Raw genomic sequence first — 72,089 nt, 5'->3', positions numbered from 1 at the left:
ACTGAGAGCTTAGTTTGTACATAGGTTGACCCTATAATTTATCATCCAAACTGAGCAATTGTGAAAGTTGGGAGAGCTATTAATAATTTCACCAGGACAAGGGTAAACCAGAATATCCCAAGCAAACTGGGATGTATGATCACTCTATCCAAAACCCTGAGCCAAATGGGTTTCAAATTCAGACTTTTAAAAGATTTTATAGGTAATACTGTACTTGCGTGTGTATCACACACACATACAAATACCCTAGAGGGATCCAGGGCAGCACCTCATGATCAAACATTATATTTCTGCAGCAGATATATGAATATTCACAAGAGGGATAAACAGACACTTCAGGTCAAATTTTGCCAGCCAATGATTTCTGAAAAATACTTGTTTTCAGAAAATTTTTTCTTCAAATTGTGGCAAGGGCTTGTGGACCTGTACCAAGAGCTTCAAGTACTTTCCATAGTGTGGCAGAGATGTTAGCTGTCCCACTGTAAAGGTCCTCCCCTTCTTTGATAGTAGGTAAGTGCACCCATGGTGGTCTGGAATAAAGACTATGTTTCCCAGTGTTCCTTGAAGCTAGGTGTGTTCATGTGACTGAGCTGTAGCCAATGAGATTTGTAAGTGGAAAGATGTGATCAGGACAACCCACAAGTACAGGTACAGATGTACCTGTTGTTGACAGAGGGCATCCATTCTGATTAATTGAAATCATGTTGTAAATACCTTGAAAATTACTTCTGGTGTGCAAAAACTTCTAGGAAGTCTCTTTAGAGAGATGGGTATGCTCTTCTCCCCCCCTCTCCTCCTTCCTCCTGGCTGGAGTGTGGACATGATGGTTGGACCTTGAGCATCCACATCACTTTTGACCACGAAGCTGAGGGCCACAGCGTCTGATGAACCAGAAAGCTGGTAGGATCTTGGGTCTGGATAATTCCCTGGATGGCCCACCTCTGGACTTTTTATGTGAGAAAATAAAACCTTTTTGATTTATGGCACAATTCATCTGTTACTCCCAAAGAAACCTGTATTCTAGGATTTGCTCTTGGCCATGCCTCAAACTCTCAGATGGTGATCATGTTTATTCCTCATTCAAAGGCCTGCAAGTGGGCCGCGGTGGCTCTGCTTCAGACCGCGGGTCGCGTTCACATCTGCTCCACGCGTCTCTGAATTCTGGGACTAGTGGACGCTCAGGACGTGCTCTGTGTCAGGGTGAAGCTCAACCACACGAGCACATTTACAGCTTCTGCTAATGTTATGCTCCATTCCTTTGGCCAAAACAAGTCACAGGACAGCCCAACGTCAAGGGGAGGGGACAAGGATAAAATGAACACCTGCAGGTGATCATCTACAGAACTGACACACGTGTGACCCCGTCCTACGGCCGCACACGCAGCAGGGGCTTCCAGGCATCACTCCTAGCATCGCAGCGAGCCAGCCGCTTCTCCTGATCACTTCCCATAATTCCTGGTATGCTGCCCTCCCCGCCCCTAACCCCCAGAGGGCACTACCAAGGGGAGAGCCACAGGACAAGATGTCCTTCTGTTTGGTGTCCCCTCTCTGTGCTCTCCTCAAAACCACACACCAGGCTACGCCAGCGCACCTGAGGGAGAGGTTACGTGGGGGGCCCTCCTACCTCACATCTGTGTCTGTCTCCCAGGGGCCTCCTTCTTTCGAACCTCCTCCGAGAGTTTCCACCCTGTGTTGTGCGCAGGCCCTGCCCCACAACCAGGGAGAGCGAGGGGACTTCTGGAAACGTCCTCAGCAGAGTAAGGAAGTGCATTTCCCACAAACTTCTCCTCGGGCCTTACTGTGCAACCCCAGGTCCCACCCCCGCCAAATAGTAGCTGTTTGAGGAGAGGTTTAAGTAAATTAGCCTTAGGCACACCTGAAAGTCTGAAAGAAAATACTGAGAGAAGCTGGGGGGAGGGGGTGGATGCCCACTCAGCCAGTGTGTTGCCCACTTAGCCAGTAGGGAGCTGGGTTTGAGGGAAGAACAGATGGGCAGATTTTTGCCACTAACTGGCGGTGTGACCGTCGGCAACCCCTTTTCCAGGCCTCCATGTCTTTCTTTGTTAAAAGAGGGGGTTATTCTTTTTTTTTTTTTTTTTGCGCTATGCGGGCCTCTCACTGTTTGCGGAGCACAGGCTCCGGACGCGCAGGCTCAGCAGCCATGGCTCACGGGCCAGCCACTCCGCGGCATGTGGGATCTTCCCGGACCGGGGCACGAACCCGTGTCCCCTGCATCGGCAGGCGGACTCTCAACCACTGCGCCACCAGGGAAGCCCGAGGGGGTTATTCTTGATGGCAGTTCTGACAGGTTGTGACCTAAGCGGGAGGGAAGAGCCAGAGGGTGGGTGTCTGGAAGGACACACAAGGTGAGGCCCAGAGAGCTGGGCTAGCATGAGGCTGAAGTTCATGTCCTTTGGCCCTTTTCAAATTGTAACGCCCACCAAGCTCAGCCCTTACCTGCCTCTGGGACCCATTCAGGGCCATGGTCTAAGGTCACAAAAAATGTCCCCAGCAGGGGGATCCATCTGCACTGACTACAGTATGATGACACCCCTGGGTGTTGTAGCAGCTCTGGCCTCAGTGCTCACCGCTCCCTGCCTTAAGGTCCAGCAACTCTAAACTACCTTTAGTTCCCAGCACACACCTGGTGACTTTTGGCCTCCAGGCTCTTACTTGCACAGTCCCCTCTCCCTGGGATACCACTGTCTCTTGATCTCCTGTCCCCCACCCCACCTTTCCCGGCCAATGCCTCCTCATCCTTTGCAATTCAGCTTCATCCCCACCCAGGTTCAGTGCTCCTGTAATCCTTCATCATTGCACTCACTACTATCTGCTTGTGTAACTGTCCTGCCCTACTAGACTCTGAGCTTCTTGAGGAAACAAACCATGTCTTATACGTTTTCTTTCATGCTCTTTATCTTTCATAGCACCTGACACATGACAAATGAGCAATCTATGATTGATGAATGAATGAACAAATGAACGAACAAACTGGGAAAGAAAAAAGCTGGAAGGAATGTCACCCACAGATGGTAAAGACTACCTTTAGCTTCCCACCCCTTCTATTTGCTACACACATCATATCTGTAGTCCATGGAAATCATGCTGAATCAACACCAGAGGCGGCCTTTAAGCCAGGAGAAAGAGATCGCCAAGGGAAGAAGCACTGTGTCTGACTGGAGGAAAATAAAGGCCTTGCCTTAATGATGGTGGGGGAGAGAGTGAGTTTGGGGTGCGAGGTCTAGAAGGGGCAGGAGAGTCAGGAAAGGAGTCTTTGAAGAAAGCAGGCCTTTATGGGATCATTGAGAAGGTTGGGTTTGGTGGGCAGATGGAAACTGAGCTGTCACACATCCATGGCTGCACCTGGGCAAGGAGCAGGCTCTGAGGAGGAAATCTGAGTGTGTGAGGGGTATGTGAGGGCAGAGTGAGAACTTGGCAGAAGGAGGGTGGGCTCCCCTTCTCCCCTCTCTCACTCCTCTTTGGCTGTGCAGGGTTGCCTCAGTCCTGGTGATGTGAGCACGGGGGTCAATCCCTCCCGTGGAGCTCCTGGTAAGAGACTTCATGATGGTCCCTCAGGATGCTACTTAGTGGACCTGATAAGCGGCGGGGCAGGGGGTGGGGTTTAAAGAAGATGATTAAAATTGCATAGTGATTAGATATGAATATTCTAGTCAGGAGTTTTATTGATAAGAGAATGTTTCTTTTTAGATGATGTGACAACCACCATTGTTGAGTTTCTCCACCAAGGTTGAGTGTGCACCGGGAGGAAAGATATTAAGTATCTGAAGCGTCTAAATTGTAGTGGATGTAAGAAAGGACATTTGATGTGCCCTAAGCTGACGATCCCCAACCCCGTGGGCCCCCAAGAAGAGGGGACCTCGTCTGTCCCTAAGTGTAAGCATGAATCGAACCCTGAAGCCTCTCGCAAAGAGGTCACTTAGCACCAATTAAAATCCAGGCCATTACCTCAGCAGACTCCGTGGCTTCGTCCTCTCCAGAAGCAGGAACAGCCGGCACAGGATTCTCAACGCTGACTGGACTGGCAACAGAACCGAATTTCACTTCAGCGCACATCGCAGGAGGCCGGTGCCGACTAGAGACACGGTTTGTGCTGTGTGCGCAGGTGCGAGTGTGCGCATGCGCGGGTGCCAGAGTGAGCATGCGCACGTACGAGTGTGCGCATGCGCAACTGCGAGTGTGCGTTTGCTCATCACTAGATGTTCGCGTTCTTGTCGCATCCTTTCCATCATCCCGTACTCGGGTCTCCGCATTCAGGGCTCATGAAACAGGGCTGTGTAAACTTGTATTCAACTAATTTTTTATTTTATTTTATTTTTTTTGTGGTACGCGGGCCTCTCACTGTTGTGGCCTCTCCCGTTGCGGAGCACAGGCTCCGGACGCGCAGGCTCAGCGGCCATGGCTTTTGGTCCTAGCCGCTCCGAGGCATGTGGGATCTTCCCGGACCGGGGCACGAACCCGTGTCCCCTGCGTCGGCAGGCGGACTCTCAACCACTGCGCCACCAGGGAAGCCCTCAACTCATTTTAATTGAAGGTCCTGCGGATGACCAGAAATTTTGCCTCAATTCAACAGAACTTGTAAAATGCAAGAACACCTGCTTCTCTCCGCCTAACCAACTCAACCCATCGCCAAGTCACTGGAGAAGTAACCTGGGCCCCTCAGGAGCCTCTGCTCCTATCAGTGTCTTATCTGGGTGGGGGCCAGGGGCGGGGGGGGGGGTACGGGGCTGCAGAAAAGACCCAAGGGAGAAGCAGCTGCAGTTAAGGCCCTGAGATCAAACTTCTCCCCAGTCCAGCTTCCTCAGAGATGATGTTCCTTCTAATGTTTGTTGTTTGTTTTAACCATATTCTTCTAATTCCTTGAAGTTGCGAACAGCTAACCACACTGCCAACTTGCCTGACATAAACAGATATTAGTGTTGTAAATAAATTGAACTTACCCAACAGTTAATAAGACTTGCAAAATGATATGGAGCATATAGTCATTACTTTGTTTCCTGGTAATTAATCATGGTGGAAATAAATAAGCCCAACCACTGCTTCCCAAGGACTGCATCTCCCAAGCCACAGGCTTCACAGAGGCTTTTCTAATTCCTGGATATTAGCTGTGCTGTCTGGCTTTGTGTTGGCTGTGTAGCCTCCAACTCCTCTTTCCTATTGGATGAGAATCTCCCATTGGATAAGGTCTTGGTAAGTGGCTACTTTGGAGACTAAAGAGGCCAGGTGCTCCTCTCTGCACCCAGGTGTCCAGGTCATAGGCCTGAACCCCACCCTGATTCAATATGATACTTCTGCCAAGACTTGTCTTGAACAAGTGATGAAAAGCACAGAGGCACTAGAATTCTTTCCCAGTGATGAGGGGTCTGTATCAGGCCATTCTGGCTGCAAAGCATTTATTTCAAAAGCTCCTGCTATTTTCTGCCTATTTCCTCCAGGCCCCACCCTATATTTTCCTCCCAATAAATTCCCTTTTTGGTTACAACAGCCAGACACTGTTTCTTTCTCCTGAAAGCATTCCCATTGTAACCCACCAAACAGCTGCTCCAAACCTTTCTTGCTAACAGAATCCCAAGTTTTCAATTGTTCATACATCCATCAGGCCCAAGTAGATGTATCGTGATTGGTCCATCCCATCCCTTTTTCCAGTGATTGGTTTAAGATTAGACCTGTGACCGAGTTCTGACCAGAGACCCAAAAAGAAGCTACTAGAGTTCTGAGAAAGATTTTCCTCACTGATTGCACCCTTACTGCTTTTCTTCCTACTTGAGAAGCTGCTACGTGAGAATGGAAGCTTGGAGCCACTGCAGCCATCTTGCCACCATGAGGGAAGACAGCGGCAGCCATGAAGAAGGCAGAGAGAGAAGGTGGAAGAGCCTGAGTCCTCGATGATCTCTCAGAGATTCCACACCAGTCCTGGGATCACCTCCCTCTGATCTGCAGGTTTGCTGTGATGAATCAGCCCGATCATTTAGTTCTTTATTCCAAGTGTTTTGTTATTTGCAGCTGAAACATCCTGATATACTGATTCATTAAATTTCACTGTTTTCCAAAATAATTACTCACACATTGTTGGAGCTAGAAGAGAAGCTGGCAGATCAACTAGCTTTGAGTCACTTTGTGATAGAAGAACCTGAGGCAGATGTAGAGACAGAACCAAAAGGAGAAGCTTGGCCTCCTGGACCTTGCCCCATAGCAGATTCCCCAACACCCTGAGGAGACTGAGCATCCTGGGAAGGGCAATGGTGAGGAACCAGGGGTCAGAGCCTGGATCCTGGCATCTAAGAGTCATGGGAAAAGGGGCAAAAAAGAAGGGCAGAGTGGACTAAACTTGAGCAGGGCTGTGGCCAGAGACACCTGAAACACCAGAGCCTGAGGAAGGGCAAAATGTGTGTCCAGCTCTTTCTGTCAGGGTTCATACACACACACACACACACACACATACACTCACAGACACACATACACTCACAGGCACCCATGCACACACACACAGGCACCCATGCATACACACACACAGAGGCACCCGTACATATACATACACACAAACATTCACAGGCACCCATACACACACACACACAGGCACCCATGCATACATACACACACACACACACACACACACACACACACACACACACACACACCATCACCCTGGGCTCTACTTTCCAGCTCCTGGAGCCCAGGGATCTCTTGTTTCCCCACTGGCCTGGCAATGAGGTCCTCTTCCTCTCACAGATGAGTACTCTTTGTGGTTTCTGGTTGGTTTCATGCCCTCTATTTTGCTCTACTTCACAATTTTTCTTACAGCTGTGCTTGGACCAAAGAGAGCTTGAGGAAAGGCTAGAAATTAACTTTTGTACATACAATCTGCAAAGCTGCAGAAGAGTGAACCAAGCCTAGCAGGAATGTCAGCCATGGACAGCAGCCAGCTGGCTGAAATGCCAGTGTGCTGTGATTTCTTCACAGGCTTCAGAAAGACCCCTACACCCCACTCAAAATCATACTTCCTTTGTGTGGGAAATCAGTGCTGAAATTCCACAATTAGAGATACAGTGTAAATATTTCTGGGACGCAAAATGCCCCATAGAACTCTTCAAGGTGGATGACTTTTTTATGATCCTTTCAAGCGGGCAGACATTGAGAGAAGTATGAGTGGGGTGATGGTTAATTTTATGAGTCAACTTGGCTCAGCCACAGGATGCCCAGATATCTGATCAAACATTATTCCGGGTGTTTCTGTGAGGGTGTTTTTGAATGAGTTTAACATTTTAATTGGTAGACTTTGAGCAAAGGAGATTGCCCTTCATAATATGGGTGGGCCTCATCCAATCAGTTGAAGGCCCGAATAGAGCAAAAGACCAGCCTCTCTCAGGTAAGAGAGAATTCTCCAACTGACTGCCTTCAGAATTCATCTGCAACATTGGCTTATCCAGAGTCTACAGCAGATGGCCTTCAGACTGGATCTAGCATTGGTGCTCCTGGGTCTTCAGCCTGCCAGCTCAGCAGATTTCTGAGTTGCCAGCTTCCATAATTGCATGAACCAATTCATGTATATATACATACATTCTATATATAAATCTGTTCCTCTGGAGAACCTTGACTGAGTAGACCAGTGTATTGTTGGGTTGAGGGTAGCATCAAAAAATTCCTTTTTTTTTTTTTTTTTTACCTAGGTTAGTAACTCTGAACAACACTGAACACTCTGAACAACTCTGAACAACACTGAACAACTCTGAACAACACTCTGTTCTGTTGACAGAGCATACCCTGGGGAGCAAGAGGGTGGTGGGGACAGTGATGTTCCATCCAAGGGGAAGAGTTGAGAGAGGGAAAGGGCAGGGAAGAGGGTGGTGGGGTGCGTCAGGCCATAGTGTGGAGGACCTGAACCGTCAGGGTGAGGAGTGTGTAGTTACATTAGTAGTGGCCACTGGGGAGTCACTGGAGGTTCCTGAGGAAGAGAGTGACATAATCCAAAAGCTAAATCTGGTGGCACTGTGGAGAGGGATTGAACAGGAGCACTGATGTCAGGGAGCCCAGGGAAAACATAACGAAAGGCTGAACTTGGGCATGAAGAGATAGTAGAAAGTTCACGCGAGGAAGGAACAGAATAGAATCCAGGTGACCAGACCACCAAGGACATGTAGGAGGAATGCTAACTCCAGTAAGGGAACTAGAAAGTGAGGCCAGGGAGCTGGTTTCTGGGGAAGAAGTACTGAGTGTAAGGTACTTGTAGGTCGTCCAAGTAGAGATACTATTGGAATTACTTTTGACTGACACATATTGAGAACATACTCTCTTCTGGGTACCATGTTAAGCCCTTCACACTCATTATCTCATTTAATCCTCACAGCATCCCATTGGGTAGATATTATTATCCCCCTTTTACAGATGAGGAAACTGAGACTGTGAGAAGTTAAGTACATCCCAAGTTCCCACAGCTAGTAAGAGCCCAGGCTCGTTACTCCAAAGCTCCCAACCACCTCTAGGCTCTGGCAATTGCACAAGAGGTTAGAAGCCAGTCCACGGCCACAGAGATGATGGTGGGGAGAGTCTTAGGAATGTCCTGGGACCTCCAGGAAATTGGGAGGAGGAAAGGAAGAGAAGAACTAGTCTTTATCGAATACCCTTAGACAAGTCACTTCACTGTCACCATCCATCAGTTAGCCTTTAATCAGACCTCAATTCAGCAGGATTTGAGTGGGGTTTGGAATTGGTATTGATGTCCCACTACAACTCACTAGCCACAGTGCCATTACCTGAATGTGAAAGAGATCCCTTGCTCCTTCCACTTTCCAACTCAAATTCCCAACTTCTTTTCTAATCAATACTTCTTTTCTGGTTGTGAGTGACAGGCAGAACTTTGAAGCAAAATCTGGACAGCAGATGCAGAGGTGGTGCCAGGGTCGGGGGAGCAATTTTGGTGGTCACTGTACTTTTCAGTTATTCCTCGGGAGCTGCAGAGGTAGTCTCGGATGGAGAGGCATTGAAGAGACAAGAGGGTAGACAGGATGGAACGTAGATAGAGGAAGAGGGGAGATGCTGGAGACAGAAACAGGGAAGGAAGGCTCGAGGGAGCTGGGGCCAAGGAAGCATTTACCCTTTCTCTGTCCTCACTTTTATCCCCCAGTATCCCCACACTGGGCTTCTTGACTCCCTTTTCATCTTCTAAAAGAAAAAAAACTCAAGAAAACAAACTGAAACCAAGTTGATCTCCTCCCCTTCCAAGCCAGTTCTATGGCCGCAGCTGTCAGTGGTACCTTCTCTTGGTCCCCCGGGGCACTATCTTCCATGCTTCCTCCTTCCCCATCCCACATCCCTTCAGGAGCCAAGTTCAGCGTAATTAACCTCAAAAAGTTCTCCATCAGGCCTTTTCTGTGACCCCATGAGAAAGGGGGTGAGCCTCGGGAGCTTGGAGGAAAGCTCTGACTCATCCACCCCCCGCCACTCAGAGCCTGATGAGGAGAGGGAGGGATGGGTGGGAGGTCACCCACCTTCAGTCCTTCCCCCTTCAAGTCTGTCTTCCTCACCGGGGCCTGTGCTCCCAGGGCCCAGCACATTCTGGGTTCCTGACTAGTGTTTGCAGAATGAATAAATATAAATGAAGGAACATGAAACAAAAGGTGCTGGGCTTCCCTGTTGGCGCAGTGGTTGAGAGTCCGCCTGCCGATGCAGGAGACACGGGTTTGTGCCCCGGTCCGGGAAGATCCCACATGCCGTGGAGCAGCTGGGCCCGTGAGCCATGGCTGCTGAGCCTGCGCGTCCGGAGCCTGTCCTCCGCAACGGGAGAGGCCACAACAGTGAGAGGCCCGCGTACCGCAAAAAAAAAAGAGGGACTTCCCTGGTGGCGCAGTGGTTAACAATCCGCCTGCCAATGCAGGGAACATGGGTTCGTTCCGTGGTCCGGGAAGATCCCACATGTCACAGAGCAAGTAAGCCACCGCAATGAGAAGCCCGCACACCACAATGAAGAATAGTCCCTTCTCGCTGAAATTAGAGAAAGCCCGTGCACAGCAACGGGGACCCAACACAGCCAAAAATAAACAAATAAATAGAGGAATCCATGAATTATGAGATTTAGCACGTAACAGACATCATCTCAGATTGTAATTGGTCATTTTTTTCTTTTTGAACCAAGTTCTGTAGAGCTGAAACTCCTACATAAAGTTCTCATTTCTGAAGTCTTACCATATTTTATTTTCTACCTAACAATCCATCTACATGTTCAAAACAACCATAGCCACTTCTATGCCTGACAGGGAGGGCCATCTTGGAGCCATTCTAATTATGTGACATTACCCTATACACAAAACACTCGAATACATGGATAATAGATATAAGCCAAGCTATAATACCCCAAAAGGAGAATATATACAAATACATATATGTGTGTCTAAATAAGACTTGAGAAATATACTTAACTGTATAATATGAAAATTTTTAAGACAAATATGTTTGAAGAAATAAAATTTCATAACTCCCTGTAATAGTCTACAAAGGAGGTTTCACTGCCATCTGATCTTGTAAATGTAGAGCTGGGAGACTTCTCCCAAGTAATACCATCCACGCTATAGGTTCTTTTGTCATACCTGTGGAATAATCGTAATATATGGTATTATTCCTGACGTTATTGCATGGAACCATGTAAGAAAGAAGTGATTTAAAATCCTATAGGTAATTGCAGGATATATAGCTTTGCTAAGATTAATTCACATAACATGCAATTCACCCATTTAAGTGTGTAGTCCAATGGTTTTTAGTATACTTATTGAGTCATGCAACCATCACGCGATTTTAGAATATTTTCATCACCCAAAGAAGAAACACCTGAACCATGAGCAGTCACTCCTTGTTTCCACCCAATTCCCCCGGTCCTTAAACCACCACTAGTTTACTTACGGTCCCTATGCACTTGCCTACTCATCACATTTCATATAAATTGAGTCATATAATATGTGATCTTCCCTGACTGGCTTCTTTCACTTAGCATAATATTTTCAGGGTTCATTCATGCTGTAGCATGTATTGTTACTTCATTCCATTTTATTGACAAATAATATATCATTGTATAGATGTACCACATTTGTGTTTATCCATTTACCAGTTGATGAACATTTGGCTTGTTTATGCTCAAGCTATTATGAATAGTGATGTTGTGGACATTCATATACCAATTGTGGTGGATATGTTTTTATTTCTCTTGGGTATATAACCTGGAGTGGAATTGCTGGGTCATATGGTAATCCTATATTTAGCACATTGAGGAAATGCCAGACTGTTTCCCAAAGAGGCCATACTTATACCAGCAGTGTATAATGGTTGGTTTCAATTTTTCCACATCCTTGCCAACACTTGTTAACATCTTCCTTTTTAAATTTTAGCAATCCTAGTAGATAGGAAGTGGCATTTCATTGTGGCTTTAATTTGCATTTCCCTGATGGCTAATGATGTTGAGCATCTTCTCATGTGATTATTGGACATTTGTATATTTTACTTGGAGAAATGTCTATTCAGATCCTTTGCCCATTTTTTAAAGTTGAGTTTCTTTTATTGAGTTGTAAATATTCCTTGCGTATGTAGATACAAATTATTTACTACATGTGATTTGCAAATACTTCCCCATTCTGCGAGTTGTCTTTTCACTTCTTGACAGTATACCTTAAAGAACAAACATTTTATTTGGTTAAGTCCAATTTATTTGTTTCTTTGGTCATTACTTGTGCTTTTGGTATCTTATCTAATAAGGTTTTTGCCTAACTCAAAGTCAAGATTTACTCTTATGTTTTCTTCTAAGAATTTTATATTTTTACCTCTTTTAGTTAGGTCTATTTTGAGTTAATTTTTTAGTAAATTTGAGTTAATATTGTGTATCCTGTGATGAAGGGGCAGGTGAATACCCAGCTATCCCAGCAATACTTGTTGAAAAGACTGTTCTTTCCCTGATTGAATTATCTCCATACCCTTGTTCAAGTCAACTGACTATAAAAGTGAGGGTTAATTCATGGATTCCCTATTCTGTTACCAGCGTCATGCTGTCTCGGTTACTGTAGCTTCATAATAAGGTTTGAAATTAGGAAGTGCGAGTCTTCCAACTTTGCTCTTCTTAAAGATTGGATTTAAGGTTACTTAGCCAAAATATCCTCTTATCAATTTAAGATTTCTGGTGTAGAGGGAGATTAAAAATAAAAACTTCCTTCAAATGGATATTTGCTAGTAGATTATAATTAAGCACCAATTTTTAAAAATAGCTAGACAAAGAGAAAGGAAAAGAGAAATTTGGAAGATGCATACTCTCTTGAGTGCAAGTGAGCATTCAGAGCCAACAACTGAGTTAGCAGTAGGACTCACAAGAACCTCAGAGTTTACAATTGACACATGTTCCTATCCCATGCTGTATAACCAGAAGAGAAAAATTATCCAGTGATTCTTGCCATTTTCATGCTATTTCTACTTCTGAATGTCTACATTTAATCATTCAAAAACCCTAGGAACATCTCTAATGAAAAAAGTCAAAGTGATTGGATAGGTTTCCAAAAAGCAGAATTACTTTGTAAGAACAGATCACCCAACTAATTTTTTAAGAGTTTTCTCTTTTGCATCTTCTCCTCTGGCTTTTTCATGAATGTGTGATATTAAATCATAAGCAGTTTCCACTTGGAGCAGTTTATGGCTCACATCAGCACAGAGGGTAAGACCAGTTTCATATGGAAGAATGGAAGTAATATAGCCAGGCCAGATTTCCAGTCTGCAAATAAGTTAGATGTGGGTGTCAAGATCCCAGCTCTGGACGTAAAGCCAGGTATTAGGGAACCTAAACTCACTGTCTAAAATTGATGCTTTTAGAGTCAGTTTTAATCTCCTATTTTTAATAATCACTGGTCTTTGGAAGGACCTTCAAAAGATTTTTACCAGATGTGCTAGTTATAAGTAATACATCATCTTTGTTAAACCATTTTTGTTATCACCTATGGGCTTAAACTATTATATATACTCATATGTGAGGATATATATGATATATACATATGTAAATTATATACACGTATACCAAGGAGTAATACATACACATAGACACAAGTGTTATGATTGACAATATTTTCAGAGAAATTACCCAAGTAATCAACCAACCTACCTGCTCAATCTGAAGACCCATAAAGGACTTTGGGGCATTAGTGTGAAGAGGGCTTCCTTTTGCGTTTTGTGTATGTGTGTTATTTGCTTTGATACTGTGGTTAGGCTAAAGTAGCACTATTCTGGGCTTTCATCTTTGGCAACTTTTTTCTCACCAAGAAGCTTTTTTATTGGGTTGACACCAAATGAGTATTTGCCTGATTCTTCATGTCCTGATTCTTTAACTATTTTCCTAGTTTGGACAGCCACAAATTTGGTTAGTATTTGGTAATTTCACCCTTCAATGTGGACACACTTGAAGTGAAGTGAACTCCCACCACACTGATGGCAGACTCCATCTGAGCATGCTCAAAAGAGCACAGAAGGTTGTCCAGGGGGAGGGTACTAGCAGAGGCTGATTGACAGTATCTGTGTTGTAGACCAACTTAAGGGCAAACACATACAGTTCTTATGCTTTCCTGCTCCTGATAGTAGGCAATGGCAGGCTCTGGATCACAATGTTTGAACCCAGCAGGAATAGTTTTCCACTACTGTGCCATGACTATGATAAGGGGTATATATCTTATCTAGCATGTATCTTCTATTTTATGCTACACAAATACAAGGCTGTCACTTTCTGAGACATTAAACTTTCTCTGGCTGTGACAGACTCAAAGCAGATGCCAAGTTAGAAACATTTCTGAATTAGGTGATTTGGGTTCCTTGACCAGATTAAAGAAACAAAACAAAACGGTTTTTCTTCTTGGTTTCACATTTATACAATATGAGTTAGTCTAAACTATATGACCAAAAAATAGAACTACTAAAATAACAGGCCCTTATCATTATTATTTTGATATAATAAATAATAGAGGGATATTGTTTTACTAATAATTACCAGCATTTAGTAACGACAAGCCAAACATTAAGCCTTTAGGAAATTTGTGAACTCCTTCATTTCTTACAATAACTCTGTCAGATTGGTACCAGTATTTATCCCCATTGATGAAGAAACTCAGTTTCAGAGGAAGACACTGAGGCACAGAGAGGATAAATGTAACTTGTCTATAATTGCCCTAGCTGCTATGCTAGTCGGCTTCATCAACCACTATCACCACTATCACATTTATTTAATTGGACTTTAGATTCAGGTAAACAAAGAAATCATTTAACAAGCCCAGATTGCAATGCTTGAAATGCAAGTCTGAGCCCAAATCTGAGAACCCTAAACCATGTGATCACTAAAAATACTGAATATCAATTCTGAGCCTTATGAGTTTGAATTTAAAATAACAGGCCCTATTAGGAATAAGTGTACAAATGACATTCTAGGAGGGAATATATCCAACAGGTGTTTTAAATTCCTTTAGTGGCAGTGAAAAAGTATGAAGGCATTTCCTGCAATACTAAATGAGCTGATTTGCTTTTGGTGGGTAAACACTGAACTTTGTTTACAAAGCTTAACCTGAAAGTATTTTCTAAGTATCCTGCTATTAATCTACTCAAAGTTAGCCTTGTTATCTCGTTTAACAAACAAGAATGCTAAAACACAGTCTCAGTTAGTATAGTATGGATAAATCATTTGCAGTCTTGGGGAAACTTGTACCTTAACGAGTGTCTTCAATTTGGGGAAGACATGAATTCACAATTGCCATTCTCTATGCATATTATTGCCATATAAACTAATTCCAGCAAAAGAAAGCTATGGTTAGGTAGATCCTTTCACAAAGTGATGCAGTCACTCAGGAATACTATATAAACTAAACCGACTGGACGTCAGTAACCAATGGATTATCCTAATGCTGATTCATCTGAGAGACCCTTTATTCCAATGACTTTCACTGCTATCCTTCTCTTTCCCTTTTGGGATTAAGAACTATGCATAAAGTCTTAGTTACTCTAAGGTTCACCTTGTACCTCTCCAGTTCACCTTGTACCTCTCCTGTCGTACAACTCATCACTTTCCCCATCATATGCCACCAAATGCCACAAAGAGATCTGAGTACTCTGCGGTCATGGCAGAGATATTTCTAAAGAGAGGAACACCTGTTCAAAAATCACTAATCTGAGAATAAATATACGGGGAAATGAACTGGGGGCATGACTGGAATCAACTGAAACTGTGAGATGCCATCAGGGCAGATATGTATGTCTGTATGTGCCTTAAAGGATAATGTTCTCTGTGAGAAAAAATGCTTTATTGCCCCCAAACTTTAATCCAATTAATATCTGGGAATATATTTCAAGACCACTTGTATATATGTGTATGTACATAATGTTAGCATTGTATATAAGTTGTGTTATATTCTCCCTTCTATTCATGGGAATATGTTGCCTTTAAAGTTTAAAATTTCTTGTTGATTTTGTACATGGATGAAGGTTCACACAGTAAGATAAGTTCAAAGATTTCTTTCTCCAATACCATTCATATCAATTCCTATTACTTAATTTCTTTTTGATAGATTTTCAGATGACAGTCCAAGATAGTTCTGTGAAAGGAAATCACAGGACTACCAAATATGGAAAAGACTTTGGAACACTTACAGTGTGTTTTCAGGGTCTGCATCAGAATTCTACAGAAGGCTTGTGGCTGAATTGGCAGTGAAATGAGAATGGAAAGTTATTGTATCAGTTACTTTTCAGTGTGGTATTTTTTCTTTTCTACTATTCTACTATGTATTAGAAATCATGTAAAAATCAGGAGAAGAGAAATGGTTAATAAAAAATATAATCTGTCATGTTAAAGACATTCGGCACTTACCTAGACTCACAGGTAACATGAGAGAACATGAGAGCTGGCTTGTGAGAGCTAACCTTGTTCCATTTCCCTCACTGTCTTGATGAAAAACTTTGAGGCTCAAAGAAGGAAGTGGCCCTGCCAGAAGCATACCATGAATCAGTGATGAAAGGGAGACTCCTTGGCTTCTGCAGAGCCATGCCTCCGAGCACAAGGTATTAAAGAAGCATTAATTAAATGCCCTTTTACCTAACAACGTGGAGCTTAATCATAAGGTTTGGGCTTGTCTCTTCTTTTCTTTTGCTTTCTCTTTTACAACCAGGGGGCCTTAGTTTTTAGTTGCTCTCTTGAACTGGATTTACAAGGCATTTATTTTCACTAGCTCTTATTTTCTTGGATTGTAGGCTAAATTTTTAAGAAGTTGCGGAAGGATACTGAACTGCCAAAGTTAACAGATTATTGGCAAAGAAATCAAAATAAATATAATGCCAATTTCCCTGGGTATTCCCTGTGTACTTTAGGGGTAAAAATAGTATTTGTAAAGTGATTTCACAATGTGCAAATATTACCTGTGGGACATAACCTACTGGTTAAGAGCACTAACTCTGAAATTAATTTGCCTGGATAATTTTTCCCCAGCTCCACCACTTATTAGTGGTGGGATTTCAGGAGTGGTACTTCTTTGTGTTTCACTTCCTCTTTGAAAAACAAGGGCTTAATAACCTCACCCATTTTACAGAGCTGTGGCATGGAGTTAATACATGTAGAGTGGTTAGGAATCCATGCCACCCTTAAGTCTTTTAAAATCAATCTTACTATTGTTGTTACTACTATTATTATTTTGTTAGCTGTCCTTGAAAATGTTTGCCAGCAGTACTCACTTGCTTTTCTTTTTGTTGTATATTCTCTACATCCCACTTAAGCGTTCTACCAAACCTTAAGAGGCTCTTTTCAGATATTTTACACCTCTTTACTTGTTTGTCTCAGCAAAAGTAAAAGGAGTGTGGCTCCCCTTGATTGAACAAACCAGAACTTTGGTTTTCTCCCATTCACACACATTGGTGAACAGATGTGAAAAAACGGCTCCAGGAGGCTTTCAGTCTGGAGCCAAACATCCAGGCTCTGTGTAACTTGACACCATTATGCATAGTGTCACTATTATGCATATGTTGGTCCCTTAGGACCCAAAAGAATCTCAACTAAGCCCATCATTATTTCAAGAATATGAAGAATGCTTTTTGTGAAGTAGTTGAACATAACAGAAATACAAGAAAAGTCAGAGGTGTTTCGTATCACAACTTTTTGAGAAATGCTCAGAGCTCTAAGATGTAGCTGACAATTCCCCCATCAGCTAATGCTTTCAAAATTACCATAAATTTCACCATAAATACATTTTTTTCAGCAATGGCAGTAATGCGGTGACTATACTGCTCAATTCTTCACAGTGTCAGCATTAAATACATTAAAAAGGGTAAGTTAAAATATCTGTCTGATGGCTTCTGACATAACCCCCAGATCGCTTTGATTTCTGTACTCCATCAATTATAATGTGGAACATTAAGACAAATTATTTCTAAACGCTAACAAGGAATGTAGTAACAAGTGGCAGACAAGGGGAATTTTGCATTAGCATGGTGCTTATTTTGTTACAAGCAGGAATGCAAACCCAAAAGGATGTAATTTAGAGGAAACTGTCCTGTCTATTCTCTAGGAACTAGAACAAGGAGACTGAGAGAAGATGCTTCTGGGTAAATCAAACCGTTTTCTCCTAATTACAGCTGAATAGTAGGGAGCAAACTCCCATGGAAGGTTCTGATCTGCTTGAAGAAAGCTACGAGGCTGCCGTGGTTAGGGTCTTTCATATACAGTTATTCAAGCTCAGACTTGATCATCTGTCAGGGATGCTACAGTAGGGAGAGATTTGCCATAGCTGTGAGACTCAGCAAGATCACTTCCAACTCTAAAACCTACAATTTTAATTTAATCACCAACACCAGCCATCATTAAGAGTGACCTCAAATAACTCCAAATCTGTTCATCTACTCACATATTCTTTACACAGTCAACAGACCTTGAGTGATTACTACATGCCAGACACAATTCTAAGACCCAGAATAAGGGATAAGAAAGATAACAACCTCTGTCACTGTGGGGCTTGAGTTATTTGGGAAGAAGTTGATCTAAATACAAAGAGACACCAAAGATAATATTTGTTTTTATTATTATTCTGTGAAAGAAGTAAGGTAATCTGATAAATTGGGACTAAGGCTGGTAGGACAATCAAGGAAAAAAATATCTTTAAGAGATGAGTGCCAAAGAATAGAAAGGAATAATTTATGGACAATTTTTCTGAAAATAATATTTCCAAAACATGGGAACAGCAAATACAAAGGCCCTGAGGCAAGATGAAGCTTAACTACAATCAAGGAACAAAAAGAAGCTAAAAGGTTAGGTCAGGAGATAAACACACAAATTTACACCAGCTGGTCCCTAACTTCAAGTCTACGTGGATATATTCTTGAGGTGAGTTAAACAATATATATCATCCAAAAAACAAAAAAAAGTTGACTCCAAAATTACCCTGGAAATTCTGAGTGAGACTCTTTACAAAGGCACAACCATATTAAAGATCACAGACATCATTCTCCAAACTCCACTCTGGCCATCACTTGCAGGCATTTAACGGGGGTGTTTAATATCCTCTCTAAAATATTGGGCAGGAAGAACAAACATCCTAGCATGTCTGCACCGTGCACCTAGTGTCCCACAATTGAAAAGTAGCTGGAGCTCACCCTGCTGATGGCTTTGCCGGGGTTTCTTTTTAATCTTTTATTAAGAGTCCCATCTCTTTTAAGGACTCGGATATATTTTTTGAGGGAAATAAACTATAGGAAAATTCAACTGACAGAGATCATACTGTACTTGACTTTTCTGTTCTTTGCTACATTTATTTGTTGAGACAAACATCTGTTCTTAGGCTTTTTCTAATGGCTCTGTTAAATAGAATGGACACACAGTACACTGCACATCCTTAAAGAACACAATTTAAGTTCTGAAATATGCATATACCCATGGACCTGCCAACACAATCAAGAAAAGGAACATATCCTCACTTGCAAGTGTTTTTATGCCTCATTCATAAAGCCCCTTTTTTCCCTCACATTCCACCCCTCCACATCCCCAAGTGACCACTGATATGCTTTCTATCGTTAGAGATGTGTTTGCATTTTTCTAGAAATTTATATAAATGGATTCACACAGTGAGGACTCTTTTATCTGGCTTCTTTCACACAATGTAATTATTTTGAGAGTAATTCATATTTTTGTGGGTATCAATAGTTGATCACTTTGCTTTGCTGAGTAGTGTTTCACTGTATGAGTATACCACAGTAGGTTTATTCATTCGCCTGTTGATGGGTGCTCGAGGTTGTTACAATTCTGTCTATTAAAAATAAAGATGCTGTGATGATCCATGTACAAGTCTTTGTATGAACATATGCTTTCATTTTTCTTGCATAAATATCTAGGTGTAGAAATGCTGGATCATATGGTAGGTGTATGTTCAACTTATAAGGAAACAGCCAAACTGTTGACTGAAGTGACTGCACCATTTTCCTTCCCACTAGCAGTGTAAAAGACTTGCAGTTCCTACACTGCCTCACCAATACTTGGTGTGGTTGGACTTTTCTAATTTTAGCCATTCAATACGTGTGTAGTGATATCTCCTGGGGCTTTCATTTTCATTTAGCTAATAATTGATTACATTGAACAACTTCATGGGCTTATTTGCATCCATACACCTCCTTGGCAGGATCTCTTTTAAAATATTTTTACCCATATTGTTAATTTTAAAAAAAAATTCTAATTACTGAGTTTTGAGAGCTCTAAACGTGTTAGAGACACAAGTTCTTTCAGGTATATAATTTGTAAATATTTTCTTCCATCCTGTGGCTTTTCTTTTATTAATAATGGCTTCCAAAGATGAAACCCAATTTATCACTTTTTTTCTTTTATGGATCTTGTTTTTGGTGTCATCTCTAGGAAATCTTTGCTTAATCCAAGGTCAAAAAGATTTTGTCCACGTTTTAGAGAGTTATGTTTTGATCTACATTTAGTTAATTCTTTATATGGTGTGAAGTAGGGATCAAAGGTCATACTTTTGCATATGGCTATCTATGCACAATATCCGTGTGCTATATGCTTCTGACACCATTTGTCAAGAAGACTATCCTTTCTCCTCGAAATTGGCTTTGCAACTCTGTTGAATAATCAATTGTCCTTATATGTGTGGATATGTTTCTGGGATCTACATTCTATTTGATTGACGTATTATATCTGACTCTTGGTTATAATATATTCTTTCACGATGTCTTTTCACTTGCTCATGTAAATAGTCTCCCAGTAATATAGCCTTACCATTTTACTGGACATACCTAGGTATACCTGAAGTGCATTTGATAAATCGATGGAACTTGCACTCAAACTAGGGTTACTTTCCAAAAACACTAAAAACGTTGAGGTGTAAAAACTATGTACTCTACAGCCTTCCTGCCTCAACCAAGTGTATGTTAACACATCCCCACAAGCTATTTTGCATGTGTATGGGGCTGTAGACTCTGGGGAGTATGAGAGTGGTATGTGCTGTCTATCCCAAAAGATCATCATAGGACGCAAAGGAAACATTAAGGAAATAGATAGAAATAGTCAAATGCCAAATGTTAAAATATTTCTCATGCGTTTTTAATATTTACATTGAGATAAATAAGCAAATTATTATAAAATAAAATACAAAAGTTTAGAGAATATTTCAAAATGCTCTTTTTTGCCAGATGCAACCAGATACCAGGAATAAATAGGGGAATTTTCTGGAACCAGCTTGTCTTTCCTTTTTTTATCACCATTGAGTGATGGGGTTGTATTTTATTCAGTCTATTGTACATGTGGGTGTGAATAAGATGGAACTTCTCTCAGAAAGAGAAATGAGCAAAGAATATATGTTGTTAACTTGTCTGAAACATGTTTTCATGTTCTGACTCATTTTTCTTTGTATTGGTATTTCAAGGGATTTTGTTTTTTAATTTGACTATTAAGAAACCTTGATAACTTCAGTGATATCCCATGAAGATAATATAAACAACTGTAATGAAAAATGAGAAGATGATAATAGCAACCAGCACTGTGATATTTCTTGTCAGTGTTCTTTACTATTTAGAATAGTAACAAATCCCATATTAATATGACTTTTTGAACTTTGGCCTTAACTTTGGTGGAAGAAGTTCCTTTCACTTTTCTTATTATCTGTTTGCAATTAAAAACAATTAATGGGGGCTTCCCTGGTGGCGCTGTAGTTGAGAGTCCGCCTGCCGATGCAGGGGACACGGGTTCGTGCCCCGGTCCGGGAAGATCCCACATGTCGCGGAGCGGCTGGACCCATGAGCCATGGCCGCTGAACCTGCACATCCGGAGCCTATGCTCCGCAACGGTAGAGGCCACAACAGTGAGAGGCCCGCGTACCGAAAAAACAAAAAAACAAACAAAAAATTAATGACCATACTTTGATATGATCATCTTAGAATTGTATAGAGGGAGGATAGTTATGCAATTATTTACATATCTATGGGTTCAAGGAAGTTTAAAGGCTTGATATTTGAATCCTGTGGAATATAGCCTCCTTTCCCAGAGGGAAATGAACATATACATGTACTAAATGTAGTTTAAAATAAAGCAACACCCGTTCATAGAGGCACCTTCTATTCCAGGCATGTTTAGGTATAGGGAAGGGGAACAAGAGCTATAAAACATAATTCTTGTCTATAAGGAGTTTACAGTTTAGGGGGGTTGAGGGCACTCAATGACTCAACGAGGATGAGCCTGATGCAGGTGTCTACAAGGTCACCCTTGGATAAAGTCTGCTTTAGGAACGACCAGCCTCCTCTTACTCTGTTAAACTCTTTAATGTGGTGTCCAATAAACCTGAATATCAAGCTAAACACCACTTTAGAAATGTTTCCAGGGGGGCTAACAGCCAACAAGTTAATATGATTCCTACACACTTGGCACAACTCACCAGAGGTCTTGAATTCGGTGAGCATGTTGACTTCCTTTAAGAAAGATCACCATTCAAACTTCGAATGCTAAGTTCTAAGAGAATGAAGTAAGTAATAAGTGATATTCAGGTTCAGAGGTGGAAGAGAAAAGAGGTCTCACCTTGAGTACAACATTTTGTTGGATTCTCCAAAGTGGCAAACAATAAGAAGAACACTGACCAGCTAAGACTCTGAAGAAGTTGAGAATTAAGATGAAAGCCTAAGATGGAGGTCAAAATGTTCCCTAGATTTAAGGATACAGTTAGGCTGAAAGGGAAAGTATTGAAAAAGATGTAGAAAATGCTAAACATTTCACAAAAAATTTATTAGAACTAATAAAACAACTTATCAAAGTTTGTTTGCAGAATATGGAATCAACATATACGCATCACTTGCATTTCTGCACATTAACAATGAACAACCTGAAAAAGAAATTAGGAGAACAATTCCATTTACAATAGCATCAAGAAGAATAAAATACTTAGGAATAAGATTAAGCAAAGACATGAAAGACTTGTACACTGAAAACTACAGCATTATTGAAAGAAATTAAGGAAAACATAAATAAATGGAAAGACATCCCACGTTCATGAACTATTGTTAAAATGTCCATATTACACAAAGCTACCTACAGATTTAATGAAATGCCTATCAAAATCCCCTATTTTGGCAGAAATAGAAGAAATGACTTCAAAATTGATATGTAACCACAAAGGACCCTCAACAACCAAAGCAAAATTGAAGACCTCACACTTTCTTTTGAAATGAAGTTTTCTTGTTATTGTGGGTTAAAAATCCAAAGTCCTAAAAGTCCATAAATTATCCTCCTAAATTTACATTTTGGTTCATTTTCAGTGACAGGCCTTTCAGTGCCTGAGTGGCATTGAGGGCTGCTTCAATATCTGTAGCTTGGACTTCTCTCACTGACATGGTGTGGGTATCTCAGAGCCTTGGCTCTTTTACCAGTTGATCAAGTCCCGCATGAACCATGGTCAGAAGGGCCCCACGCTTGCTTGGTTTCATGCTCTGCTATTGCTGTCTTGAAATTCTTAGTGATTTTATCTTTGAACTTACGTTTTGTAAGTAAACTTTATGGGACAATAAAATATACACATGAGCAGAGGAGGCATGTGCAATATGTGTGTTTGCTACCATTCCTGCTGCCCCATTCACATCTAGTTTTCACCCTGCGTATGGTGTGCTTTCCATGACATGCTTATTTGGTACCCATTTGGAGTCTTACTGAGTTCCACCAGAATTCTGTGCTACTGGTCACATCCAAGACTAAGTGAAGGTGTTAAGAGCTCTGGGAGGCCATGCTTTCCATCTGAATCTGAACTTACTTCTAACAGAGAAAGAAAGCAGTTGTTTTTTAAGAAACAAGAATGTCCAAGGAATCTTATCATATCCTTTCTTACTCGTGTTACTTCCCAATATTAGCCAAATACTTCTGCTGAAAAAGATGACATATATGAAAAAGAGAAGAGAGAACAACCCATAGAACCCATTTAGTGCTCACCCTAATCTAGTATGATGTCATCTTATCTCGATTCTATCTGAAAAAAGAATTTACGTGTGCACATTCACAGGTTCCAGGTGAACATGAATTTGGGGAGGACACTATGCACCCCAGTGCAAATACTTTCAACAACACCTTTTCTTTGCAGTTTGAACAAGAGGCACTATATTTTCATTTTGCACTGGAGCGCACACATTATGTCACTTTTTACTGTTAGAGCCCATGTTGGAAAGTGGGGCTTCATGAGACAGCCAAGTGAGTCTGTCAACTGAATTCTAGAATTATCCAGACTTACCCACTTTATTGCAGCAAGTTGTTTCCAGGCAAACCCATGTGAAAGGGGCATGTCCACAGTGGAGCAGAGAACTTTTGTCTCTCTATCACCAGACTCACTCCCAAGATGAAGGAAAGAAGAGCTTAGCAAAGCATGGCCAGTTATTCTTCCCAACTTTGCCAGTCAAGTAGGTCACCTCACCTAGCCAGTGTCAGTGAATATAAGAGCAGGGAGGTTAAAAGTTATACTACTCAAATTCCCTTCACATGCTGGTACCATTAGGAACAAGAAGGGAAATTGTCACGAATGCTTCCCTGTTTTTTTCAATCTCTTAACCCACTCAACTATGCCTTTAAGCCTGTAATTAATGGAATGTGGCTCTCTCTTCAGGAAAAAGAAAAGACCTTTATCAGGACAGTCCTGCTCACACTGTTATGGGGCTACTCATTTGAGTGGCCTCCGGGAACTGCTGGTGAATGCCTTAGAGTTTCATCCCAGAAGTCTCTGATATGGGTGAGAAATTGCCTTAACTTAAAATAACTCCAGGGCTACTCATATCCAACGATCAGAAACAATTTTTTGTTCTACCAGCCATCCACAGCACAGCTAACCATAGAAAGTTCATGAGGTTAAGTGACAAACTAAGATTAAATACATAAAAGCATCCAGTAATACAATTCAGAAATCATAGAAATGTTGCAAATTTGAAAGTACACCTGTGCCAGTATCAAATTCTTTACAGAGAAATTAAAAGGGCACACATTAAACGCTCTTAAGTATTAAGGTCCCAAAGTATTAAAGCCCAATTTTGAAATCAAGTTTCCTTGTTACTGTGGGTTAAAAATCCAAAGTCCTAATTGTCCATAAACCATCCTCCCAAATGTACATTTGGTTCATTCTCAGTGACAGGGCTTTCATTGCCTGAATGGGACTGAGGCCTCCTTCAGTACCTGTAGCTTGGACTTCTGTCACTGACATGGGTGTGGGTTTCTCAGGGCCTTGGCTGTTTTATCAGTTTATCAAGTCTCTCATGAACCATGCTTTTAAAAAGTCCAAAGAGTTACTAAGATACAATTTGATTTTACAGCACTATCCCCCAAATTTGAAAACAATCTCAAAAGCAAGCCAATCAATCCCCCACTCCTAGAAGAGAGAAACTAGGCACACTTTTGTTCCCAGAATCCAGTACAGAATTTGACCAAAGAACAAAGCAGAAACTCAATGGCATTTGAGGGAAAGATAAAGTCTCTTTTGTTTTAGCCTCACTAGGATGTCCATTAGTCTATGCCATTTATTTGAAATTTCTGACCTGCGAACTTCGAACCAGGAGGAATCTTTGAAGCCTGACGTTGATTTGTCACTATGAATTTTCCATGTGCAGTGCACAGCCCTGAGCATCCGTCACACATGGACTCTTGAGTTATCCTTCCTCTTTGATGACCTTGTGGTTCACACTGCAGTACTGAACTGATTACGGGTTCTGGGAAGTGACATTACACCTCCAGTTGTGATGTGTAGATTTGACAGTCCTAGGCAGCCATGGCCAATTTCACTGCCTCCTGCTATGGAACTGCATAGACCAAAGGCGGCTGCCTTTAAGAGAACATTTCTTTCTCCAACATAATTGACAGAACCAGTGTCAGCTTGGGTCCACATGTAAAGGAAGTCACTTCAGCCTATGGCAGCCATATGTGTCAATGCCAACAAGTTCTACAAAACATGTTTTCCTTACAATTGAGTCTTTGTCTCAGTCAAGCCTCCTTGGGAAAAATTGTACCTGAAGAGTAAGGCAAGGTGGACGGCTGCCTGAGACTTTCCTGCCCTGTAAACTCCTGCACACTTTCAAGTCAAGTGCCAGGTAAAGGTCTCTGTATACTAAAGACCCTCCAGGTGCCTTATTCATTCTGCTCCAGGTATTGATCAGTCAACTGCAACTCCCTAATGCCCTTTTTCTTTATGTCAGACCTTTACTTAATTGGCTCGAAAGAAACAGCCACTCTCCCACACCATAAGCTGCAGCCATCAGCCAAAATCAAAGTATCTTACGGCTGGTATAGTGGGTTGGGTGATGGCCCCCAAAATGATATATCCATGACCTAATCCTTGACTGTTACCTCATTTGAAAAAAAAAAGTTTTGCAAATGTCATTAAGGATCTTGAGATTTCCATCCTATATTATCTGGATGGGTCCTAAATAGAATGAGAATTGTCCTTATTATACAAGAAGGGCAGAGGGATATTTGAGACAGACAAAAAAAAAGATACAGACAAAGAAAGGGGGTGATGTGAAGACAGAGACAAGAACTGAGTGATGTGGCCTCAAGCCAAGGAAGATGGTAACCACCAGAAGTTGAAAGAGGCAAGGGATAGAATCTCCCCTAGAGCATCTGTAGGGAGGGCTGCCTTGCTGACACCTTGATATCACACTTCTGGCCTCTACAACTGTGAGATAGTACATTTCTATTGTGTTAAGCCTCCAAGTTTATTAGTCTCCCAGCAAGCACGGGACACTTATACAGTATGCCTTAAACGTTTTCTAGGCTTCAGCAGTTTACTGCACAAACCTAAATATTTTCAAACAGTCAAAGGTCTCAACATCTCACCATACATTAAAAACCAAGGCACTAGACTACCTTCCTTGGCAGTAACTAAATATCTTCCACATGGACATTTTGCTCTCTAAAATGTCTGCTCCTTTCTTTTTATTTCTCAGTGTTCCCAGGTAATGCACCAAGTGTTAGGGTCTTTTAATTACCTTCCAGGAAGTACAATGCCTTAATTCCATTTGGTTTGGAATAAATTAGGAAATAAGATAAAAGCGAAAAGATGGAGGGCTGAATATTCCTGTTACTGTTGATAGCCCTGGCTTGAGAATCCAGTTTCAATAAGATGATCACATAACGGAACCCCAGAATTGGGCAGATTTACTAACTAGTAATACACAGAATGAGAGAAACAGAAGACACTCACTCACACTCTCAAGGGAGAGGACAGAATTAGTCAAGGCAAGCATGCTCACTTAATTATTTTCAAGCTTTCTATATAAGTCACTTGATCACCCTAGGGCAGAGTCAGTAAAGAAGCAGGGCTGAAAAGAACCTAAGAGCTCTCTTGACAGGACTGAAACATCAGGAGCAGGAAAGGAACATTCTGTCACTCCCCACCACCACCACCCCAGCAGTAAAATATGATCATCCACATTGACAATGTAAAAGAAATCAGAAACAGACCCCTCCACGTGCCTCAAAGGGAACATGCAGACCTGTATGCTTCTGGATTTTCTCACAAAAACCCCACACAATTTCTTTACTATTTCAGCCATGTATGGCCTAGCCCTACCCTCATACCTGTTTTTCTTGGTTTACTAATAAACATAGGTGGAAATAAAGAAGAGCTATCAGGTAAAAAGATATAAAATAGTGGGAAAAATATTATAAGTAGAGTCAAGTACCACCACCATTTACTAGAAGTGAACTTTCAGCACCGACATTAATACTTTTTCCTGTTATATCTGTAAAGTGATAATAAGTAAAATGTACATAACAATTTTTAATTTATTCAAATCTCATTTTTATAACTACTTCACAACAAGTAACATGCTAAGGCAACATCAATAGATGAAAAAAGGTAGTCCCTGGCCCCAAGGAATGTTGCCCAGGAGAACACAGAGATATGTAAAAAATACAATCACAATACAGTGTAGCGGGCTTCCCTGGTGGTGCAGTGGTTGAGAGTCTGCCTGCTGATGCAGGGGACACGGGTTCGTGCCCTGGTCCGGGAAGATCCCACATGCCACGGAGCGGGTGGGCCCGTGAGCCATGGCCGCTGGGCCTGTGCGTCCGGAGCCTGTGCTCCGCAACGGGAGAGGCCACAACAGTGAGAGACCCGCGTACCGCAAAAACAAAAAAATAAAAAAAAAAACAATTAACGACCACACTTTGATATGATCATCTTAGAATTGTATAGAGGGAGGATAGTTATGCAATTATTTATATATCTATGGGTTCAAGGAAGTTTAAAGGCTTGATAAAGGTTTAAAGGTCTCGCGTACCGCAAGAGAAAAACAATACAGTGTAGTGAGTGCAACAATCAGGCATGCAGAAGTGCAAGGTAGCAAAAAGGAGTGTGTGATCACAGCACTAAAAAGAAGACTGCACAAAAGACATAATATGTAAATTGAGTTTTGAAAAATGAAGTGGGTTTCCCAGGTGCCCCATAGGGAGAAAGAAATACTTGGAGGAGGGAAAAGCATAAATGAAGACAGTGAATTGTTCATATAATCCAGAAGTGAAGTAGGTAATGGCAGGAGAAATGATTGGACACAGGCGTCATGAATACTTGCATGTCTGCATTTTAGCAAGTGCATTCTAAAGGAAACTCTGAGGATCAACTCGGGGCTCAGGGGCCACCGGGGGACAGAACTAGTCATTCCTGCAAGAAACCTTGGAACCAGTTTCTACAACCCACCAGAAAAACGACTTCAAAGGCAACGTGGTACACAGGAAGGGCTTGTTTCTGCATTTGTTTGTTTTTAGTTCATTAGGCCTCACTTAAAATTCTGATTCCACAATGCACTTGCTTTGGGATCTTGAACAACACTCATAACCTCTGCAAGTTTCAGTATAGTAAGTTTATGTGATTACGTTCATCTGTAATATCCCTGTGTTGCAATCTTAATTAAGATTAATTCATCTTAATCTCAAATTCAGATCAAACACTAGTTCTTCTGTGACTTTTCCTCCGAACTGATTCAAAAGCCTTCTCTCCCGTCCTCATTTGGCTTCTCTTCTCTTCTGGAATCCCATAAGAACTTCTATGACCTCTTTGGTTTTTTGTTGTTGTTGTTGTCTGTTTGTTTTTTAATTGAAGTATAGTTGATTTACAATGTCATGTCAGTTTCAGGTGTATAGCACAGTGATGCCGTTTTCAGATTCTTTTCCCTTATAAGTTATTACAAAATATTGAGTATAGTTCCCTGTGCCATAGAGGAGATCCTTGTATCAATTCTATGCCTTCTCTGAATGACCGTAGCACTTGTTGTCTGTATCATTTTTATATCTGTTGTGGCTTTGTGACTGAAAATGAAAATTTTCTATTTGTTCATGTCCTGGCCCTTACTTAAAAATGTGTTCATTTATCTATTTCATATTTATTGACTACATCTTAGACACCGTGTTAACTGCTTGTTCTAGATGTTAGTAAAATATAGATCTTCCTGCTCAAAGGGTCACAGTATTTGTGGGAAAAAAATAAAATGAACAACCTATGTCTCAAATAGCTTTGTACTTCCCAAAGAGAACATACCTCGTAGGTACAATAAATGTATGTATTATATGTAAATGTATAAATAGTTAATGGCATTAAAAACTTGAGATAACTGCTTTTCTATTCTGAGGAAATGATGATTATATTTCACCAGGAGCTCAATACCACTCTGAGAATGAGGGCTTAACCCCCGACCTGACTCACTGCATCGCTTTCTTATATGAAAATGGACAAGTCTGTACATACTCTCTACAAAAAGGCTTATCTGGCATGAATTTCAGATGGCAAGAAGAAAAATTAAAGAGGTTCAGAGAAGCATCCAGAAGCTCAGATGATTATCTGGCACTAATACAACTTGCTTGACAGGAAAATAGAGCTGTAAATCTCACAAAATTAGATGATCTTTTAAGAATTTCAAAACCTTCTGCTATTAATTAGAAATCCTAGAAGAACCGCTTCTTTTAAAGCATACTGATAATATGCTTTACAGCTTAATATTCAGAAGCCTATGTTTTGGCTAAGTGAGCTTCAGGAAAGAAGGAAACTTGTGGTTCTTTTCCATCTACTCTGGAACCTCTGGTCAAAACACCTACTTCTGTGCTCAGCCATCTTATCATCTGTAAAATGGAGGCAACTCTAAGAAAACACAGTTACAGAGATGTTACACAGTTTCCTGTGTCATTGTCTTCATTTGTTTCAGAAAACCAATGACATCTAAGCTGCTACTGCAAAGAGTGCAGTGTTACTTGGGGTCATCTAGTGCAGCTCTGTCAAAGTAAAGAAAAGGAAGGGGGCCTAGAATAACTATAGTTTTCCCAAGAGGACACTACTATTTTATGGTAAATCTGAGTCAAGAACCCTGATCTCTTTGATGCCATTCCATTGTTCTTTCGTTGGGTTATGAACAACCCAGAGAAAGAAAGAGAAATAAAACTCCTATGTGCTGTGTCACCGGTACAGGACATGACAAGATTGGAATTGGAGAACTACATATTAACAGATATTTGGGAAATTCTTCAAACTAATTAAGATATATACCAGGTACATAAAAAACCGTATGTTTTCTCAAGATGATTCTGTGGAATGAACAGAACTGGTAACTGAAGGTGTCTGTGTGCTGCAATTACAAACAGGATGGGTGAATGCTTGTTTTCTGGCACCTTTAAGACTCCATCCCAATATACACATTAAAATAAAATTAACATTTCAACTGGGTCATATTTAATTCTGCATGCACTTGTAGGTCAGCAAAATATTACATATATCATTCAAGTTGTCACTCACTTTTGTTTTGTTTTGTTTTCTTTTTGCGGTACGCGGGCCTCTCACTGTTGGGGCCTCTCCCATTGCGGAGCACAGGCTCTGGACGCGCAGGCTCAGCGGCCATGCCTCATGGGCCTAGCCGCTCCACGGCATTTGGGATCTTCCCGGACCGGGGCACGAACCCATGTCCCCTGCATCGGCAGGCAGACTCAACCACTGAGTCACCAGGGGAGCCCGTCACTCACTTTTTAACTTGAGTTTTAATTTCTAAAAGTCTTTCCAAACACAAAACAGAGGTGGGAAAATGGTATATGGAAGCTGCAGAGATGAAATTAGCTTACTTCATTTGGCATAAAGATGAATACCCAAACAACTTCTGCATAGCTGAAAGTGTCCAAATCTACTATCTTCATTTTGTAGTCAAGTCTTCTGGAAAAAAATGCTAACGGAATCCTAATTACCCAAATGCCCCATATCTGTTTCAGTAAGTATTGCTACATATTATGGAAATTTTTCTCCGTGACAGAGAAAGACATCCTGGCCAAGCATCCCCCTGCCCATGACACAGAGATGATGGTCTCAAGCTACCTTGAAGGTGTTGGAGCCCACATTATCCATTACTAATAGTAATGGAGGACAAAACTTCATATTCTGTTTGCTGTGTGTTTGTTAAATCACTTCTTCCCTTCATTAAAATGGATGACACATAATTGAGACTGTAGTGTGTGTATCATTGGAAACTGAACACATTTCTGTTGGTTTTATTAATGTCATAGGTTTCTAGGGAGGGTCTACTAAATAACTAAGTCTAGTTTCACAGTTACAAATAAATTACGATGTAACTTTTAATAAATTAAGCTCATCATAAAGGAAGGATACTGATAGTTGCTACTACCCCTTCCTTGACGGGCTCTTGTAAAGCACTAAATAAAGTAACAGAGGTTTACATGCATGCATATATTTTCAATGATATTTGTATACACTTAAAAAGAACTCTACAGAATGCATTATAAAAACCTTGATGCTGTGTGTCCCTAGTTCCCAGCTCTATCATTAAAACTATTTAAATGAACAAAATGTTATCTATTAGGATAGCTATTAGAGTACTCCAAATACTATTTCTTGCAGTACGCTGTCCTAACCATTTGCCTTCCTCTTCCCATTAGTCCTTAATTCAGAAACCCGAGAGATTTGTTCATTAATTTATGAACATATTTCTTCATTCAGCCAAGAAAATTGATTGATCCCTTACCAAATTTCAGGCACCCTTCTTCAGTATGTTTTATAGGCATTTTCAAGAAACACAGCAGTGATTAACACAGATGAATATAGCCTCTCTCGAGCTAAGGGGAGAGACAAAAGTAAAGAAGCAAATATAAAATCATAGGTATAAATACATAAATAAAAATTGAATAAATGGGTAGAATAACTAGTATATCAGGTAAATGCTGGAGAAAAACAGCAAGCAGGGAAGGGAGATGGAGATTGTTACCTGGTAGGAAGAGGCTGCGATCTGAAACTAAGTGATCACTGAGGGCTTTCTGGGGAAGATAAAATTTAAGAGGGAACCTAAGTTTGTGAGAGGGAGCAAGGTGCATATCTAGGATGTAAATAGTACAGGCAGAGGGAACAGTCAGATGGAAAGGCAATGAGGCAAGAGTGGGTTTGGAGTATCTAAGGAGCAGAAAGGATGTCAGTGTGTGGAAAACAGAGGGAGCAAAGTGGAGAGGAGAAGGAAACAGTCAGAGATAAAACAGAGGCCCAGATTTCTAGGGCTGTGGAGGCACTTTGAGGACTTTGCTTTTCCTGTGAAGAAGCCATTGAAGAGACTTGAGTGATATGATCTGACTTATGTTTTAGCAGGATCTCTCTGGATGCCGTGTTCATTAGGAACTGCAGGAGAATAAGGATAAGCCCCAGAAGATTAACAGTTGATTCAAAGAAGTGATTACTCAAACATCGTCCCCCTCCTCAGTGAGGACGCAGAGCAGGGATCGGCAAATACTGGCCACAAATCAAATCAGGCTCTCAGTCTGGAACTGTGTGACTGTGAGCTAATAATTGTTCTCACATTCAGACACTTTGTTGAAGAAGAAAGAGGAGGAGAAGTTACAGAAAGTGTATGTGTCCCACAGAGCCTAAGATATCTAAAATCCAGAAAATGCTTTCCAACACCTGATGGAAGGCATCTGGCTGGTAGGAGGTCCTCAGCAAAATTTGGAAGAGGAATACATGAGTCAGTTAGTTCCTGAAAACACTGTAAAGTGATAGGTGTCAAGAAACATTTATGCCTTCACCCTTAACCTTCACAAATGATGCCATTTCCATTGAGCTATTGAAAAGTATAATCTGGCTTTCAAAACAATAAACCAGAGGGCATTTTCTCACATAGGCAAGGTCATAAACAACTGTCAGCTAAAGTTGAAATAGCAACAAATCAAATAATAACAAAAAACATCTTTGTAGATTTTTAAAACTTACAAAGTATTTTCACGTCCATTATCTAATTTAATCCTCAAATCAACGCCATGAGATAGTTATTATTTTCCCATTAGAAATGAGCACATATTAAATGCTTAGTGATTGCTCAAGAAAAGCTGAAATCTTGAGTGCTACCTCTATTAATGCCAAGATTGGGTTTTTTTCCCATGGGAACACTGGATGCTAAAATCAACAGGGATTTTCAGCTCAAGATAGAAGACTAGGAAATATATTTACTTTCTGGTCCTCCTGAAACAATATTTAAATAAAACTGTAGAAATACCAAAAGTAATCAACGAATAAAAGCCAAGACATTTTGGAAGTCATCAACCACAGAAAGATTTCAACACATTTTGACAAGGCAAACAATGAAATGGAGGGGCCATGAATAAAATAATGAAGAAAAGACTGACCCTAAGTAGGGTCTGCACAAAGCCAGTCAGCTTTTGCTGAGCTCTGGTTATAGTAAATGGCAGAGGAAAGAAGAGGGGCTGAAAAGAATGAGGCAAAATTCATTTTAGGAAAAAAAGTTCATTTAATGAGATCCAGGGAACACTCAGCCTGCTGCGATACTCACTCGTGTATTACAGTGGATTGTTGGTAAGCAAGACAAGAAAACAGGGAACAAACAAACAAAAATCAAGATACTGTTTCTTACTGAACTCTTCTCAAATGAGATCAAGAAATTATGGTTCAATGCCATAGCTGTAAATCATTTCTGCTCTTGGAGAGGTTAGAAAGGGCTTATAATATTTACCCTTTTTTTTCAGACAGAATTTAGGTTTGAGCAAAAGCTTTTGTGTCCTCCAACCTCAAAGTTTATTGTGGATGGAAGTCCAAATTTGTTTTGAGATACCATAAAAAGAATCTCATGAGCAGAGGGTCAAACTACTTTTGGAATATATGAATTATGCCCAGTGTTATTTTAAATATATAAAACATATAAATTTTAACTGATCTATATGATTCTGGGTTCTGAAACTTCTACATGTTACATGCCCGATATATAACACACAATGTCAGTCCCAGGAGAGAGAAAACACACCAATGAAGCAAGCCAAAGAAACAAGATTTGAACAAGGTCAAGTGATGTGTAGACCAAAACCAGGATTTTTCAATTCTTTCCTGTCCTGATGTAGCTTCCAGCTCCTGAATAACAACACATGTTTCCCTTGTCCTAGACACACAAGAGTATGTCTCCTCTCTGGGGCCTAAGAAACTTTAGAGTTACATATGTGTGTGTAGTAAAGAGTGGACCCAGCAGGCATACTCACTATGACCAAATTTAGTTGATCGTACTTTATTTTAAACCAATACATCGCTCCATGCTAAAGTTGCAATAAATGATATATTTGCTTTCTAGACATGAATGAGATGCCATACTGGATATACTCCAGGAAGGCCAGAGAAACTGGCTTCTAATCCAAACAGAATAATTCATTGATGAATTCCTTTCAGGATAGCCCATGATTTATCTAGAATATAAGCTTTATATACCTGGATCCTTCAAACTAGACCAAAGGGAAAAATCTAGGCTGCAAGCCTCAATTAGAAATGTGGGATGGTGCTATGCTGACAACTGGTGGTCCCTGACCTACCTTCTGAGATTAAAACCCAGTGTGGTGGATGACCAATTCACGCGTTGAACAAAAGAACACCTCCTACAGGGCAGTGTATGTGTTCATTACAGGTATGGCACTTAGGGCTAAGTATCATAAAGACTTCAAGAATAAAAGAAAAAGTAACACATGAAGCATATATGATAAGGAGGCACCAGAGTCCAGAGCACGAGCTCTGGAATCACACAGTCTTGGTTCAAATCCCGGCTAAGCCACTACCATCTGTATATCCTGAAGAACAGTTGAAGGTTTAAATGTTGTTTTACCAAATTTCGAAAAACAAGTGAAGAAAGAACCTATCTGCCAGGAAGGGACATCGTGGGGGTGCAGCATCCAATTGTGTCAGGGCTCTGCATCCCCTGCTTGGAAACCTTCACCACCTGGCTCATGGTGATGCTGGCAGCTCAGCAGTCATGGAGAAGGTGCTCCTGTCTCCAGGGCTCGCACACAAGTTGGAGAGGTCCATGGAGGAGGCGGGACACAGTCTGGCAAGCTCTGGGTGCCTTCTGCACTCAACTCTGAGCAGGCTCTGGTCTCTGGGCCCTGTTGTGGGGAAGGGATGGCCGATACATACCCAGGGCTGAGGGGCCTGCAGAGCTGGTGCCCAGGCAGGTTGAGCTCTGGAGGAGAAGGCTTCCACAGTCCCCAACAGTCTCCGCATGGTGGCCCATCCAGTGCCAAACACCTGCCACCCACAGCGAGAAGTCCCAGCCACTAGAAAGTCCAGAAGGAGTCAGGCTCTTTGCCCTTGGGCCGGGTTTCTCCAGGGGCTGGGCTTGCGTGGGGCCTCCAGCCCACCCCCTGACCCGCCTGCCCTTGCTCTGTGACACGTACAATGGAATGTCAAGACCCAGGCTGAGCCATCCAGTGTCCAGTTCATGCTAGACCTCGAGAAGAGTTAGAAGCTAGGGAGAAGTTCTCTCACTTTCACTCTCTTTTCTCAGATCAGGCAGGCAGCACATCTCACCCCAAAGCTATGGACACCACACATCCTTCCCAGGCTATCTTTTTCCATTCTGCCCGTTTTCCCTTTCCATTCTGCCCCTCTTGTCCCCAGCCCCCCATTTACGGCTTTGGGTGTCATCGCTGCTTCAGCAGGTCTCACCCCGAAGCTATGGACACCACACCTCCTTCCCACGCTATCTTTTTCCATTCTGCCCCAGTTTTCCCTTTCCATTCTGCCCTGCTTTTCCCCAGACCCCCATTTATGGCTTCATGTGTCATCGATGCTTCAGCAGGCAGCACCTCTGACCCCGAAGCTATGGACACCACACCTCCTTCGCAGGTTATCTTTTTCCATTCTGCCCCTGTTTTTCCCAGCCCTCCATTTACGGCTTCGGGTGTCATCAGTGCTTCAGCAGGCAGCATCTCTGACCCCGAACCTATGGACACCACACCTCCTTCCCAGGCTGTCATCTTCCATCCTGTTCCTGTTTTCCCCAGCCCCCCATTTACAGCTTAGGCCGGTATCGGTGCTTCAGCAGGCAGCAGCTCTGACAACAAAGCTATGGACATCACACCTCCTTCCCAGGCTGTCATTTTCCAGTCTGCCCTGTCTCCAAGTAGAACCATTACTCATTTCACACTGCTGTTCCAAGTTCTGGGAACACACCACCCAGTGGTAGCAATGCCTCAGGCCATGCCTTGACTCATTTACCTGCAACATTGGCCAACAGAGAGACCAAAACTTCAAAGTTATGACAGAAAGTTGGGTAAGTTATACGCTTGGAATTTCATTTATTATTATTAACAAGCACAACTGTAGTGCTTAGACTATAACAAGTACTATTCTAAGGGCTTACCAAATATTAACTCACTTATTCCTCATAATGGCAACCCTATAGGTAGGGAATATTCACAATAGTCACTTTTTTGGGGGAAACTGAGGCCCAGAGATGTTGAATAGCTTGCCTAATGCCACACAGTAAGTAGGTGGCAAAAACCCAGGATTAAAACCAGACCATCTAGACTTTCATCACTTTGCTGTGTCACCTTATTATACGTTGTGGTTAGGGAAGGGACTAAATTGACAAGACTCTGAACTAAAAGGAGAAGGGAGAAATGAGAAAATGAGTGATCCTAGAAACTAGAGAAGAGTTAGGCTCAGAAATTTCTGGTGATGAGATCCGGAAGAACAAGAACTTGGTTGGAATATTAACTTGGGGTAGTATCTGAATCCATTGAGAAATGGTTTTGTTTTCTGTAAAATTCAGAAAGGCCAGTTGGATGAAGATTAATGAAGAAAAAAGTAGAAAGGAAAAGAAAAAGGTGACTTAAGTGAGACATAACCGCTTCCCTCTAAGTACTAGGGGTGGGGTCCTGTGTGAAAGGATGGAGCTCTCTCTACCAGGTTTGTCACCAGGATGAACAAGGAGAAACATGACAACCATTGTACTGGTTTTGATGATCTCTCAAAACCAAGGCTTCAGTTTCCAAGAACAACCTATGGTAGCATAACTACTGTGTGTCACACATGCCACTAAGTGTGTTTCCAGTCACACATTTTAATTGGAGGAATAGTTCCTATGAGGTACGCATTAGTTCCCTATGGCTGCTGTAACAAATTACTACAAATGTGCTTGCTGCAAACAAAACACACTTATTTTCTTATGGTTCTGGAAGACAGACGTCCAAAACCAGTTTCCCTGGGCTGAAACCAGGAGTTGACAGGGTCATCCATCCTCCTTCTAGAGGCTCTAAGTGAGAATCTGTTTCCTTGCCAGCATTCCTTGACTTCTGGCCACATCAATCCAACCCCAACTTCATCATCACATTCTCTTTGGAGTAAAACTTCCCTCTGCCTCTCTCTTACGAGAACACCAGTGGTTATATTTGGGCCCGTCCAGGTAGTCCAGGAGAATCTCTCCATCTCAGAACCCTTACTTTCATCCCATTGGCAAAGTCCCTTCTGCCAGTTAAGGTGACATTCAAGGTTCTGGAGAGTAGAATGTGGACATTTGGGGGCAATGGTATTATTCAGTCTACTACAAGGTAGATACTATTATCTTTCTCAGATGTAGGAAATGACGTTTAGGGAAGTAGTTTGTCTCAGGTCTACAATTTCCAGAGTAGAGATTTAAATTCTGCCACTGAGACTTTAGGACACACCCTAAACAACTTTAATCTGTGTCCTTAACTACTGCATAATCCTTGGTTAAGAGTCACACTTAGGTATCAAGACCCAATTGACTACAACACAAGTACTGTCTCCTCTTTCACTATGTTTGTCTGGTGTATTGATGAATCTTGCCCAGAGCAGAAGAGTTCAGAAAATTGTTATGCAGGTTTATGAAGAGAAAGCATTGACCGTTTGACATGCACGGAGTAACGGAAGGCTTTTTAAAATAAAATAAAATAAAATAAAATATGCCACCAAATAGTCAAGTGTCACAACAGAGGTAACCCCGTGGGAGTCATGAGGAGACTAAAATTATCTCCAATTGTGCAGGGGAGAAAAGTTTCACTAAAGGCAGGTGTAGTTCAGCCAAGCCCTACAGCACAGAAGTAGGAATTTGGATATGTATGAATGGGGAAAAAGACATTTTAGGCATGGGAAATAGTTTAATGCAGAATGGATGAGAAATATGCATTAGACCTATTCTAAAACAACTGGCTTATTAACTCAGTAAATCGATTTAGTCAGTCAAACTAGCTTTAGCTGATTACTTATCCAGGGGATAGCTGTTCAGAGTAATTTTTGTCATAGAACAGTAAATAAAATTGTTGAACTATAGCTTTAGGCTTGCTAAGTGAAATAGATTGCTCTAGATGATTTTCAAGTGACTTACTTGGTAGGATTCACAAAATTGGGGGTTAACCATTGCTTAAGAAAACAAAGAGAATTGATTTTAAATAGTACTTGAAGTAGTTACTGTATAAACTATCTGTTCAGTAGCTCATGTTAAATGGATGTTTATAATCCACATTGGACAACCAACTACGTTTTTGCAAATGGTAATGTGAATTGCTGTTGCATAAACTATAGTAATGACCACCTATCTAATTTGTTGTCCAAACCAGAAATCTTCTAACAATACTGGTGTCCTAATAAAAATAAGCACGAAGGTAACACACACTGGGTGTCTCCCATGTGCCTGTGAATGCATCTATATCTCACTGAACCCCCATAACAGCCCCCAAGAGAGGGACTCTGAGTGTCCCCATGCTGCTGGTGGAGAAACAGGCACAGGAAGGTTCAATAGTCTACCTACCTAAGATCACACAGAGGTGGGAGAGCCCGTTTTTAAACCATCTGCCTCCAATTCCAGGTGCCAGGAGCCAGACTCAGCCTACAGCTCTCTTCTGCTCGCCTGGAGGTGAAACCATGTGTCATGATTAGTCAAATCCTGTCTTCACTCATCAAGGTACCTTGAACGCTTGCACGTCCTCCAAGTAGCATGTAGCATAAGAAATAAAATGTTTGCCCCGGGATTGTCCAGGAACGTGGAATCAGCTGTGCCTAGTTAGGCTGAGCTGGTTAAGACTGGAGAGGACCACCGATCTTCCACCTGTGCAAGTGCCTTTTGACCTCCTGCCATCAGAGGGCTGAAAACTCCAGCCTGAGAATGTGCTGAGCCCTGTAGCCTAGTAACGCCAGCTCAGAACAATGATGAGCACACCTTTTTCCAATTACCTTTCCTCGTGCTCCCCATGCCTCATACTGCCCTGCTTCTTTATCCTTTATCCCACAGATACCCCAAGCCCCTTGCCTTTGGGGAGGTGGATTTGAGACCTATTCTCACGTCATGTCCTCGCTTGGCTGCCCTGTGAATAAACCTCCTCTTTGCTGCAAATCTCAGCATGTCAGTGTTTTGGCTTGCTGTGCCTCAGACAAAATGGTTGGGATCAGTGGTACAGGTCCCTTGCCTGTGAGGGAAGCTGGTTCCTAGTAGTCACGTTGCGGATGTTTTCTCCACCTGGGGCGGGGTGGGGGGGGCAGACGTCCTGCTCTTCCGGAAAGGGAAAAACGCAGGTGCTGGACCCTTGCCCTCAGCGTCACCGTCACCTAGGAGCTTGTTAGAAGCACAGAATCCAGGCCCCACCCAGAACTACTGAATACCAGCCTGCATTTAACAAGACCCACAAGAGAGGCATACCCATATTAACGTTGGAGAGGCACCGAGTTGGAGTCCACGTAGCTCATCCCTAGGGTCATCCTCTTCTCCGCAGCTAATGAAAACGAAGCTAAGATTCCTCCTGAGCCTACTCTGCCTCAGTCACCTGGATATCACATGAGCTCATTTAATCCTCCCCAGAACCTGCAAATGAGACTGAGGGTCAGAGTGGTCAAGCACCCAAGGGTCCATAAAAGAACATGACCAAGGCTCACTGGAGCCCAGACCTCCAAAGAAGAAGGCCCCTGAGCACAGCATGGCACCACAGCAGCACAAACCGTGGGCCTGGTGGGTAGGCCAGGCTCCCCACGCAGAGTTCACACAATTCGACAGATGCCCACAGAAGACCACCAGGCAATATGAGAAGTAAGTTCTGATTGTGGAATCTCTGAATTTTGAGATTTAAAGAAAAAAATCTGTTTTCCGTGGCTGGTTAAAACAGTTTTACCAAGGAGTAAAGAGAGGGCATCTCAAGGCCCCTTCTGGACTTAGAATTTAATGCCTACTTATTGAGAAACGCTCCGTGCATTTGCTCAGTCCTACGTCAAGATGAAGTTCTCTGTGCCCTAGAAGCTTAGGTTCTAAAAAGGCCACAGAAATGGGTGAGACCTAAAAATTGCCAGAACAATGCAACGGCCTTAATCAGACTGTCTTTGCTTTGCCTTGCTTACAAGTCACTGACTTTAAACTGAATATGGTGTCATGTCTTTATTTTTCTTGAAGTTTTTTTAATAAAAGATCATATAAAGATTTTCTTCCATGGTAAGACTTTTATATTGTATTTTTCTTAAAATGGAGTGTGGTACATTTACCCTCCATCAGATGATTGCTTATAACTCACCTTGCTTTATTAAGAATACCACTAGAGGCTTCTATGCCCCTACTAAGAAAAATGCATTTTCAGGCCCATTCAAACCAATGAAAATCCAAGTTTTCAGAGCACAAGATAATGAAAATTCTCTCGATCCGCGTCTTTTACTATTTTTAATCTGTTAACAGACCCTAAGTGTCTCAGATGAAAGGTACTCTAGCGGGAATTGACATCGTTAACAGCATTCCATACAGATAAGTCTTGATTGTTCCAATTTCTCAAAAATTTGGACACATTTACTGCCTCTATGACATCTCTAGGGTGTGTGAAAGAAAAAAAAAAGAGGCCTGTACAATGTATTTCTCAAAATATACACAGAAATAGTTTGCACATACAAACAGGGAAACCTTATAAATAATGTATGGGGAGCAATGTAATGTCGGTAACGGAACAACTCATTTCGAAAGACAACACTGTCACCAAGTGTCCCCTCACCAAAACTGACTGGGAATTTTTAGGGGCTCCAAACCAGAGGTGGAGATTTATAGGAACCTGGGATGTTTAAAAAATGGTTTTGGACGACCTCCTCGAGGAAGGCACCAAGCGCCATCCCAAATTGCAAAAATGGCTCCAGGTTGACTCCTTGTGTCCTCACTCTTTGCAATGTGACATTCCAATGTTTCCCATCAAGAGGCAGAGTTGATTTCCCCACCCTTGAAGTTAGGTGACTTGCCATGGCCAATAGAAGGCAGCAGAGACGATGGTGTGCCAGCTCAGAGCTAGGTCCCATGATGCTTCTACTCTCCCTCTCAGAGCCCTGCTACCCCCATGAGCACAAGCCCCAGTTACTAGCTGGGGCATAAGAGGCATGTGGTCCAGTCAAGCCCCTGGCCCAGCTATAGCCAACCACCAGCTGACCCCACAGGTGTAGCAGCAATTCCAGCCATGATAAGCAGGGTTGTGAAGAATAATTAAGAGCATAACAGTATGCTATAATTTATAAACCACTCTGTCAACCTACGACATTATTTTTCAAAAGCATTTTTGTTATTTTGAATCCCTGCGTGGACATATTGAAAACAGCACTCCAATGATTGCTGGAGAGCAAAGGATGCAACCTGAAATTCAGAGTAAAATATATTAGTTTATCCAGATTCACATATTTGTATAAATTACTAGAAAATCATCTGAAGAAAAACAGACACGAATGAAAAAAACAGTCCAGGGTCAGCTGGGGAGTGGCTGTGTTTGGGAAAGTGGTCACACCAGAGACTTCAACAGGAATGGCAATGTTTCACTTCACAAGCTGGCTGGAGGACGGAGGAGTGTCTGCGATGTTATAAGGTGAGCACGCTGCCTGTAAAAGCCATTGCTGACCACATCTAGGGGATCTGATGTGCGGGAGCTGGTAGTGGGTGGAGGCATCCAGAAGGTGGTGGTAGAAGAGGAACGTTGTACACATAACGCCTAAGGCCTGACCAGAAGACGACCACTGTTCTAGAAACTGGACACAAATCCAACTTCTACGGCCAATCTTAGAATAAAAACTGAGGCATATTTAAAATTTTAACACTTTATGTGAGCAAAAATAGATTCAATTCAGGCACCACAAAGCAGAAGAGGTGAGGAGCACTCCAGCCACAGGAGCTACAGAGATGTTTCTTTTAAAAGGGCAGAAACAAAGCAAGGAAATGACTGATTTGCTATGGCTTTAACACCTAGTTGGTGGTTTGTGACTGGTTGTCCTCAGCGGTTTTCGTCACCCTGAGGCGTTGACAGGCTTAGATTTTGGTTGGTTTACGTAGGCAGCTGCATCACTAGAGCCACCGCGGTCTAACGGCCTCCTCGCAGGGTTAATTTACTGACACCAATTGTCTGAGTCCTTCCTCTCACTCAGTCACTTCACTTCCTACGCCTCAGTTTCTCCTCTGTAGACATTCAGTAGTAAATTCTCTGTGGGGTTGTCAGTACAAAACAAAGGGATTATTAGTAACCACGATCATGTCCTCAATGCACGGAACACGTCACCGTTTGCCAACCACCGTGTCAAGTCAGCAGAAACTACAGAAATTAAGAGCTCTCCGCAGAAATTCACACACCCGTGCAATAGGTAACGGACCACAGGCAGACGTTCACTCAGCCTCTCCTGTGTCCCTCACGGAGTGCACGCTCTCTCCTGGGTGGCGCGAGCACAGACACTTAGCGGGAGTTTACTTTTAAAATGCGCTGAAGGGGGCTTCCCTGGTGGCTCAGTGGTTGAGAGTCCGCCTGCCGATGCAGGGGACACGGGGTCGTGCCCCCGGGAAGATCCCACATGCCGCAGAGTGGCTGGACCCGTGAGCCATGGCCACTGAGCCTGCACATCCGGAACCTGTGCTCCACAATGGGATAGGCCACAACAGTGAGAGGTCCGCGTACTGCAAAAAAAAAAAAAAAAAAGAAAACAAATTATAAAATGCGCTGATACAATCATGTCTCACTTCTGTTTGGATCAGTCAGCAAATGCGTTTTCAAAACCCCAAATTCTCCACACCTCCTACCTTTCGCGCCACCCTAGTCTCGGAGCGCCGACCACTGCTCCTCAGGCCGGCTCCCCATGGGAGGCCCCTTGGGCTGCGTGCAGACGCACGGGGCGTGCACTGACGTCCTTGAGCCCCGCCCCCACGGGCCTGCCCGGAAGTTAAAACCGCAGCGCCGCGTCTCGCGGGGCGTTGAGGCCGGCGTCAACAGCTGACGTAGCTGGGCCCGTGGTCCTGCGTCTTCCGCCTGCGACGCGGGTCCTGCCCACGCTTCGGCGCCACAGCCGCCGGGCAGTGGGCGTCCGAGGGGCCGGGAGACGAGCAGGGAGCGCCAGGCGGCGTCCCCGAGGCCACGCTCCGGCCATGATCACTCGGTGAAGCTGCGCCGCGACAGCGTGGCCGACTTCTGGTGCTGTGAGGACCTGTGTGTGCTGCAGGATCGCTGCCTCTGCCCGCCGTTCGCGCTTCCCTGTGGGAGGTCCTGCTGGACTTCTAGGCCGACTGCCTCCGTGGGGTAGACTGGACGCCGCTCTTGAGCACCCTCTGCCCGTGATGTGTATACAGAGTTTCTTCCAGCCGCGGCTTGGCGAGACAGGTTTGTAGTTCCCTCTTCCAGGGGCCCTCATGTGGGCACTGAGAAGCGGGGTTTTAGATGGTGCAAGGTGGAGGATGGGCACTAGAACCGGTGCCCAGTGCCCGGGTGTGCGTGCACTAGACAGGGCCTGCGGCTTAGGACCCCTGCCAGCTCGGTGACCCTGGCCGAGTGCTTTAAGGCTTCTAGGTCTCAGTGTTCTCATCTGTAGCATGGGCTTAACAGGACCCACTCTGTGGAGGTTACAAGGTCTCACTCTGTTAATGCTTGTAGACTGTACAATGTAGAACACTTAGCACAATTTGGAGCGTCGTTAATGGTTGCACAGAGGTTACCTGGTGTGTTGAATGACTTTGCCTGGTACAGACCAAAGCGGTTAGGAAATTGATATATCCCATCTTCGTTTCCTTTCCATTCAAACAGGGCTCAGGAAAAAAAAAATTTTTTTCAATAGTATCCTATAGTGGGAAGAGCACCGGTGTGAAGGCAGCTTAGGGTTTGAATTCCAGGGCTTATGCTTTCTGTGGCCTGGGCAGGTTTCTTTTGCACTACAATCCCACACTTGTACAATGACATTCAAAACCATTCTTTCTGTGGGTTCTTAGAATTAATTAAGCAGGTTATGTGTGTAAAGTATCCTGGCACTTGAATGAGTTGTCAGAACCAAGGGCTGCTGGAGACGATGCTTCTGCCCTAGGTAAGCTCCCCTTCTACTGGGTGGCAAGTAAACACAAGCACAGTAGTCAGTGCTCTGGAAGAAGTGAGTTCTGGTGCTACAGAGCACAGAATCTCTTTTTTCTTTAATTAAATTTTTATTTTATATTGGAGTATAGTTGATTTACAATATTGTGTTAGTTTCAGGTATACAGCAAAGTGATTCAGTTATACATATATCCATTCCTTTTCAGCTAAGTGGGCTAGTTCTGAGAGAGAGAGACTTAACTATGTTAACAAAGGTAAACCTTCATTGTGTCCTGCCAACATCTGATAGTTGCTTTTGGGGCAAACTCAACCAATAACATTTTAAACTGTTCCTCCCCATTAACGGGATTGAATATTTGGCCACTTTGGTGCACCTGTGTCTTGCGAATTGTCCAGTTGGAGATGGAGGTTTAGAAAGTGAGTTTCAGTCTTAAGTGTCTTCCCACCGGACTGGTCTCGTGATTTCCTACACACCATGTCTGTTTACCTTTTCCTGTCTACCTTTCCTTGGTGTTGTTCATGCGTGGATTGTCTCCTGTACCTGCTCAAACCTTGGTCCGTTCTCATTTGTACCATGGAAGTTTGTCATGCTGGATACTGTCAGAATTAATCTTACTTAAGTTTGTGTTAAGCCACAAAACACGCGTTTTCTATATTTTCTGTTTTTTGTGTTTTTTATATGTTTATGGTTTCTCTTCAAGAAATAGTATGGGAAGGGAAATAGCAAGACGTAAAGAGCAAAAAAGTCATCATTCTCTTTAAATTGTTAGAACGTCTATCTGCAGTCATAATTATAATGCACTGTGGTATGTGTTCAAATAGGAAATATATGTAACGTCCCGTAGGAGCAGCGAATTCATTGGTGGTGAGGGTGTGTCATGGAAGTAATCGCAAACCAGGTGACTCTTCATTGGGGTCCTGAAACGTTAGCATGCGTGCCCTATATCCAGTAGTGGTCTGGAGGGGTCAGGAAGCCTGCCTTTCAGTTTGAGGGAACAGAGGGTTTGAGGTTCTCTCTCTTCTATTGCTCTAGTATACTGCATAGCAGCTAATGAAATACTGGGTTTATAGTTGACATTTACATCACTGATTGATCATCAAGATTGGCATGTATCATTGGATCTGAAAATCGGGAGAGTCTTATGCTTTTTAGGTTTTTCTTCTTTTTCCTTTGTCTCAAAAGTATGTTGTACTTTACTGAGTGGTTGGCAATAAAGTTTGCAGTATTCAGTGTATTCAGTTTTAGTACCTAAATGGAATTAAAGTGTTGCTGTAAACTGGAATAAGACTTTGTTACTGACAAGTTTTAGAACGCATCAGTTCATCAATTACCTGTTTGGGAAGGTTGTTAATGATTTTAAAAATGTGGCTGTAAACCTCCAATTGACTCAAGAAAAGCAAATAAGTCAAGATTGACAAATGTATAGGCTCTTCATCTTATTGTGTGTGTGTTTTTTGTTTTTCCTTTTAGTTTTTTGTCAAGATATAAAGAACTCTATCACTCTTAAGACAGTAAACGTCACGGGCTGTAATCTGACATGGCAGGGAGCAGATTATGTGGCCGAGATCTTAAAGGTGATTTTATGTTTAAACTTTCCTGAAAACATATGTGATTGAAGCACATTAATACATTGACACAGATGGCAGTTAATTTTTGTCTTTTGATACCTGTGAGTGCATCTTTCATTTTGTTGAAAGAATATGACCAGTTGTCAGTTTGGGATTCTACCATTTAGTAAAGATAGTCCAATTAATTTTAGAAATGAGAGATTTAATATATAATACATAATAATACTTTGATGTATTTTTAGTTACTGGAAACACTGATTGTGATGCTGTGCAGAAACTATGCCATTATAGTCTTCAAGATTTAAATGAATCAAGTGTCTATTAGCTGCTGTAGTTTATAAACTAACAAAAATTACTACATCAGCAACTTGTAAATACAATTTTTCAACTAATGCCTTAACAAGTTTACAGTGGTTCTAATTACTGTATTTAGGCCTAAATTATTTAATAATTTGACATGAAGCCTTTTTAGTAGTTTGCTGGTGCAGATCAGGGATAGGTAAACTATGGCTGGTGGGCCAGATCCAACCTGCTGCCTGATTTTGTAAAGAAAGTTTTTTTGGAACCTAGTCGCACCCATTGTTTACGTGGTAGCTATGGCTACTTTCAGCCTACACCAGTGGGGTTGAGTAGTTGCAACAGAAACTGTATAGCCCACAAAGCTGGAAATGTTTAAATTTAGATTTTAAAAATTGAAGAATTCTTTGAGCCTCTACAGGGCAAGTCTACTGACCCCTGGGGGAGAAAACAGCCAAGAACTTGGGTGCCGAAGCCAAATGGCCTAGGTTCAAATTCCCTTTCTCCCTTTTCATAGCTAGTGATCATGGACAAATCACTTAACCTCTATGCCTCATTTAGGTTTAAATGAACTCATTTGTATAAATAGTGCTTGGCTCATACTAAGCACTGTGTAAGTGATTGCTGTTATTTCTGCTTGGAGCTTTTATAAGCTATTGTTAATAGGAAAATGACACTAATGATTTTCCTTTTACAGTGTCAAAGGCACTTTGAGTCTTTTATTTTTTCAAGAATGTAACAAGACTTTTCTCATTTAAAGTCAGTGTTCCCTGTTACCAGAATTTATTTTATGAATATAAAGAATTGAATGTCTTTAAGACAGTACTTGTGGTTAAATGTCAAACCATTATTTTCCCAAGGCACATCAAACTGGCTGTGCATAGTCCAGGCCTCTGAAGTTTGTGTTCATACCCTAGATAGCATGTGAGATCCATTTTGTGAATATAGTTTCTAAAATAATGCCTGGGAATTCCCTGACTGTCCAGCAGTTAACACTCTGCGCTCCCAATGCAGGGGACGTCGGTTCGATCCCTGCTCAAGGAACTAGATCCCACATGCAATAAGTAAAAGATCCAGCAGGCCACAGCTAAAGGCCCGGCACAGCCAAACAAACAAACAAATAAATAAATATGTTTTCAAAATAAAATAAAATAATGCCTTAGGAGTTAGAGCAAGAAAATATTAGCACCTATTTAGCTTTGTATCATGAAAAACTATCTGTGTAGTTTATAATGTACGTAAGTTAAATGTATAGAACTTTGTGTATATAATTTGTTAAAAAATAAGGTGCATATTAAAAAGTTTTCTTATGGGTTGCCCAGTCAGGTGTTTGGAGACCTTTGGAGGACAGAATGATGAAATTTAGAGCCTCAGCAATAACAGAATTTAGAACCAATTCCCTGACTTAGAAGATAAGGAAAATAATTCTTAGACTGTAATTGAGTTGTCCAACTTTACGTAACTGTTCAAAAACAGGTCATCCAGTGGCTGGAATCTAATCACTGACTGACTAGAATGTGAGTCACTGGACTCGTAAAGCAGAACTGACTGTTTAATTTCTCAGCTTGATTCTCCTGGCACATATGCTTGATACGTGTGTGTGTAAACCTCTGACATAATAAGCCATACTCAGTAGGCACACCCTGTTTCCTTATTGAAGCATCTTAATTTTGTCCCATTAAATCTTTGAAGTATCAGACTATCAGAAGGCATGAAGAAACCTGGGCTGAGAGGCTTTGTTCCAGGAGACCTGATCTTGACTGTTTGCCTGGTTGGAGGTGCGTCACTCTGAACTGCAACAAGCTCATTGGTGACCTGGGTTTGTGCTTTTGCAGAATCTCTTAGTGAGGATTTATGGCTTGGAGGTAAATTCTAAAATTGAAAATATTGAATTTTTAATATAATATATGCTTAGCTTTTGGCATGATATTGTTGTGATAGGATTTTTTTCAAAGCCTCATTTTTCTGATAGCTTTTATGTTGCTTTTAAACTTTCTCTAAGAGTTGCATGTATTCTTTACAGAAAATACACAGTAAGAGACAATTATACAAGAGAACAATTACCTATAAGCTTAATACTCAGACATAAGCACTGTTCGTTTTGGTGTATATATTTTCAGTCCTTTTTTTTATATATAAATATATTTATACACTTAGGGATTACTAAAATAGAATTGTAGTATACTTGCTATTTCATATTCCTGCTTTTTTCACTTGATGAGGTATCATGTCATATTCCATCATATTGATGTCCCATAGTTTAATCAATTCTTTGCAATTATATTTAGACAGTTTGCTTTTCCCTGTCACAAGCAATGTGAATATGTTGTATATACACCTCTGTGTCCATCGGGCTTACTTGTGTAGAATAAGGTACTACAAGTGGAATGATAAGTGTGACATATTTTTAACACTTTTGATACACATTGCCAAATCACCACCCAGAAAGGCTATGCCAATTTGTAGTCCACCTCAAGAGTGGATGTGAAGCCTGCCTCTCACAAACACTGGCTGGTAGCACTTTTAAAAAACTGAAAGACTACAAAAATAAGTACCTCTCCCTTTTTTATGCAAGTGGGATTACTCCAAATTTTATACCTTTTTTCAGTTAATTTAGTATGACCATCTTAGCAAGTCAGTAAATTTGCATCTACTGCATCATTTTTTGTGACTGTTCAGTGTTCCATTATATGAATATGCCACAGTACACATAGCTTATCCACTCTTGTATCAAAGGTATGTCCAGTTTTTCAGTTACAAACAGTACTCTGATATATATCCTTACCTATATCTCTGACTATTTCTTTTGGTTAAATTCTTAGAAAGTTGTTGTATCAAAAGGGTATAGACATTTTGAAGACTTTTCTTACAGAATCTTGGCTTAATCTGATAGGAGAATAACCACATTTTGTTTTATTTTGTATTCATTTGATTTACTGGTGAGGTTTACTGGCTGTTTGTATTCATTTGGCTAGTTGGTTCATTACACCGTGTGTCCATTCTTCTGTAGTGAGAGTCTGTAGGGGTTGTATCATATCCTGTCAGATCCATATGTCTGACTTGCTATTTCTGTATGTTATTGGGTGTTGAAAGACTCCAGTTATTTTAATGTGATGGTCCACTCAACACTTATAAATGACTCATGATAGTTTCCTTTCATGTAATAGTTTTTAATACCTGTGCTTTTGTGATGATTCCTTTTGTTTGTATGAGTAGGTTGTTCAGCCCCAGAACTACTAGAAGTCATGATCATTTGTTTTGGTTTTTGTCTGACGTTTTACCGCGAGAGTTCTTGACCATCATACTTTCATGATAGGTTTTTAGTATGTATTCTCTATTCACACATTGTTTGAATTTGTTATTATTTGTATCCTAGAAAACGGTACTTTTGGGCTTCCCTGGTGGCGCAGTGGTTGAGAGTCCGCCTGCCGACGCAGGGGACACGGGTTCGTGCCCCGGTCCGGGAAGATCCCACATGACGCGGAGCGGCTGTGCCCGTGAGCCGTGGCCGCTGAGCCTGCGCGTCCGGAGCCTGTTGCTCTGCAACGGGAGAGGCCACAACAGTGAGAGGCCCGCATACCGCAAAAAAAAAAAAAGACAACAACAACAAAAAAAAAACCCGGTACTTTTCTAATGTTGTACGTCCCTTATGTTTTTAGCAGATAATTTACTAATTAAAGTGAGTTATACTTGTAAATTGTTCTTATCCCTACTCTGAATAGAGGTGAACCTAGATACTAAACCTGCTTCCACCAAGAGCATTATTTCTTTCTTGTGCAACCTCTGAATTCTTGCAAGGAGTACTTTATTCATTTGTCAGATTCACAAGTAATTTTTTTAATATCTTACTGTGTGCCAGATACGGGTTTAGGCACTAGGGATAAAGCAGTGAACCAGACACACAAAAGTCTTGCCCTCATGGAGCTTACATTCTAGTGAAGGAGTTCAGATAGAAATGAGTAAACAGATAAGTCATATAATTTTAGATAGTAGGAGGTGCAAAAATATGTTAATGTAAAGAGAGTGAGCGGGGGCAGGTAGGACTCCATTGGACAGGTTTGTTAGGGGACAGATTCACTGGAGAAGTGGCATTTGAACGGAGACCTGAATGAAGAGAGGAGCAAGCCATGGAAGATCTGGGGTAAGCACATTCCAGGACAAGGAGCCCATGAGTATGCAGGCATATAGGTGGGTGGAGTATTTAAGGAAAAGCAAGGAGGCAATGAGTATGCAGGCAGGTAGGTGGGTGGAGTATTTAAGGAAAAGCAAGGAGGCCAACATGGTCAGAGGACTGACTGCAGAAGATGTGGTATGACATGAGGTCAAGGAGCTAGCCAGGGGTCTGATCTTGTAAAGTCTTGAAGGCCAGAGTAAAGAGTTGGATTATTCTGAATGAGTAGAGGGTTTTGAACTGGAAAACGGCATGATCCAAATAGTATCTGATTAAGGTGACCTGGTATAGAGGATGGACTTGGAGGATAAAGAAGAGAAACAGGGAGACCAGTTAGGAGACTATCACAGTGGTCCAAAAAAGAGATGTTTATGGCTTAGCTTAGGCTGGAAGTTTGGAGCAAGTGAAAAGTGGTTGAATTCAGGTTGTGTTTTGAGGGTGTAGCTAACAAGGCTTGCCGATAGATTAGATGTGGGGTATGAAGGGAATAGTAACAAGGAGACAAGTCGTTGATGATTATGTGTGCAACTGTGTGGTATCACTTAGAAAAGGGGAGCTGATGGGAGGAGCAGCTTTTGAGGGAATATCAGGACTTTGGTTTGTTATCTTAGATGCCCTTTAGGTATCTAAGTGTCTGGACAGTGCTCAGACTGTACTTTCTATCCAAAGCCACTTTAGATGCAAAATGTTTAAAGTTGACCTTTGCTGCTGCCAAAATAGTAGCCACTGGAGGCAGTCTGCAAGATGGCATCTTAGGTTTCTGAAGAAGAAACTAGAATACACAAAGGGGGAGATAAGTGTATCGTTACATAATGTAGATTTCATATTTAAATTTATGGGAAAAGCAATAATTAGTTGGCTTTTGGTTTTAAATGGAAATAGCCACTCATTGGGAACTAATTACTCTAATTTCAATTTATTTTACTTTAGATCATTGTGTGATGAAAGCAGTTATCCAAAAAGTTCTCCAGATGGAAGGAGTGCCAAGTCAGAGGTATATCACATGTTTCAGTTCTCTTGGAAGAATTTCTCTTTAATGGCTTGTTTTTCTTTCTTTCTTAAAAGAAAATTATCAAGGTACTTTCTGCCATCTTAAAACTAAGTTTTTAGTCAAATGAAATGGCTTTTCTGTTTTTGAAAATGCTGTGTGATGCTTTAATTTAGGTTCCCAGAAATGCAGATTGAAAACCTTTTATTAACTTAAAGTATCTTAATTTCCAATGAAGATCAAACCCCCCTAAATTACCTGAAACTTAAATGGCATATTTATCATTTCTGTCTCAGTACCAGTGGATAATTTCTCCATCGTGAAGGAACCATCCAAAGCTCCTAGACAGAAAAAGAGAACTCTAATTTGGGGAAGTGATCGAAAAGGAAAAGCTACTATTAGAGTTGGTAACTCTTCCTGAACTTATACCCCTTATGTTTTCTGGTGTGCTAAAATTAAAGCAGCCAATGTTAACTACATGCATATTAGGAAGCCTATGATTATTTTGAGACTTATGAGAATTTATAGAATATAGATATAATAAATGAATTTAAAGAGATGTTAATATTAACCAACATTATTGTTTGGATCTCATAAAAGCTTCATTATTTTGAAAATATTTCCTGGTCGATAATTACTTCTGACACTTTGCAATTGAAATTTGGGGTGCACTTTGATGATAATTTTAGTAGTGGTGCTTTTGAGGAATGATTTTTTTTAAATGCAGAATTACCTTTTGCGCTACAAGAAACAAAATTTCTTCTCAGTTCCAACCTTCCCATTGTTTCCTGCTTCTTTCTTAGAAATGCTTACCTAAATTTTTGAATCAGGTAATATCTTGTTTCTCTGAATGATTCAAAAAACTTGAAATATGTATGATCCTTATAAAAGACTTCTACAGACAAATTTATTTACCTAGATTGAACATTTTAGAAAACCATTTTCTAAATGTTTACTGTAATGTATATTTAATTTTCCAAATGGTAGTTAACCCAGGATTTTACCACTAAGCCTATTATTTTGTTATGAAATGTAATTGTAATAGAAAGCTTTTAAAACCCTTTAACAATCAGTGGTGTAAGTATCACATTCTCCTGAATATATAAATTTCCTAGAATTCACTTCTACTGATAGCATTTGTATTGTTTCTAAGAGACCTTAACTTTTCATTTTCTGGAACATATTATGGTTAGTCACAAATTGTCCTTTTTTGTTGGTGATAAGAATGAACAGCAGGAGCAGCATTTGTGAAACCAAATCTAATATGAAACTGACTCTTTCTTGTGAATAACTTTGAATTTTGAAACAGCAGAACAATAAGGTTTAATATAAAGCAAAATAAATTTTTTATGTTTATGATCTGCCTATTTCCCAGAAAGAGTTTTGTGGTGACTTTAGTTATATACCAGATACATTAAAATCACCAATGGACAACACATCTTTTATTCAGGTGCTCTCTGAAAGTTTTAAAAATTTGTTGACTTAATATCACTGAACAGTCCACTTTAAAATGGTTAAAATGATAAATTTTCTGTTTTGTGTAGTTTACCACAATTTTTAAAAAATGTGTTGTTTGAAGATTTGGGGGTTTTATAAAGGTATTGTATTAGCATAAGAATGAAAAATTTAAAAGACCACCTCTAATCCCATTATCCTGTCAAGCAATATTTACATTTTTATTTTCTCTTCCTGCTGTCCGTAAACATAATTCCACGTAGCTTCAATATAATTTGCCATTCTTCTCTTTTCATACTAAATTTAAATTCTATGATTCATAGTTGTACTTTTTAACATTGTATTCACAAGGTTTTAATTGAGTTGGTCAATTTTTTAAATTGGTGAAAAACTGGAAATAACCTAAAATAAACTATTGTAAACATCTTCATAAATACAGCTTTTTTTTTTCTACTTACAGATGTATTTTTGTTTTTGTTTTTGTTTCTTGCGGTACGTGGGCCTCTCACTGTTGTGGTCTCTCCCGTTGCGGAGCACAGGCTCCGGACTCACAGGCTCAGCAGCCATGGCTCACGGGCCCAGCCGCTCCGCGGTATGTGGGGTCTTCCCGGACCGGGGCATGAACCCGTGGCCCCTGCATCGGCAGGCGGACTCTCAACCGCTGCACCACCAGGGAAGCCCAATGTTTTTGATGCTCTATTAATCAACTTGCTTGGACAATAGCGTATTAAATAGAAGTTGTTAAGAGTGTTTATGAAGTCAAAAAAAAGCTTATGATCGTCTGCCAATTGTTATTTCAAGAGAGTGATATTTTAATAATGAAATAGTACATACAAAGAAGTTAAGATTTGTGGTATCACACTAATTAGATATTAAAAATTTATATCATGTGTAAAGTATTCTTAAAATAGCTAAGTTGGCCTTTGCTATGATATTAGAAATGGAAATATATATAAATAAAGCATGTATATTAGGAATTCTGTAAAATTAGTACCTGGCGGTATATAATAGGGCATCATGGAATGAGAAGAAAACAGTTAAACTTTTTTTTTATTTAGCATGATTAAACAAAGTGGAAATGTAACTGAAATATACAAACTCATTGAGCTATTTTAAGAGTAATTTTATTTCTTGGGCTTTTTTTTTTTGTATTTGCCTCAGTTATTTGGAGACATAGAGGTAAGCCAAATCAGTATCTGGCTATATACCTAGATCCAGGTGAGTATAGGGGTGAAATAATGGTGTGAATGGTGTCACATTTATATTGTAATTATGTATGCCTAAAAAAAAGATGGGAACTTTTATTAGAAACTTTTTTTATCTCCTAACAAGAAAAGTGTAATTAAAAAAAATTTTAATACAAATGTATTTGCATTCGTTTCTGAAAGTAAAGGAAGGGTATACACATACAAACCACATGCATACAAACTTTTTTTTTGATGGTAATTAAGTTAAAAAACACAATAAAATAGCACAAAATGAAGTGAGCTCCTATATATTTTTAAGAGGCATGTAAATCACACAGTATCGTGTGGTGATTGTCAATAAGCTACACTCTATGAAATATTTGTCCTATATTACCACATACACTCCATTTTACCCTGCATCCTAATGCTGCTAAAATATAGTAGAAAGCAACAGCATAGCAAAGGGAGATCAGCTCGGTGCTTTGCGATGACCTAGAGGGGTGGGATAGGGAGGGTGGGAGGGAGGCTCAAGAGGGAGGGGATATGGGGACATGTGTATGCGTATGGCTGATTCGCTTTGTTGTGTAACAGAAACTAACACAGAATTGTGAAGCGATTATACTCCAGTAAAGATCTATTAACATAAATAAATAAAATAACACAAAATATAGTAACTTTGAAGGATAAATATAACCCTTTTAACCTATGATGTTTCTTTTCAGTAAATTCAAATTAAATATTTAAATGTGAATTTTAGTATGTGGCTTGTTCTAAATAAAATATTAACACGTAGGTCTAGTTTTTGCAACCAAATATTTCATATAAAGATACTTGCCTCTTTACTACTGAAATATAGGATAAGTCTCCACATTTCACTCTTTTATCCCGTGGGTTTCATTTGTTTTTTTGTGTATTTTCTATATGAAATCAAAGGAGCAGTGAAGGTTGACAGGCTTATAGGAGAGTAACATTGACTCACCTACCACCCAGCAACTTGCAGCCTTATAACTTTTATTGTTTTTACATAGAAAAATTCATCTTAAATTGAAATTTTGGTCTAATTCTGAAGATTCTGTTTGGCAGAAGTCATGGGTGTATCTGTGTTTGTGTGTCCTTGAGATTCAGAAATGCCAAAGGTGTTCTAAGATTCAGTAAACTTGAGTGTTTCTGCATAATACATAAAATGTATCTTACTTTGGGATTATTTTAAAAATTTATTTTTGCATTTCTGCACATCTCAATACTTTTAGTTAAAATAACTTGTTACTCTAGAGAACTTATATTTTTTAAAAATGCTGGCTTATGTAAAACCTTTGTACAAAACGATCCTCTTTTTTTTTATGGCCTTGGCATCATTGTCAAGTGCCTGTTAGATTCCTTTCAAAGTGTACACATGTGACAGTTTCTCTGCAGGCCTTTGGTGCATCTTGATTCCTTCTTTTCATGCTTTATCAAACATAGGCTTGGCCACAAAGCAACCTGTAAGTAATGGAATGAAACACTCTGCTGGTAAAGAATGTTATGGTCCTGAACCTCTACCACCTGGTGTATCTGGTTTCTGGCCGTGGCCTACTGCAGAACGTGGAAAAAGTATAGACATTTTGAAGACTTTTCTTACAGAATCTTGGCTTAATCTGATAGGAGAATAACCACATTTTGTTTTATTTTGTATTCATTTGATTTACTGGTGAGGTTTACTGGCTGTTTGTATTCATTTGGCTAGTTGGTTCATTACACCGTGTGTCCATTCTTCTGTAGTGAGAGTTTGTAGGGGTTGTATCATATCCTGTCAGATCCATATGTCTGACTTGCTATTTCTGTATGTCATGGGGTGTTGAAAGACTCCAGTTATTTTAATGTGATGGTTCCCTCAACATTTAAATAAATGACTCATGATAGTTTCCTTTCATGTAATAGTTTTTAATACCTGTGCTTTTGTTTAAATGAGTAGGTTGTTCAGCCCCAGAACTACTAGAAGTCATGATCATTTGTTTTGGTTTTTGTCTGACGTTTTACCGCGAGAGTTCTTGACCATCATACTTTCATGATAGGTTTTTAGTATGTATTCTCTATTCACACATTGTTTGAATTTATTATTATTTGTATCCTAGAAAACGGTACTTTTGGGCTTCCCTGGTGGCGCAGTGGTTGAGAGTCCGCCTGCCGACGCAGGGGACACGGGTTCGTGCCCCGGTCCGGGAAGATCCCACATGCCGCGGAGCGGCTGTGCCCGTGAGCCATGGCCGCTGAGCCTGCGCGTCCGGAACCTGTTGCTCCACAACGGGAGAGGCCACAACTGTGAGAGGCCTGCGTACCGGGAAAAAAAAAATATTATTCTCATATTTCAGTTATTTCTGAGAGCATATGATCTAAATCTGTTTTATATAGACAGAGAGATGCTTGATAAGAATCTATGGAAATGTGTGCTAGAATCCAGAAATCCCTGAAGAATCTACTCAGCTAACATATAGCAATATTTTCTTATAGGAATATTTTGTTCAAGTTTATGCATTATAAGTACAGAAAAAAGGTAATAAATTGGACTTTTGAATGAAAAGATTAGCAGAAAAACAAATTTTAGTTAAATCATATCATAAGGAAATGGAATAATAATTCCAAAATATTTTTATAAAGGAGGTTTATTAAAAATTAATATAATGTACATATATGTATTGTATCCCTATTCTGATTTTTAAACTTTAAGTCCACAAATAACATAAGGTTTTGTTCTTTTAGGATATTAAAACACTGAGAAAAAATGAAATTATCCTTTTGCAACGAACAGAAAATATTATGCCAAATCTCATATCTAAAGTTTTTATCTTTATAAATGTGTTTTGTTGCAATATCATTTGTGGAATAAGTAACTTTATAAAGATTAGTTTACATGCCAAATCTGATAAGACACCATAAGTAAGAATATAAAACATTTTGATAATATTCTGTGTAAGAACTATAGATATGAAAATATTCTATGATATTAATAATCATATTCATTATTTGGCCTTATGCTATTTGGTTTATTATTTGGCATTATGCTATTTGGACAACTGGCTTGAAGACTGGGGGAAAATGAAAAATTTTTGTTGTATTTCTAATTGTAATCTTTACATGATACTTGTTTTAAATAGACAATTTGTTATGTGTTTGCAATAATATTTATACCACTTGCAATCATTTAATTGAAGTACTATTATTTTATTACTTTTTAAAAGAATATATTTAGCAAACCCAGAGCATCAATTTTAATATTCTTCTAGATGAACATAGAAAATGGAAAGGATTGTTTTCCATGACTGTTTGGTGGCCCAAATATTTTTCTTTTGAGTACATTTTATATTTCTTAAGAAGAACGACATTTTATTAAATATTGACAATAAAAAATATTTTATTTTTAAATAAAATCTTTCTTTTTCAATCATATGCTTTCTTTCAAACAATTAGTTTGCACCACTGAAAGGACATCTTCACATGTGTTTCTGGGAAATGTTGCATTTATCTCTTGGGTTAGATTACTCTGTATGAAAAGGTTAAGGATTTGGAAATTTATTTTACTTCTCTATTATCCTTTACTAGAAAAGAACTTTTTGATTCAAAGATGAAATTTTTCTGGAAATCCCATGGGAGTATTAAGTTACCTTGGACTAAACTGAATCATCAGTGATCATCTTAGCTGTCAGTGACCTATAGATGACATATTTATCTAATTAAAAGATGTCTTAGTTTGAAAGAAATGGTGCATTGTGCATAATTAGAAAATTGGAGTCATTGGCTTATTAATCTAATGAAGCTAGCCTATGTCATTTATATTACTATGTGGAGAAGTTGTTTCATTTGCAATTAACAATGCTGTATATGAAATGTTAATTCTTGATAAAGAACATAAAAATTAAGCACATCATACTTTTTCAGAGGAAACTTCAATTTCAGTTCTTTGCTATATATCTCTGTCACTTATTTCTGTTACTAGAGTATGAAACACTTGTATACTGTTTTTCACTAACCAGTCCCTTAGACTTGCACACCAGCCATCCATTCATCCTATTCTATCCCTGTTACAGAGATAAACATGCATCCCCTCCTCAGCAGTGATGTTGGTTCAAGCTGTAGGCATACGACATGATCCAAGTATGTCTGTGTCCTTTCCTAGGAATTTTCAAATTGTTTTGAGGATGAAGACGTTCCTTTTCCTCTTTGATCACAGAACTCTAAGAATATAAACCTAGGAAATAGCCAGCCATGAATCCAGCTGACTTGAGATCATAAAACCATCAGAGGAAAACAGAGATAAGAGAATAAAAAGTCACTGATTTCATTAAAAACTTTGGGCTAGCCACTTCTGAAATCATGTTTTGTTTTTCTTTTTTGTTTAATTAAAAAATATAATTGCTTTCTGTTGTTTTGGCTTCTTAGAAGTGAATTTCCATTAGTTGCAATTGAAAGAGGCCTGGCTATACAAGATATATTTGATTTTTATACAAATTCAAAAAAATGATGCAGAATAAAGTAAGTAAAGATAAAATCAAATAGAGAATAGTATTGTAAATTAATCTTAAATAACCTCATTGTATAGAAAGTTTATTATTATTTTTACTTCCATTAGGTGGAAGATTCTTTGGTATCTGTGAAAATCTGTGGCACATGAAACTATGTATTAGAGAGGATTGAAACTCAGTTTCATTTGCCTCAAGCTTATATGTATTGTATATAATTAGGTTAGGGTTTATATATATATACACATATATATATATATGTATATATATATATGCCAAAGAAAATACATAGATGGTTTTAAACCACAGGCATTCACTTAATATTATATTAATTAGGGTTACCTTTCGCACAAAATAGTTATTTAGCTTTTTCAGTCTTAACCTACTTATTGTGAATGGTAGACTCATAGCTGGAACATGTTTATTTGATAGTGCTTATAAAACCTGAAATGAAGAAAAATTGAATATGTTATCAATCTGCACAGCAAAACATCAACAGCAATTTGGACTCATTTAATGTAGGGATAAACCACTTTATATCACACACCATTAACAAATAATATTGAAATATGACTAGAATAAATGGAAAGTAGCATTGTATCATTTTTAAAAGTATTTTTAAGATAATTTTAATTAGAAATAATTAAAACAAAGTTGAGCCTTAAATGTGCAATTTCAGATATTTGCAGAATGAATATACGTGGAAAACATCATTCCTAGTATAAACAAATGTGTGTACAGTTAATGAGATGGCATTTCTGAGATGAATATGTTCCGATGTAATCATTATAGAAATAACCAAAAATGATTGTAAAATACCATAATTACCCCTACAAATAAACAAAATCATAGAAAACTTCAGGCTTCAAGTTTGTTCAGGCTCAAAATTCACAAAGTGTGTGACCTCTGTCAATTTTCTTAACTAGTCTAAACCTCAGTTTTCTGTTGGAATGATAATAGTATCTCCTTTACAGGGAGATACAAGGATACCATTTGGCAATGTGTGAAAACAGGCAGAATTTATATTGCATGACAAATTATTAAATCTCAGCTCCTATTACCAGTTTTTATACAGATACTTGTATTCAATGAAATTGTTTAAAATTTGAAGATTCACTGAAGATTTATTTTTAAATCAATATTTTATTAATACAAAATATATATAAATATATGAATATTCGTAACATTGATGGGTTTCAGATAAATTATGTTCTTCATTAGAATTCAGGGGACAGCAAGACTTAATTTCTTTTGGGCTTTTAATATATCAAAGTATTCTATAAACCTTGATAATAACTATCAAAGAAAAGATTTCACTGGAAAAAGTAAACAGGTAAGGAAGAACTTATTCAAGGTTATTGCAGTTAGAGGGAGACCAGAATGTGTTCTGAACTCAACTCCACAGAAAAAAGGGCAGGAGTTTTTAAGAGCTGGGGTGGAGGGAATTGTAAGGCTATCTATGTTTGCTAATTGGCCTTATCCAGATATCTCATGACAGGAGGAAGTTTTACTAATTGAAGCAAGGCTGTCATAAGAGTTTGGCTCCTTACCCTCCCAGAGAAACTGGCACAGGGGAACACTATCTTGATCGATATTTACATTTCAAAGTGATGGCTCCTGGGTCCTTGAAAAAGACATCCCTGGATTGTAAAACCAGCAAGAAACTTTTTGAAAGAATTTACATACACTTCAAGGCACAAAGAAAGACAAGTTTTCTCAAGTAAATAGTTTAAGAAATGGAAGAAGAGGGACCTTTGTGGTTAGGCCATTTGGAATCTGTAAGAGCTGCTATGAGAAAAGGTCAGGAACCTAACAGCAGCAAGAAGCCTGCCTGAGGTTTAGTCAAGCTGACAGAAATGTTAAGGTCTTCTTGGACTTTATCTCTTGCAGTTAGTTTAAAATCCATGGCATTGTTGATTTTAATATTCTGGCAAATTCTTTTGTGGGTAAATAGAAAAGACAGCAATCTTAATAAATCCTAAGCCAAAGTGACGTCAAATATTTGTAAGATTTTGAATGCTAAAGAGACAAGATGAAATGTCATGATCATATGCATGAAGTCTTCTATTTTATGCTTATTGTTTGGTGTCCATGGGTATATCATCTGCCTTGAAGCCTGGAGAGTTTTTAACTTGTTTTGCTGTTAATAACTTAACAGGAATAAATATTTCATATATTTTTTTGCAATTGTATGATAAGATATTTAAAATAGAATGTGAGTGGCTGGGTAGTTCAAATATTAGGGAAAAGTGCAAAGCAGCAAGGGCCACACAGCCACTGTTACTTCCTTGGGCCTCTGGCCTCCAATTAAGAATCTATCATAAATTCCTTCACTTTAGACATTTTCATAAAGTATCTGAGAGAGATGGGTCAGATGATACAAATAAGTTACCACTAAACAAAGCTATAAACTATTCAATATTTGATTTGTGTGTTTTTGCCTTTCATTGTATTTTGTCCCCTTTCCTCCTTACTGTCATTCTTCTTTCTTAAATGTGTGTGTGTGCATGTGAATCAATTATGCAGCACATATGCCAATCTTTTCATGTCAATGATTCTTAAGAGAACTCCCCAAAAATGTGTAAGAATCACTTCAGAAGTCTTCTCCCTAGTTATAGTTCTCTGTCCTTTCACTTTTCTAATATTCATTTCAGAGTGCTTAATTCCCATTTGAAAATTACTTGCGTAATGGGAACTGTGAAATATTTCTCAAGTTTGTCAGAGTGGTGAAAAGAGTTTTGGGGACCACTATGGTAATTTATTAATTAGTAATCAAGACACTACTTAAAATAGCTCTCTCTTTTTTCATTTCAGTATAACAATAGAATGTTTTCTTCAAGGATATAGAGAATATAATACTGTATTATTCTGGCTTTTTTAATAAATAAGAGATTTTTTAAATTTAGAAATATGCACTTGCCTTAGAAGGTAGCTTAGAGTTATAAATACAAGTGTAAAGGTGGAAAGTAAGCTTGAAATTAAGTATGGAAAGTGAATTAGTATAAGCAAAATCTTTCTACATAAGTCAACCATAATTAGGTTCTACAGTCAGTATATCTTCTGGCATTGAAGTTTCTTAAAATGGTTAGAGGTAAAATTAGTAAGCAAGTGATATGAAAAATCTGTATCATACATGTGAACACTCTACATTATACACTGCATTGTGAGATGCTCAAACCATTACAGGTCTTGCTGCAGTTGAATTTAACCAATAGAAAGCAGTTTTCTGTCTTCCTTCTCATGCCTACTCACTAGCATAAGCTCATTGCGTAATTTACATGTCAACTTGTCCACCCTATTTAAATATCTCTCTCCTCTACACTCTGTTTAGATCTTCCTCTCTCTCTCTCTCTCTCTCTCTCTCTCTCTCTCTCTCTAATACATATAATCATAGTCACCTAAATTAAACACACCTATGATAAATGTCACTGTTTTCTGTTTCTTTTGTGTCATCATACACATGAGAAATCTATATACTAATTTACTGAAGTAAATTTGAAAATTTAATTATTTAGGTAAATTTATGAATAATGAAAAGTTACTCTTATTTGCTATAAAATATGTAAAACTTACACATGATATTTTCATGCTATTGATGCACTAGAGGCTTTACTAATGTTAAATCGTTTATCATGTATAAAATAATTACCTTGATGAAAAACAAGCAGAAACAAAATATTTCCTGATAATTTGCTCAAGATTTATATTTAACAAGAAAAACTCTTAATATTAGTAATTTTCAGCCCAGTTTCCTCACAGTGAAAGAGGAATTGATACAAATAATAATGGTGACACACAGATGTGGTGATATATTCCTCTAGAAAATCTCACTGACTTTCAAATAATTAAAATACAAATTTTCCTTGTCACTCATTTTTTGTTCGGCCCATATAAGAATTATGAGATGATGATGAGTAAGTCTAAATTAATTTCTATGAATGTGACTATATACTTTATTAATTCACTTATTAGAGAAGCAGATATCTATTGAAGTCCTCCCTATCTTAAGCAATATGACAGGTGCTAATGTAGAGTAATGAAAGATAAATAGTATGACATTAAATAATTTTTAAATTTATGATATTCAGTTGTCTCTAGGTATATCTAAAAAAGTCTCAATCAATTCACATTTTTTGAGAAATACAAAAAAAGAAAAGGCAATAGAACTACTTCTAAATTTTTAAGTTGATTAAGTACATCAGGTAAAATTAGTCCTGTGGTTTTTGAAAGCCTAAATATAGTCTTTGATTCTGACATTTATATTGCAATCAATACAATATATGCTCTCCTATGGCAATATCTACATTAAAATATTTGTAGAAGTATGAATAAAATCTCATAGATAAAACCTGTAATCTCTATTGTAAAGCTGAGTCACAAATGGGTTAAAGAGTTTGATAGAAACCTTCAAGATGGCGGAAGAGTAAGCCGTGGAGATTACCTTCCTCCCCACAAATACATCAGAAACACATCTACATGTGGAACAACTCCTACAGAACACTACTGAATGCAGGCAGAAGACCTCAGACTTCCCAAAAGGTAAGAGACTCCCCACGTACCTGGGTAGGGCAAAAGAAAACAGAAAAAGAATAGGGATGGGACCTGAGCGACTGGAAGGGAGCTGTGAAGGAGGAAACGTTTCCACACACTAGGAAGCCATTTCACTGGTGTAGATGGGAGTGGGAATGGGGGAGGGGGAAGCTTCAGAACCACGGAGGAGAGCTCAGCAACAGGGGTGCAGAGGGCAAAGTGGAGAGATTCCCGCACAGAGGATTGGTGCCGACAACCAGCACCCACCAGCCCAAGAAGCTTATCTGCTCATCTGCCGGCCGGGACGGATGGGGGCTGGGAGCTGAGGCTCAGGCTTCGGAGGTCAGATCTCAGTGAGAGGACTGGGGTTGGCTGCATGAACACAGCCTGAAGGGGGCTGCTGCGCCACAGCTAGCCTGGAGAGAGTCTGGGAAAAAGTTTGGACCTAAGTGGCAAGAGAAAATTGTTTTGGGGTGCAAGAGAGGGGATTCAGAGCACTGCCTAAACAAGATCCAGAGGTGGGCGCCAACCACGGCTATCAGCACAGACACCAGAGATGGGCAGGAAATCCTAAGACTGCTGCTTCAGCCACCAAGAAGCCTGTGTGCAAGCACAGGTCACTATCCACACCTCCCGTCCTGGGAGCCTGTGCAGCCCGCCTCTGCCAGGGTCCGGTGATAAAGGAACAATTTCCCCTGCAGAACAAACGGCACACCTCAGCCAGTTGCTAGGTCACGCTGGCCTCTGCCACCAAAGGCTTGCCCTGCATTCCATCCCCTCCCTTCCTCCGGTCTGAGTGAGCCAGAGCCCCCTAATCAGCTGCTGCCAGCCCCGTCCTGGCTGAGTGAGGGACAGACACCCTCATGAGACCTACACACAGAGGTGGGGCCAAAACCAAAGCTGAACACCAGGAGCTGTGTGAACAAAGAAGAGAAAGAGAAATCTCCCCCAGCAGCTTCAGGAGCAGCAGGTTAAATCTCCACAATCAAATTGATGTACCATGCATTTGTGGAATACCAGAACAGATTATGAATCAACCCAAAATTGAGGCAGTGGAATTTGGGAACAACGATATTATATTTTCTTCCTTCTTCTCTTTTTGTGAGTGTGTATGTGTATGCTCCTTTGTGTGTTTTTGTCTGTATAGCTTTGTGTTTACCATTTGTTCTGTGTCCTATCTCTCCGTTTTTTGTCATTTTCTGTTATTTTTTTTTTGTATAGTTTTTAGCACTGGTTATAATTGGTGGATTTGTTTTTTGGTTTTGTTTCTTTTTTATTTTTAATAGTTTTATTATTTATTTTAAAAATTATTTAATTTTATTCTTTTCTTTCTTTTTTCTCCCTTTTCTTCTGAGCTGTGTGGCTGACAGGGTCTCGGTGCTCCAGCTGGGTGTCAGGCCTTGCCTCTGAGGTGGGAGAGCTGAGTTCAGGACACTTGTCCACAAGACATCTCCCGCTCCACATAATATCAACCGGCAAAAAGCTCTTCCAGAAATCTCCATTTCAACGTTAAGACCCAACTCCAATCAACGATGAGCAAGCTACAGTGCTAGGTACCCTAAGCCAAAAAATTAGCAAGACAGAAACACAACCCCACCATTAGTAGAAAGGCTGCCTAAATTCATAATAAGGTCACAGACACCCCAAAACACACCAGTGGACGCAGTCCTGCCCACCAGAAAGACAAGATCCAACCTCATCCAACTGAACACCGGCACTAGTCTCCTCCACCAGGAAGTCTACAGAATCCACTGAACTAACCTTAGCCACTGGGGGCAGACACCAAAAACAATGGGAACTATGGACCTGCCGCCTGTGGAAAAGAGACCCCCAAACACAGTAAATTAAGCAAAATAGGAAGACAGAGAAACCCACAGCAGATGAAGGAGCAAGGAAAAAAAACACCAGACCAAACAAATGAAGAGGAAAGAAGCAGTCTACCTGAAAAAGAATTCAGAGTAATGATAGTAAAGATGATCTAAAATCTTGGAAATAGAAAGCAGAAAATACAAAAAAGTGTTTAAAAAACACCTAGAAGAACTAAAGAACAAACAAACAATGATGACCAACAAAATATATGAGATTAAAAATTCTCTAGGACGAATCAATAGCAGAATAACTGAGGTAGAAGAACAAATAAGTGACCTGGAAAACAAAATAGTGGAAATAACTACTGCAGCTCAGAATAAAGAAAAATGAATGAAAAGAATTGAGGACAGTCTTAGAAACTTCTGGGCAACATTAAACACACCAACATTTGAATTATAGGGGTCCCAGAAGAAGAAGAGAAAAAGAAAGGAATGGGGAAAATATTTGAAGAGATTATAGTTGAAAACTTCCCTAAAATGGGAAAGGAAATAGTTAATCAAGTCCAGGAAGCACAGAGAGTCCCACACAGGATAAATCCAAGGATAAACACAGCAAGAGACATATTAATCAAACAATCAAAAATTAAATACAAAGAACAAATATTAAAAGCAGCAAGGGAAAAACAACAAATAACACATAAGGGAACCCCCATAAGGTTAACAGCTGATCTTTCAGCAGAAACTCTGCAAGCGAGAGGGACTGGCAGGACAAATTTAAAGTGATGAAAGGGAAAAATCTACAACCAAGTTTACTCTACCCAGCAAGGATCTCATTCAATTTGACAGAGAAATTAAAACCTTCACAGACAAGCAAAAGCTAAGAAAATTAATCACCATTGAACCAGCATTACAACAAAGCCTAAAGCAACTTCTCTAGGAAGGAAACACAAGAGAAGGTAAAGACCTACAATAACAAACCCCAAACAATTAAGAAAATGGGAATAGGAACATACATATCAATAAGTACCTTAAAAGTAAATGGATTAAATGATCCAACCAAAAGACTGGCTGAATGGATGCACAAAGAAGACCCATGTATATGCTGTCTAGAAGAGACCCACTTCAGACCTAGGGACACATACAGACTGAAAGTGAAGGGATGGAAAAGGATATTCTATGCAAATGGAAATCAAAAGAAAGCTGGAGTAGCAATTCTCATATCAGACAAAATAGATTTTAAAATAAAGACACTACATAATGATCAAAGGATCAATCCAAGAAGAAGATATAACAATTGTAAATATCTATGCACCCAACATAGGAGCACCACAGTACACAAGGCAAATGCAAACAGCCATAAAAGGGGAAATTGACAGTAACACAATAAGAGTAGGGGACACTGACACCAATTGACACCATACACCAACGGACAGATCTTCCAAAATGAAAATAAATAAGGAAACACAAGCTTTAAATGATACATTAAACAAGATGGACTCAATTGATATTTATAGGACATTCCATCCAAATGAAACAGAATACACATGCTTCACAAGTGCTCATGGAACATTCTCCAGGATAGATCATATCTTGGATCACAAATCAAGCCTTGGTAAATTTAAGAAAATTGAAATCCTATCACGTATCTTTTCGGACCACAACTCTTATGACACTAGATATCAATTATAGGAAAAAAATCTGTAAAAAAATACCAACACATGGGGACTAAACAATACATTACTTAATACCGGAGGGATTACTGAAGAAATCAAAGAGGATATCAAAAAATAATTAGAAACAAATGACAATGAAAACACAATGACTGAAAACCTGTGGGATGCTGCAAAAGCAGTTCTTAGAGGGAAGATTATAGCAATACAATCCTACCTCAAGAAACAAGAAACATCTCAAAGAAAAAACTAAACTTACACCTAAAGGAATTAGAGAAAGAACAAAAAAATAAATCCCCCAAAATTAGCAGAAGGAAAGAAATCATAAAGTTCAGATCAGAAATAAATGAAAAAGAACACAAAATACCCCTAACAGCAAAAGCAATCTTGTGAAAGAAAAACGGAGGTGGGGTAATCTGGATCCCTGTCTTCAGACTATACTACAAAGCTACAGTAATCTAGATACTATGGTACTGGCATAAAAACAGAAATATTTATCAATGGAACAGGATAGAAAGCCCAGAGATAAACCCACGCACATATGGTCAACTTATTTTTGATAAAGGAGACAAGAATATACAATGGAGAAAAGACAGCCTTTTCAATATGTGGTTCTGGGAAAACTGGACAGCTACCTGTAAAAGAATTAAATTAGAACACTCCCTAACACATACACAAGAATAATCTCAAAATGGACTAAGACCTAAATATAAGGCCAGACACTAAAAAACTCTTAGAGGAAAACATGACAGAACACTCTATGACATAAATCACAGCAAGATCCTTTTTGACCCACCTCCTAGAGAAATGGAAATAAAAACAAAAATAAACAAATGGGACCTAATGAAACTTAAAAGCTTTTTCACAGCAGAGGAAACCATAAACAAGGCAAAAAGACAACCCTCAGAATGGAAGAAAATATTTGCAAATGAAGCAACTGACAAAGGATTAATCTCCAAATTTTACAAACAGCTCATGCAGCTCAATGTTAAAAAAACAAACAACCCAATTGAAAAATGGGCAGAAGACCTAAATAGACATTTCTCCAAAGAAATAATAAAGATTGCCAGCAAACACATGAAAGAATACTCAACATCTCTAATCATTAGAGAAATGAAAATCAAAACTACAATGAGGTATCACTTCACACCAGTCAGAATGGCCATCATCAAAAAGTCTACAAACAATAAATACTGGAGAGGGTGTGGAGAAAAGGGAACCCTCTTGCACTGTTGGTGGGAAATTGAATTGATACAGCCATTATGGAGAACAGTATGGAGGTTCCTTAAAAAACTACAAATAGGACTATGATACGAGCCAGCAATCCCACTACTGGGCATATACCCTGAGAAAAACATAATTCAAAAGGAGTCATGTACCACAACGTTCATTGCAGCACTCTTTACAATAGTCAAGACATGGAACCAACCTAAGTGTCCATTGACAGATGAATGGATAAAGAAGACAGCACATATATACAATGGAATATTACTCAGCCATAAAAAGAAATGAAATTGAGATATTTGTAGTGAGTTGGATGGGCCTAGGGTCTGTCATACAGAGTGAAGTAAGTCAGAAAGAGAAAAACAAATACTGTATGCTAACACAAAGATATGGAATCTAAAAAAAAAAAAGAAGAAGGTTATGAAGAACATAGGGGCTAGTCAGGAATAAAAACACAGATGTAGAGAATGGACTTGAGGATACGGGGAGGGGAAAGGTAAGCTGGGACAAAGTGAGAGAGTGCTGTGGACTTATTTATACTACCAAATGTAAAATGATAGCTAGTGGGAAGCAGCTGCATAGCACATGGAGATAAGCTCAGTGCTTTGTGACCACATAGAGAGGTGGGATAGGGATGGTAGGAGGGAGACACAAGAAGGAGGAAATATGGGGATATATGTATATGTATAGCTGATTCACTTTGTTATAAAGCAGAAACTAACACAGCATTGTAAAGCAATTATACTCCAATAAAGATGTTTTAAAAAAAAGGTTGATAAGTTGACATGGATGACTAGATAAGCTTTCTGCTCTACCAAGTGAATATATTTATGTTCCTTTATATTCAAGGAAGTAAATGCATAAATAATATATTGAAACCTTACAAGCAGACTCTTGCCCTGAGGCTCTAATAAAATATATAAGACTTCTCTTTGGAAAAGAGAAAATTCTTCCATCTCAGTATACAACAGCAAGGACTCCTCTTTCCAGTGATACTTCTATAAATGTAGATAAAAGTGGTCTTCCTTAATTAACAGTTACAAAAAAAAACATTCATATAAATTAAGCTACACAATGTTTTTTTTCTTTTTTCTCTTTACGCAGAGGAAGAATGCAGTTAAAACAGACAAATATATTTTCAGTATGAGTGAAGCTTTACATCTCCCTTGCTAGTTGCATCACCCCCAATTATATATTTTGCCACAAATAGGTGAAGCGTGTACTTGCCAATCTCTTTAGTGATATCTCCTGGAGAGAGCAAGCACAATCATCCTCACTAATTGCCACTGAACTGTGACTTGGTCATACTGCTCCATTGCACATTTCTGTAATTTTACTCTTTGTTTGCAAAGGGCTAAGAAAATTTTGTGAATTTTTGTTTGTTTGTTTTTCACTGTGCTACCATGAATGGAATAAAAAATAAATAATTTTTCTTCCCTCTTAACATTGAGAAATGGCAGTTTAACTGAATACATTTGATCTATACAGGTGACAGTGTAAAGATATGAATTCTGTATCCATTCACTTATAATACTTTTGTGAATTTCTAAGTCCCTTCAAAACTAGACAAAAAAAAAAGAAAAGAAAAGAAAGGAAAGGAAAGGAAAGGGAAGGGAGGAAAGGGAAGGGAAGGGAAGGGAAAGAAAGGGAAGGAAAGGATAGAAAATAAAAGAAAAGAGAAGATGGTGGTGTGGGAAGACACCGAGTTAGTGTCTCTCAACAACTAAGGTGCCTGCCCACTCCTGGTGGGAGACCCGGACACCCAAAGAGAATGGAGGAACCCCCAAGTGAACTGATAGGACGTGGGGGGACTGAGGAGGGAGGAGAAGTGGAGGCCAGACAGGATAAGCGCCCCTGTGGTTGGGGAGATCAGGAGAGGCAGGCAGGAGGAGCTCTCCAGGAGGAGCAGGAGAGGAGGAGAGAATGTTTGCCCCACCCACTCAGGCATGGGTAACCTGCTGAGCTACCAGGTGATGTCCTCCAACATCTGATACCAGGGGTTGGGTGCACACCTGGGCCCCTTCTGTTCCATTGAGCCAGAGCCCCACCACCCACAGCCTCCAGGGCCTTTTCTAGCCCTGTGGTTTGTAAGCATAAGCCCCCCACACAACTCAAACCTCACCCATCCTTAGGCACAGCCCAGCACAGCCAAGGTCTTTTCCCTCTTTTCTTTTTTTTCCCTCCTCCTCTTTCTTACTATTTTCGTACTGTTGTACATTCCAGCTGTTGATTCTTCTATATTTATTTTTATATTCTTTCTAACATATCTGTTAATTTCCTAGTCTAATTTTATTTTCTGCTTTGCTATTGTTCTCTATCTTTTAAAACTTTTTTTGGCCACCACATGCAGCTTGTGGGATCTTAGTTCACAAGCCAGGGGTCAGGCTGAAGCTCCTGTGGTGGGAGCTCCAAGTCCAAACCACTGGACTAACAGAGAACCTCAGACCCCACTGAATATTCATCAGAGTGAAATCTCACAGAGGTCCTCATCAGCACCGAGACCCATCTCTACCCAACAGCCTACAAACTCCAGTGTTGGAAGCCTCAGGCCAAACAACAAGTAAGACAGGAACACAATCCAACTCACTAAAAAAAAAAAAAAAAATGAGATGGCAAAAAAAAGTTCATCAAATGAAGGAGCAAGGTAAAAACTTACAAGACCAAATAAATGAAGAGGAAATAGGCAATATACCTGAAAAAGAATTCAGAGTATTGATAGTAAAGATGATCCAGAATTTCAGAAATAAAATGGAGGCATGGATTTAAAAAATACAAGAAACGTTTAAAAAGATCTAGAAGAACTAAAGAAAAACAAAAGAGAGATGAACAACACAATAACTGAAATGAAAAATACACTAGAAGGAAAAAAATACAGAATAACTGAAGCAGAAGAAAGAATAAGTGAGCTGGAAGACAAAATGGTGGAAATAACTGCTTAGGAGAAGAATAAAGAAAAAGAATGAAAAGAATTGAAGACAATCTTAGAGACCTCTGGGACAACACTAAATCCCCCAACATTTGAATTATAGGGGTCCCAGAAGAAGAGAAAGAGAAAAGGTCTGAGAAAATATTTGAAGAGATTATAGTCAAAAACTTCCCTAACATGGGAAAAGAAATAGTCGCTCAAGTCCAGGACACACAGAGAGTCCCATACAGTATAAACCCAAGGAAAAACACACCAAGACACATATTAATCAAATTAACAAAAAATAAATTCAAAGAAATAATATTAAAAGCAGCAAGGGCAAAACAAAAATGACATACTAAGGAATCCCCATAAGGATATCAGCTGATTTTTCAGCAGAAATTCTGCAGGCCAGAAAGGAGTGGCAGGACATAATTAGAGTGATGAAAGAGAAAAACCTGCAACCAAGATTATTCTACCCAGCAAGGATCTCATTGAGATTCAATGTAGAAATCAAAAGATTTTCAAACAAACAAAAGCTAAGTGAATTTAGCACCACCAAACCAGCTTTACAGCAAATGCTAAAGAAACTTCTCTAGGCGGGAAACACAAGAAAATAAAAAGACCCACAAAAATAAACCCAAAACAATTATGAAAATGGTAATAGGAACATACATATCAATAATAAACTTGAATGTAAATGGATTAAATGCCCCAACCAAAAGACACAGACTGGCTGAATGTTTACAAAAACAAGACCCATATATATCCTGCCTACAAGAGACACACTCCTAGGAACACATACAGACTGAAAGTAAAGGGATGGAAAAAGATATTTCAAGCAAATGGAAATCAAAAGAAAGCTGGAATAGCAATACTCATATCAGATAAGATAGACTTCAAAATAAAGACTGTTGCAAGATATAAGGAGGGACACTACATAATGATCAAAGGATCCATCCAAGAAGAAGATATAACAATTATAAATGTTTACACACCCAACATAGGTGTACCTCACTACATAAGGCAAATGCTAACAACTATGAAAGGAGAAATTGACAGGAACACAATAATAGTAGGGGACCTTAACACCACACTTGCAGCAATGGACAGATCATCCAAACAGAACATAAATAAGGAAACACAAGCTTTAAATGACACAATAGACCAGATAGATTTAATTGATATTTATAGAACATTCTACCCCAAAGTGGCAGAATACACTTTCTTCTCAAGTACACACAGAATATTCTCCAGGAGAGATCACATCTTGGGTCACAAATCAAGGCTTGGAAAATTTAAGAAAATTGAAATCATATCAAACACCTTTACTGACCACAATGCTATGAGATTGGAAATCAAATACAGGGAAAAAGTTGTAAAAAACACAAATATATGGTGACTAAACAATGCACTACTAAATAACCAAGAGATCACTGAAGAAATCAAAGAAGAAATAAAAAAATACATAGAAACAAATGACAACAAAAACATGAAGCCCCAAAACCTATGGGATGCAGCAAAAGCAGTTCTAAGAAGTTTATAGCAATTCAATCTCACCTCAAGAAACAAGAAGAATCTCAAATAAACAAACTAACCCTACACTTAAAACAACTAGAGAAAGAAGAACAAGGAAAACCCAAATTTAGCAGAAGGAAAGAAATCATAAAGAGCAGATCAGAAACAAATGAAAA

Source organism: Phocoena sinus, chromosome 18 (genome assembly GCF_008692025.1).
Source record: "Phocoena sinus isolate mPhoSin1 chromosome 18, mPhoSin1.pri, whole genome shotgun sequence".
NCBI lineage: Eukaryota > Metazoa > Chordata > Mammalia > Artiodactyla > Phocoenidae > Phocoena > Phocoena sinus.
This window is presented reverse-complemented; position numbering follows the sequence as displayed.